Source organism: Apium graveolens, chromosome 10 (assembly GCF_009905375.1).
Source record: "Apium graveolens cultivar Ventura chromosome 10, ASM990537v1, whole genome shotgun sequence".
NCBI classification, from domain to species: domain Eukaryota; kingdom Viridiplantae; phylum Streptophyta; class Magnoliopsida; order Apiales; family Apiaceae; genus Apium; species Apium graveolens.
In genome coordinates, this window is record NC_133656.1 from 39615009 (window position 1) to 39687097 (window position 72089).

Below are 72089 nucleotides of genomic sequence, written 5' to 3' on the forward strand. Positions count from 1 at the left end.
TTGCATAATTTACAAGTTGGGGGAGATTGTTAGATATATTTGAGATGTCATGTCTAATATGTTCCATATTTAGTTTTCAGATCTTAACTAACAGGAAATATCAGTTCTTACTGGAATTAGGACTTATTGGAAGTCAGGACTTAAGGATATCAGGACTTAGATTATCAGAAGATAATATCAGAAGATGGATATCAGAACTTAAGTACTGGAGGACTAACAGTTAAGGAAGGAAGTTGATTTACAGGAAAGAAGATCGAGACTAATACAAGAAGAAGATATGCATTGAAAGAGTTAGAGGACTAGAAGAATTATATAAGATATCTGATTGATATATTTTAGGAGACAGAATTATATTCCATATCAATTAGAAGTTATCTTGTAACTGTGTGTCTATATAAACACAGACATAGGTTTACTCTAAAAGAGTTACGATCATCGAGAAGATCATATATTGTAACCTAGCAGCTCTCGTGATATTTGTTCATCACTGAGAGAGAACAGTTCCATTGTAACAGAGTTTATTATATCAAATACATTTGTTTTCTATTACTTGTGTTTTAAATCAATTTGATTGTATTCTACACTGTATTCAACCCCCTTCTACAGTGTTGTGTGACCTAACAAAAATATAACAGCTTTTTATATATCTGATAAAAACCGTTACAAAACTCTCTCAAGAAATACTGATGTTCTTAGAGCTGCTAGGTCGAATGATACTCGAGATCGATTCACTATGTGATGACCTAAACTGTGTTTATATACTACACAGCTATATAAATCAATCTAAGATATACATTATCAAAAGCTAACTAAAACTGATACATATCTTCAACTGAATAGATAAAGTCCTATTATAACGCCCCCAAATCCGGGGTCAGAGGATTTGGTCGTCACTATAAAACCTCCATCCAATTTAACCTGTTTAATCTATAAATAAATGCCGGTGGAAGATATTTATCAATTATGACCCAAACTAATCCAAGACCTTTTAAGGTTACAGTTCTAGAAACAAGAATTCCAAATTCCACAAATAAAATTTTCACTTTTTTTTAAAACTCATTTCAACAAATTCCAACTCAATACTAAACCCGCTGGTATAACTTCGAAAAGAAGTATACTAGGCCCAACTATAAAATACACAGCTATAATATAATATAATATAAACAACATTACACAATAGAACTTACACTAGTTCGCAAACCCTGGACCAACCACCTTCCAAAAGCTTCTTCTTTGCTTCCTTGAATACGCGGTTAAACAACGCAAACTAATCCTCACTGGAGGTTAAATTTGAAAACAGGCAACTATGAGCGAAAGAATTGCTCAACGAGTTCATTATAACATATATATGGTCTTTTTGATATAAAACCGACGTCTACATCAGAGCAGAACATTTAAAAATCATAATTGCTGAATCAGAAAATTTAGTTAAGGAATCCCAGAATTGATCCCTCCTCAGTATTCAAGATCCTTGTGATATTTTTAAGCGAAATGCTTCAGCAATACTTTGAATCTTGACAAGAATAAAACTCGTAAAACCGTGTTTACGGAAATATCGTAAACAACAATAACATGAAACAATGATTATGGATTGAGTCATAAACTTTATTCAAAACCGAACTCTTGATATTAATACTCATTTTATTGGCATATCAAATTAGATACCAATATGAACTTTGATTCTCATAACATCCCATACTGAAGTCAACATCAATCATCTATATTAATACCACCTTTGATATTTAACAACAAAGTAAGTATCAGCATAAATCAGAAACTAAATCAAAATTGCTTTTCACCATTAATCTAAAACAGAAATTGCTGATAAATCATTTATTCTATGATTACCAAAAGCAATATAATAATTTAGATTGAAATTCTCGAACGACGGTGTTTTGCCGTCGGTGATCAGCCGTGGAGCAACTCCGGTATGCGAAAGCATATCCAACTAAACAAATGGGGCACCCAAGGCACATATCGGCCTAAAGTTATTATATCCTGTATAATACCTAAATCTCCGTTGGACCACCGCCATGACCTCTTAAGCAATTTAAGATCATCCAATCTTAAAACCTTTTTATTGAGAGGGGTCATAATACTCGACACCCTTATAAAATTTTATTCGCCCATTTACTTGGGTAGAAAACCCTAAACAACGTCATCTTTCTCAAAATCCAAAACATTTATAAATCCGATAGTTGGATAAGTAAAACACTTGACTATTCTGAACATAGGATATCAGATAAGTACTTCCATAAATGGAATCATTTATTTTAGCGATATGTAAAACATTTATCTATTCTGAATTGAGAATAGGGAAATCAATACTTTGCATAAGAAGATTTAAAATAAATATCACTTGAATAATAAGTGATGATAGGGATACTCGCCTTTGGGATTTTAGCAGTTAGTCACACTCGCAATAACATAATTATCTCAATCTAGCATCTCGAGACATTGCCGTCTTTTATTTCAACAATTCACTGAAACGCCGCTCCTGCGATTGCTAGAAGTCAGATATCCAGTACCATTCCATTTCACTCTTTCCGATGTTTGGTCCCGATCAACTCGAGCGATCCGCACCTATAATTAAAAGATACAACTTTAATCGTCTAAATGATAATTACTCGATGAATTGCGCGTCAAAACCCTATCGTCTACCCATATGATAGCCCACATATAAAGAAAATAGTCAAATACAAGATTTTTGACTCACGTACGCACTTAATTCATATAACATATAAACACATAATCCACATATCACATAATTCAAATCACATATGACTCAGTTCTTCAAAACATTCGACTTGGTACGTTTAAAACTGAAATCGGATCAAAAATATGATTTATCGATCAATAATCGACTTAGAATAACTTGTAAACCAATCGACCTTTCGAAACAAAAGGATTTGGGTCTCGAAAGTATTTTTAATGAAAGCAGAATATTTTTCTGAGTCTATACGTGTTCGTTTCGTATTAATCGGACGAACTATTTATTTATTACGAATAAGAGTAAATCAATTAATAATAATATTAATTGTTAAATACCTAAATATATTTTTAAAACCTTAAAATAATTTTTAATCAACATTTAGGAAAAATCAGAATTAAAAATGACTTTTCCATAATTTTTGGAATTAAAATAAAATTAATTCAAATTATCTAAATAAACTCATTAATTATCAAAATAATTAATCAATTTAAAGGAATAAAATTTTCGAATTTTTGAAAATAATAAAAGAAAATAATTTTAGGAATTTAAAATAATTAAGAGAATAATTTTTAGAATTGAAAATAATAAATAAATAATTTTTGAAAATAAAATAAATGAGTTTTAAAAAACAGAAAAATGGGTTTTTGAATTATTTTTAAAACTGAAAATCCGGACACATCATTTGAATTAGGGGTTAGGGTTTAGGCGGATCGAACCCGGGTTTTTAATAAGAAAAACGGGTCGGTTGGGGAAAGAACCAGGTCGGGAAGAATGCCGACCGGTTTCTGGGAATTCCCCAGATTCCGGCAGCCTCCCCCCGGCTTCCGGCGAGCCACACACAGCCAAAACACAACCGTTTGATCTCGTTCTTCATACCAACACATTTGTCAGCAACCCAGAATTCTAAACAACCCTAAATCTCATCCAAAATGTTACAGTAGCATCAATTCTGGCCAAAAGTCGAACCAAGGTTCGATCTCTTTCGGCAAGTACCCGGACTCGATCAATCCCGAACCAAACTTCACGATTTAGATACCAAATTAAAGCTGGTAACACATAGAATCGATTACTATGATCAAAATCAACAAACAACTCATCATAATCCACAAATTCGAATTCAAATAAACCTAAAACTAAGAACTTCGACTAATCAATTCCAGCAACTAAACAATACGAATTTACACTTAAACAGACTCCAAACATCATGATAAAGCTTATTATAACATTCAAATCAACCAACAACTAGCAGAAATCATAAACCGATTTCGACCAAAAATTTTAAAAAATGAAAACACAGAATATTGAACCTTTGTCAATGAAAGTGGTATCAAATTGAAGAGCTCGTTGAGAGCTTTGATTTGGTTATCAGAGAATTCAAAACCATCCCCTACAGTTCCTGGAATCACAGGATGAAGATGGAGAACAAATTTTTACCCCCAAATTATGTTCTTGGATTTTTCTATTTTCAGAATTTTTAATAAAAATAAAGAAAATAAAAATACTCTGCAGCTATTTATATTTATGTAATATTGGTTCATTTTGGATCGCGTTGGATCAATAGATTAGTTACTTAGCCGCTAAGTAACTACAAAACGATCTGAAAATAGATTACTTAGTCGCTAAATAACTATAAAAACGATACAATTTAATATCAGATTTGGATAATTATCAAAACTGGGCTTCTTACAAAACACTTTATACGAAAATAATGTAATAATATCCCTTCTTTCGAGAATACAGGTTTTGTTGATCTATCAAAATGTTTATCGTATCAAAAATTGTACGCTGGGACGCGTACGGGTCAAACCGTAATCCGGATCGAAAAAGTTAAAACACGGAAAATGTCCGGAATTACCAAATTAGGTTAGGAAGGAGTTTTCTGAAGAGTTTTGGGTTGTAAAAATGCAAAAATGATTGAAGTTGGACGATTCCCGGCTTTATAAAATAGTTTTATAATTACTTAGAAAATAATTAATAAATCCATAAATTATTATAAAATCACATAATAGTCCAAAAATTACCAGAAAAATATCACAATTATCTATATTTTATTCTGGACATATAAAAATTAAAATACTCAAAATTTATCACATATAAACATCCAAACATTTATTCCACTTATCATATAATTCACTAAAATTCACATAAAAATCACATAAACACTTTCAGATAATAATAATAATATTTGCAAATATGGGATATTACAATCTACCCCTTATAAGGATTCCATCCTCAGAATCAGCAGAAGAAAGCACTAAGGGTTTTGTTACCACTTCCCAATCTTGCATATGTAACTTTTCTCAAAATTTCTAATAACACTGCAATTCCTTATACCACACGGTTACCATGGGAGCTTCACTCTGCAATATGGTTCCATCTACATTCTTTGACCAATTTCTCAATAGAATCACTTTTACTGATTGCGAGAAAGAAGAATGGAGAGGAAGAAAAAAGAAAGAGAGGTAGAGAGATAAACAGAGAGAATAAAGAAAGCCTTACTTTGACTTGACCAAGATTACTCAACCCAACTTGATTGGCATACCTTTGAATATTTGAGATGATAAAATCATGGACTTACAAAGAGAAAAGAATTTCATATCATAACAGGATAGATTCTGAATTTGAGAAAAAGTATTGTTGAAATAAAATAATAACTGAGAGATCAATATGATCAAATGAACTTGGTATTGCGTGTCCAAATTAAGACACTACTAAAGGTTGTTAACTTTCTTGTAGTCACAACACGCACAAGTGATGGCGTCCCATCCAACTCCTATCACACAGACAGGTGTACCTTGTGTCCTCTATAGTTAGGGTTGTTCATCTCAGTCAGAATAAAAGAATATAAAAGGAATTCAAAATCAAATGAATAAAACTAAAAAGATTTCAAAGCTGATATTTCTGAAGGAAATGAAATCCAGTGAACAAAATTATGGCACCAAATGAGCAAGTGGTGTCACATCACCAAAAAACTATCCACCAAATAAGAAAAGTGGAAGTTAAATTATCATAATTTGGAAGAGCTATCAAAACCTGAAAATAGGTTTCATGACAACCTCTGACACAGTACGTGATTGAAAACGGGTGTTATGGACTGTAAGAACCCTGATTTTTGTAATATTTTAAAACTTCTGTGAATAGTAACTTGATTTGATTAAGTAATACGTATGGGGATCATCATAAAATGAATAGTGGAATTTTGAGAATCCGAGATCATATTCTTGTTTATCGAAGAAAATAAGTGAATGTAAAAGCCGACGGAATTCGAAGATTCACGATTATACTACGTGTTTTCGTATCCGTAAAGAATGGCGTAGAACCGAGAATACTACGTGAAATAAATATTATATATATAGGTGTTTTTATGATCAAGAGAAGGAATGAAATTGGTTATAGGATTATAAGCGATAAAAGAAATCGCTATGAAACAAATCGTTATACGTGGAAACTATCGGAATGGAACGACGATTGCGTTTACGATAAATAAACGAATGAGAAATTAAATCCCATGCAAGTTGGCTATGCATAACCAAGTCCTAACTAGTAGTTAGGAGTGTAACTATATGATTAGAAGCTAACTAGAATAGTTAGTGGAATAGTGTTGAATAGTGATGGGAGACAAACAAGTACACAAGCCATACTTCTCCCTTTTCTCACTTCACCACACAATCAAACCAACCCATACCTTTGCCAAATTATTGTCAAATCTGCTGCATACATCCCATATATTCATTATAAACTCCCACACTTTAGCCACAAAAGAAAACAACCCCTTTTCCCTCACTTAAAGCTCTCCCATTTTTCATTCCAGCAGTTCGGGTTTTCTGAGCAAGGGAGAAAGAAAAATTCATAACTCAAAATATACGCATGAAAGTATCATGAAATTTTTACCATATCTTCTCTATATCATGAGTAAGCTGCGTACCAAATTTCAGCCTCAAATTATTTTTTTTCAATTTTATAAAAATATTTGAATGAGGTGCTGAAAGGTAACTCCGAAATTCTAACTTGTTTCTTGGTTTTGTTTCTTAAGGAGCTAGCCCTTCTAAGTGTTTTCTAAGCAAACCAAGCCTCAATCATCCTATCACTAACCTTCCTAGTGTCCAATAAGGTATAAGTTTCAACCCTTTAAGGTTTTATGGTTGGATTTATGAGTTATGTTTGTTGTAGTGTTAAGATCCAAAGGATTGTGTTTGTTTAAGTTTGTATTGATTATGTTCTTGCTAAAGGCTTGAGATGTTGAGTTGTAATCCATGTATGTGGTACTAGATAGAGCATATAAGGTGTATGTGGGTGGATCTTGAGAAGTACTTGTGTTTAGGATGGTTATAGGTAGTGATTGTGTTAAGATCAAGTAGTAGAAATTGAGTTTGGGCATTCTTGCACTTGATCTGTTTTCTGCAGGATATTCGGCCATAAAAATGGTTAAAATTTGAAAACCACTGGCCATGAGAAGATAGATATTGTTTTTTAGTTTCTATACATGTGTATATCATCATGAGGAGATTTACGGTTTAGGAGTTATGGTCGTTTTAGTGTAAAATATTTCTGCGATTAGCCAACTGCACTTAAGTCCACTTGCATGGTAATTTTGAAGGACTTAAAATAATTTCGAGATTCTGGAAAAATTATGAAAAATGGATATGATAGTAGAGAAGACTTTCCAAAAAGAATTTTGAGAAAATATTAATTTTTAGATTTTATAAAAATATTTTGGTAAAGCGAGCGCAAGCGAGAAACGCATAAAAACCTAGTTTTGACGCGCGTTTTCTCACGTTCGAGCTTAAAACTCGAAATGGACTTTCTAAAGCGAACGATCGATTTCAAAACTCGACCATGTTATAAAGTGAGAATATAAGTATTGAGAATGTCACGATCGGAGATTCGTTATACTTGAGTAGTTGCGAAAGTTGCTTAATAAAAGCGAGATGTTAATCGCGTACTAACTTAGACCGTTGGTTCTTGTTTATAGATCGCCAACCAAACACCAGATACCATACCACTTCGATTACTCGAGGCAATTTTTCGAAACCCTATCTCATACTATCCATGCTATATATATACTGTTGTGATACTGATGCCATGATTTACAGTTCAAATACATATGTTTGTCTATGATATCAATGCATACGAATTATGCAATTGTTTACGAAAACAAATTTCGTTTTACACGAGTATGAGAAATTGAAACGTATTTCAAATATAATATATCATAATGGGAGTCGGAGATATTTTAATAACGATTTAATTCCGGAGAGAGCCTGACGCGAAAGATTTCTATTTCGATAAACAAAGTACGTTCGCGTAATATATATATCAAACGAACGATTGAGATTTTGACTTAAACTTCGAGAAATATTGGTTTATTCATTTACGGGACACCCTTACTTGATTGATTATTTTATAAAGCGATACTTAAGGGATTATTAAATATCCAGAAAGTATTTAAAAATATACTGAATAGTTTATAAATCATTACACGTTATTTAATAAAGATTTAACTATTCAAAGAGCAATTATAGGATACCAAATCTTGTTTTGATTATTTGATTAAGGTGTCTCCATTCGTTGGACCTTATTCAGAGATATTTTGTATTTAAGATTTTTTTATTAATTCATTGAACCTTAATTAGAAATATTTTGTACTTAAGATTTTATCAATTCATTGAACCATATTCAGAGATATTTTATATATAAGGTTTTTATCAATTCATTGAACCTTATACAGAGATGTTTTATTTATAAGATTTTATCAATTCATTGAATCCCTCTTAAATTATTATGAGACCTTAGATATTTAATATCTTCGGACTTCTAAAAAACTTATTTAAAAATAGACATGGTTCCCAAAGATACTTTCTAAATTATTCAAAACTCTTGAAAGAGATTAATCATTTGAAACGTATCAAAACCTTAGGGAACTTAGTCTAGAAGCATAAGAGTTTTGCTTCCTCGTTCAATAAAGAACAAGTGAGTAATATATGTGTCACCCTACTACAGATAGGGAATTGAAAATGATTTTAAATTCAAAACTCCGACAACTCCCAAAGATCAATTGAGTTAAAAGTGATGAATAAATCATCTTATTTAAAGGTCAACTTTTAACGACCTATTCCTTCGAAAAAGGATTTTGAGCAAAAGATATAATTGTTTTGGGACTGGAATGTGGCCTGCCCGGTACGGAGTGGTATCAGGCAGTGACCAGGCGCGGAGTGGCGCATTATGCAAGCGCGGAGTGGCGCATTGTACGGTTATATGGTCTATGTGACCATTGACTTTTGGACTTGCACGGCAATGGGCAACCACCGTGTAGTGTCTTGATGAGCCCAAAGGCGGCTATGTTTGTATTCCTTCTACTAGTAGAGAAAATTTCGTACTCGGCTGATCACCGGTACGTGGTTTATTCCAGTATAGTCCCTTTCTTCCATTTTGGAAAAACTGTTGTGAAATATACAACAGAGAGCCGATAATGCTGAGTTTTAAACAAGGATATTGATAATTATATATCAAATCCATTTGAGAAATCTGCCAATAAAGCTGAGTTTTAAATTGGGATGTTGATGAATATATATCACACCCATTTGAGAATCTTGGTTCGAGTAACATCTTGAGATTTTGAAACAAAACGAGTACGAGTATAAAATAATTTTAAGAAAGAGATGAATACAAGTATCCAGTGGTTATACTATTGTAGTTGATTTTGAGAATATTATAAATTTGACAAGCATATAAACTTTCAGAACGCTTTGGAGATACAAAGTATAATTATTGGTTTTATTTATCCTTACATACTTAATTATGGGGATATATACCTTGCTGAGCTATAATGCTCACCCTTGCTTTTATATATCATATCACAAAAGACTACCAGCATGGATCAGACCAGGACTGCTGTCCGTAGGCGGGTAAGGAACGCTCGTGAGTTCTGTAGGCTTTTTGTGCGCCAGCCCCGTCAGGTAGATAAGTGGAGATGATTTATTTGATACTGTTCCAAGCATATAACCTGTGTGTGTGTGTGAGCTTGAATAAAAGGTCGAGTAATATTGTGAAAAGAGAATTATTTAATTAATAAGTGATCGTAACGACCCGAATTCACGACCTTGGATTTGGGGGTGTTACAGAAATGGTATCAGAGCCAAAGGTTATAAGTCTTGGAAACAGTAAGAGTAAAATGGGTAGACTGAGGATCTAAAAGTTAAAAAGAACTCTCATCGAGTTCGTAGTCGGATTACTGTGGAGTAGTCGCGACGGTAGTACCCAAGGGGACCTTAGCCTTAAGAGTTGAGGCATTGGTTGAGTTATTAACAGTCGATTGAAAAGCCAACATTAAGGGAAGAGAATGAGTTGTAGCACTCAGAGAAAAGAGTGCTAAGAGTTATATGCAAAAGAGAGTCCGTTGGTTAAGCCAATAGAGTTTGTTGATGGACTACCAGGAGTTATGTTGAAGTGTTTATGTGAAGTGTTATACGGAAATTGATGGGATCGTTTAAGATCGACAAAATGAGGAAAGGAGAAAATTGTACATGATTTTTATAATGTTGATATAGAAGTGGAGCTAAGTCTCCGGAGAAAGCGGGATAGAAACGATACCCCAATACCATGGGTTGATTGGAAAACCCGAGTCTTGCTACTCATAGCTCTTCATAGAGGGTCCTTGAGGAGACATATTAGGCAAGAATCAAGATGCTTAATTCTTTTACTATTAAGGTTATTACGTTACCTGAATTGGTTGAAAGTATTGTTCCGGTAATAAGGGTTCAATACATGATAAACAGCGATTCTACCAAGAAGGGTATTCGCTATACCATTGAGGAATCTATGTCCTATTAAGAAGATTTTAGCGTGTCCCAAGATGAGAATGCTATGCGATAATACGAAATCATTTCATCCGTTAAGCCATTATAGCTCGGCACGGAAAGCGAGAATCGACAGAATAATTTCCGAAAAGTTTCATGCTCTTGCAATCAACGCAGCAAGCTCCGAACTACTGGAGGAGAAGACCAATAAGTCTGATGCAGAATTCCAAGAGTGGGATATCACTAGGAGCTACGTGTATATTCTCGACAGGATGTCGTCTTTTGTTAACGCATCGAATCAGGTGCGTGGCACAACGTTGCGAGTAACTAAAGAGGAATGAAGAATGAATTTGTGGCAAAGCGAGTTATTAAGCGACTTTAACATAATGAGTAGAGACGCGAATAATGTTATATTGGTGATCTTTTATATTAGCATAACGATGCCACCCCGACATATTGGGAAACTAGAGCAAACCCTGCTGAATTGGTAAACCAAAATAACCAAGAACACGAGGAAGTCGAATATAATGAATTCGACTTAGAGGATTACAATGAAGAAGAAACTATGGATACTAACGAGGGGGAAGGCCAGAGCGGAAACCCCATGGACCAAATTATGAATCTTCTTCGAGAGAATTTAAATTGTCACCCTTAACCCAGGTTGATCATGTTCCGGTTGCTAATGTCTTTAAGGCCTTTAGGTTATTAAAACCCCCAGAAATTTCAAGGGACTGCTAATTTGTTAAGGCCAGAGCTTGGCTGAAAGAAATGGAAAAGAGCTTTGAGATAGTGCCTATAGAAGAGACACAAAAGACTGTGTTCACCAATTATATATTGAAAGGAGAAGCAAATTATTAGTGGGAACCTAAAGGAACCCTGGAGACTGATGTGATTATCACATGGGGAAAAGTATTTCCCAGGTTTATGGAGGCTCAGATGGAGTTGAAGTTTCTAGAGATTAAGTAAGATAAGATGTCAGTGGCTGTGTACAAAGCCAAATTTATTGAACTGTCGAGATTCGTGCCGGAGTTTGTGAACACGAAAGAGAAAAAGGCAAGGAGATTTCAGCAAGGGCTGAAATAATGGATTTAGGACCGAGTGTCATTACTTGAGATAACAGACTATGTGCAAAAAGGCCTCGATTGTAGAGGCAGAGAGTGAGCAAAGTCAAAAAGAGGAAAAGAGCAAGAAGAGGAGTTCGGAAGCCAAGGCGGTAGAGCGATAAATAGAAGTTTCCGATTAGGACTGAGAGGGGAGCGGTGTCCCAACCCGTAGTGGGTACCAGGTTTAGCGAACCGGTAAGCAAGAGTATCGCCCAGGGAGGTGGTCAATATAAGACTATGTTTTATAACCAGTTTCGGTCACCCCTACCAGATCATAAGTCATGTGGGGAGAAACATCTCGGGGTATGTAATTTGGGAAAAGAGCTACTGAGGTGCTTTAATTGCAACCAACCAAGACATTATTCTAGCAACTGCCCCAACCCAGCTAGGGCGTGATAGCAGGTAACCTTTTACTCAATTTGGTTACTGCAAATATTTTGTTTAATTCTGAAGCAACTAATTATTTTATATCGCGAGATTTTTGGCCAAGTTAAAACTTAATGTGATTCCAACGCGAGAATTATTGCGAATAGAAATAGTGAATCGAGAGGTTGTTCCAATTAATGAGATTCATCTAATCTGCAAGTGGGAACTAGGAGGGAAGGACTTTAAGTTGGACTTAATTCCTTTCAGGATGAGAGAATTTGGTGTGGTCTTAAAAATGGATTGGTTGTCGAACAATGGTGCTCAGATTGATTATTAAGGAAAGAAAGTTAAAATCTGAATGCCTAATGGTAAGGAAATTGTAATTAAGGGTCAGCGTCAGACCCAAAAATTTTTGAATATTGCTCAAGCGAAGCAATTATTGAGGAAAGATAGCAAAGCGCATTTAGCATACGTGGCGGGTACCAAGAGAGAAGCCCCGATGTACGTGACATACCAGTTGTTAACGAATTTGAGGATGTGTTTTCCAAAGACCTTTCAGGATTATCACCTGACCGAGAGATAGAGTTCGCTATCGAATTAGCATCAGGAATGACATCAGTTTCAAAAAGCCCCATATAGGCTAGCCCCGGTTGAAATGAAAGAATTGACTTCACAGTTGCAAGAACTGTTGAACAAAGGAGTGATGAGACCTAATGTGTCACCATGAGGCACACCAATGTTGTTTGTCAAAAAGAAGGATGGCAGTATGCGATTGTGCACAGAGTATAGGGAACTGAATAAGCTGACTATTAAGAACAGATACCCTCTCTCTAGAATTGACGATTCATTTGACCAACTTGAAGGAGTTGTACACTTTTCAAAAATCGATCTAAGAACGGGATATCACCAACTGAAGATTAAAACAGGGGACAAATACCGTATTTCGCACGAGGTATGGACATTATGAGTTCTTGGTGACGTCGTTCGGGCTAAAGAATTCCCCAGTAGCTTTCATGGACTTTGTGAATCGAGTGTTTAAAAAGTATTTGGACGTGTGCGTCATTATTTTTATTGATAATATTTTAGTCTATTCTAAAACGGAGGAAGAACATGCGGAATATCTGAGGATAGTGGTAGAAGCATTGAGAAGAGAAAAGTTGTTTGCCAAATTCTCAAGGTGCGAATTTTGGCAAAATGAAGTTCAGATATTAGGACAATTGATGAGCAGTGAAGGAGTGCTAGTTGACCCTACCAATGTTGAGGCAGTATTCCAATGAGAAAGAATAACCACACCTACGGAAGTAGGAACTTTTTGGGAATTAACCGGTTTTATGAGAGGTTCGTACAGGATTTCGCTAAGATATCAGGACCTTTGACTAGGCCTACTTGCAAAACGGAAAAGGTTGCGTGGAATGAAAAATGTGAGGATAGTTTTCAGGAATTGAAAAGGAGTTTGGTAACAGCCCTCGTGCTGGCATTGCCGATGGAAAGGGTAATTTTGTGATCTATAGTGATGCATCACATAAAGGATTAGGATGCATGCTCATGCAGCATGGGAAAGTGGTTGCTTATGTCTCACGGCAGCTGAAGGAATATGAAGTAAGATACCCTACTCATGAATTAGAATTAGCAGCAATAGTTTTGCTTTGAAGAATTGGAGACAATATCCATACAGAGAAAATTGTAAGATCTACACTAACCATAAGAGCCTTAAGTATATATTTACTCAGAAAGAACTCAACAGGAGACAGAGGAGATGGTCAGAGTTAATGAAAGACTATGTCGCTGAGATTTTATATCTCCCAGGGAAGGCCAATGTGGTGGCCGATGCCCTTAGTAGTAAAGAGAGACTCAAGATGTTGACAACGCCGGAGGAACTAGTGAGAGAACTCGAGGAGATGGAGATAGAGGTGAAGTCACCGGTAAAGGGACTGATGGACTATTTGAGATCAAATTAGAACCGGAATTGTTAGAAAAGATGGGACATTGTCAGGAAGAGAAGACGAATGAAGAGCGAGAATCTTTGACTGAGAAGAAGTCAAATGTGAGAAAGATGAGAAGGGAATTATGAGGTATGCGAACCAGATTTGGATTCCGAATGTTCGAGAATTAAAAGATGAAATTTTACGCGAAGGACATAATTCTAGATATTCAATTCATCCTGGAGGTACCAAGATGTACCGAGATCCAAAGGAATATTATTGATGACCCAACATGAAAAGAGACGTGGCCAATTGAGTCAGTAAGTGTTTGACCTGTTAAAGAGTGAAGGTGGAACATCAGCGACTGAGGGGACTCCTACAACCCTTATGAATTCTGATGTGAAAGTGGGAACAAATAGCATGGATAATTTGTGATAGGGTTTCTGTAAGTCATATGTCATAGCCTATTTGTATATTCGAGGATTCAACTCAACTCAAATAAGAATGTAATAAGTAAATAGTGGATCTACCGTCAGAGAGATCTCGCAAAGTAACATCTGTCAAAGGATAAAGAAACATTGTTCATCTGCAGACTTGAAGATTCACTGGAAGAAGTTCAAGAATTTGATCATGCCTCAGTGATATAAATCAAGATCGTGGATTTAATCAAGTGACAGAGATCTCGTCAGAGTATCATTAATTACAAGGATTTAATCTAAGGAAAATCAAAGTGTCAAAGTCAAGACATGAAGAAACGTCACGGAAGTTAGTCACTCATGAACCAGACAGTACATCGAGTGTCAACGTTGAAGTGGTGGAATTGATTCATAATTCTCAGTGATTTTCAGAAGATATTCAGAAGAATGGATGCTGCTCAGGGTTAGTATTAATTCTCTATTAATTAATTAAGTCATATAATTTAATTAAGAAAATAAATTATATCTGCAAAGATTAATTTATTGATTAATTAAATTAATTGATTAATTAATTCAGAATTAATTTTAGGAATTTTCAGAAGTTTAATTGGATTAAATTCAATCTTAAATCAGCAAGACAATTGAAAATGAACTAGCATGACAATCTGGATTGTCATACCGATTGTCATGCCAGTTCAAAAGATTGTCCTACCGATAGTCATGCTGGTTCAAACGATTGTCTTGCTAGCTCAAAAGGATAGTCTCACCGATTGTCATACAAGCTTAAAGGATTGTCATTCCAATTCAATTAATTCGGCTGTTGATAAATAGAAGCAGAAGTCATTCAACTCAAAAAAAAAATCATACATAACACATTCAAGAACAAAGAAAAAAAAAAGCAGCCGCCTTGAAACATTTTATTTTCTTCTCTGCTTACATCAAGATCAAAATTCTAGTTTGTTAATGTTAAATCCAAACCACTAGAATTATTTATCTTGTTCTTGTGTAACAATCTAGCGGATCAAAATCCCTAGAACTTAATCTCAAATCGCGTTTAGCATTTGATTCTAATTATTGCAAAAATAGAAAAGTTCATGTCGAATTTATTCTAGATTTGTGATAATTGATTTGAGATTAATACCTTGTAATCGATACAGTTGTTGTAACACCTTTCAAGTTTAATAATATTTTTATTTAACTTGAATTTTGTTTCACATTTTTATTCCGCATTTATTCGATTATTTGGTACTGTTTGTATTCAACCCCCCCCCTTCTACAAACACATTGGGACCTAATAATTGGTATCAGAGCCTTCTGATTAACGAACAAATCAAGATCCTAGACTTTTGTGATTTTTCAACTCTTTGAATTTTTATTCATTCAAAAATTCATAATGACTTCACACAAAGTTGGAACCGTTAAAATTCCACAATTTGATAATGAGAATTATATTATGTGGAAGAAGAAGATGCTCTTATTTTTACAAGTTGCAAATCCCAAATATTCAAACTTGTTAAAGAAGGGTATAAAAACTCCGATGGTTATTGAACCGGAGGTAATAATAGATGGTGTGGTGACTACTAAAGCTAGAACCTATCCAAAAGAGCCCGAAGATTTTACTCCTGCTGAGAAGGAAGAAACCTCCTTGGATGCCAGCCTTCAATTAATATTAATTGATTCCCTTGATCCTTTGATGAACAGACATGTGATGAACTGTAAAAATTCTAAACACATGTGGGAAACTATTGAGGTAATTAATGAAGGCACAGAGGAAGTTAGGGAGAACAAGTTGGAAATCCTAACCTCTGAATATGAACATTTCAAATCAAATCCAGGAGAAGGAATTACTGAAGTGTTTAAGAGGTACAATGCGTTGATCAACAACCTGAACATCAATGGAAAGTATTATTCAATCAGGGAGGTCAACAAAAAGTTCCTTTTAACACTGCCAGCTTATCTTGAACATAGAATCACTGCCATTAGAGAAGCTAGAGATCTGAGTGAGATTTCTTTGGACAGGCTCTATGGAGTGTTAAAAACCTATGAGTTGGAGCAAATTCAACAGAAGGAAGTCTACGGGAATGATAGAATGGTCAGCACATCTACTGCACTTGTAGCTGAAGGTCAACAACAACAACAATCTCAACAGTTAGAAAGAATGGTACAGTTTTCCAAGGGTGAGGAAAATGAGTTAGTAGCAGAATATGATCCTCCTACTACAAATCAATCAAGTGATGATTTTTATTCCTTGGAAGAGCTGGAGCAATTGGAAGACGAGTCAATGGCCCAAATTGTCAAGAGATTCTCCCATGTCAAATTCAAGAGGAATCCCAAGCTTAAGTACAAGTCCAACTACAACAAATTCCAGAAAGGTGGATCTTCATCCTCTAACACCAGCAGTGGTGGATACAAAACAGGGATGGTTGATCGGAGCACCATTAGATGTTATAACTGCAATGAGTTGGGACACTTTGCCACAGAATGTAGGAAGCCAAAGCAAGTAAGAAAGAACTCTGAAAGGGCTTATCTGGCAAAGGGAAGAAGCTGGGATGATACTGACAGTGAAGATGAAGAAGAAGGAAATCTTGCTCTTATGGCTGTTGATGGAAAAGCTTCATCATCAAGAATAGAGGTAAAACTTTCTGATGCTGAAATGGTTTATCATCTAAGAGGTAACTTAGATTGTGCACGTCGTGATAATGAACTGTTAAGTTTACAGATCACAGACCTTGAGAAAGAGGTCAATGAATTAAGACTTATGCACATTAATCAAGACAAATTAAAAGAACAGGTATCTTTTCTAGAGAATAGAGTTGACTGTTATAGAAAACTTGAAACTATTCTCAAAGACAAGATCACCGGTCTTGAGACTAAGGTTAGAGCCTACTTCAATTCTTGTTCGAAGGCTAAAGAGTTCTACAGTAAGCAAGCTGTTAATCAAACATCTGGAATAGGTTATGATTACAATGTTGCTATTGGAGAATTAGGCATAAACTCCCCTCCTCATGTATGTGCTAAAGGGAGGGAAGTACCACATGTGCTTAAGGGTGTTGATGAACCCCTCTATAAAGCATCAATTGCTGAACCATTTGATGCGACCTCTTCTGTTATTCAAGAAGAAATACGTGCTGAAGATCATGCTAATGAGAAGATTGTTTCCAAGTCAAGTGTGTCGAAAGTTCCAGTCAAAGTTGTGAAAGCAACTGAGACTAACTCAGACACACATGAGTTGGATAACAAAAATGCCATGTCTGCCATGCATAAATTGCCTGCTATTAATCACTCTCATAAAGCATATGGTGTTGCTAATTGTATGTCTTGTGCTTTTAATATGATGTATGCTTATTTTAATGGTAAGCATGTGTCTAATGATAAGACTACTCCTCGTCAGCATGTGAATAACATGAAGCATGATAGGTCTAAGACTGCTAGTCCTTCTAAGGCTAGAAAGGAGACGTTTGTGCCTAAGCTTAAACAGAAATTTGTTAAGGCTATTTACAAGGTTAAATGTTCAGTCATTGAGGATGTTGAGATCGTTAAAATTAAAAATGTTGTTTTGCCTGACAAAGGACAATTCTACAAGTATGTCGGGCCCAACCAAGTTTGGGTTCCGAAGAAGGTCTAATCCATTTGAAGTGCAGGGCATTAAACAGGTGTAACCGGTAGTGTGGATTCTTGACAGTGGATCATCAAGACATATGACCGGAGATAGAGCCCTGCTATCAGATGTGGATTGAGAAAGCTGGCCCCCTGGTTACCTTTGGAGATAACAGCAAAGGTTTATCTGAGGGATATGGCTGTTTGCAAGCTGGATATGTTATCAGTGAAATTTTGTATATTGTGCTAGGTTATTATCAGGAAGCAGTATCTAACATATAGCACCAGTGACGAGACTTGAGAATATTACGACATATCAGGCACTTGCTGCACATTACACTTGGAATTGTACTCTAGTAAGATGTGTACAAGTGTACTCCTGGTTGGTGAGTTAAAAGAGGAAGTCAGTGCACCACAGTTTATGGACTTTGCAGCTGCAGATCTATTGGACTATGCAATCTCTTCTTCACAATCTCACTTCAGGTTTGTATGAACTAGTATACTGCTCAAGCAATCGTCAAGGACATGGTATGGCACTCTAACTGCAGTTACAGTTTTATATGAACTAGTAGAGTCGTCATATTTATAACTATCTTATCATTAGGCACAATCATATTGTTTTATATGTGCAGTGATACATTGATTATGCAACATAACAATTAGTATCTAAAGTACTTGACAATTATCGGTCAATGATATCTTGCTAACATTATGTTGCAGATATTTGTAAGCTTTTGACATGAATGAGAATTACTTAGACTTTACCCTAAGTGATCAATGTTTTATCAAAAAGTCATTCATATTGAAAAACAAAATCAAACTTCTTTCTACATTAGTGATTTCTTATTTCATGTAAAATCTTTTGAAATCACTATTGTAAATCATTTTATCTCTTTATAGTGCCATATGTTCAATGATACAGGTTCAGTCTCCAATGACTTTCTTTCATTGACAGTCATGAGGTTGAAAACCCACAACGTCTATCCCAGACTGTAAAGACAAACACAAAAACAGAACCAACCAACACTCTCTTACCACTAAATGTAGTATGAATGAGCGTGAGGGAGATAGTGCCTTAGTGCACCACATAAGGAAGGTTCTGTAGTCAACCCAGTAGCTCTGTCTCCTACATAGATGAGTAGTATTTAAACCGAGACAACTGCTAGCCCCCATACATCTTCTCAAAAAGATGTAATGGCTGAAAAGGCACATAAACAGTTACTAGATTCATTCTCTCAATAGGGTGCGTCTATTGAAATTTGCCTGTCGGCCAGGGTATCCAATGTAGTGTCACCACTTCAAACATAAACAATTCTTGATGCACAAGGAGAGGCTACACACACAAAGGATGAGTTGACGGAAACAAGAGTTTCGACCATTTTAAGGTCAGATTCGATTGTTCAAGGTTCGTTAATGGACCAATTGCCTTTATAGGTGTTAGGAGAGGATACTGATCCAAAAGCCATATGTCAGTGGTTAGTGTCTACCTCCCCAGGCTTAAATCCCCTGGATGCATCTGCGGATAGTGGATCTGACATAGGTGCAGATCGGCAACTTGTTGACAATGATTCAGATATTACCTGATAAGTCACAAGGAAACACAGACATTAGAAGAGAACTTTGATCTTTATGCTAAATTCGTTGGATCATTGTTTACCTTCCCAGAATTCAAATCTGGAACCCTAAAAGGGAAACTAGCAACTTGTAAATTATGACTCAGATTCATCTGACGAGTTTAATAAGGATGGGGATTTGTGAACTCCCATTGCACCATCTGTGACCTCCTTAAGGATGGCTAAGGTGATTTTCCTTGCAGGTACAGCTGGATTATGGAGCTATGAGAGAAGAGTGATACACTTGTGAGAATGAGTGTAAACACGAGTGGAGAGAAGAGTGAAACACATGTGAGGTACACTAAACAGAATCACACACTCACAGTGAGGTAGAAAAAGAAACTACTTGTTATTTCTTTTCCAACCAAGTGAAATATGAGAACTCCTTCAGACAACAGCATAGATTCCTTCTCAAAGGGGGAGATAAAAGCTTAAGAAATAGTTTGGAGGATTCCTCAACTAAGGGGGAGAAATAGCAGGGAGGAAGAAAAAGATCCTAAAAATGTACACTACACCACACCATTATTGTTTCTAACTACGGATCCTATTGTACGGGAGAGGTGGTAAACACAAGGTGATTTCCTAGTAAGGGAAGAAGCAGTTAGGGGAGTACCATTGGTTTTTATCTGCGGATCCTATTGTACGGGAGAGGTGGTAAAACGAAGATGATCTTCTTTAATCAGTTGATTCTCATAGGGGGAAAAGCAAGAGATATGGGCTTCTCAACAGGAAATGTGGTTGTACAAATGAAGATGGAACTACTTGAAGATATGTTCAGTCTAGAGGAACATCTACTTGGAATCTGGAAAATGTTAAATCTCATCCAGAACTTTTCTGCTATTTACTTTGCATGTATGTTTATATCTTTTTCTTATTTGTTAGTTGAGTTATCCTCTAGGTATTTGTGTGTTATTGTCTAACAAACAAATAGGGGGAGATTGTAAGTCATATGTCATAGCCTATTTGTATATTCGAGGATTCAACTCAACTCAAATAAGAATGTAATAAGTAAATAGTGGATCTACCGTCAGAGAGATCTCGCAAAGTAACATCTGTCAAAGGATAAAAAAACATTGTTCATCTGCAGACTTGAAGATTCACTGGAAGAAGTTCAAGAATTTGATCATGCCTCAGTGATATAAATCAAGATCGTGGATTTAATCAAGTGACAGAGATCTCGTCAGAGTATCATTAATTACAAGGATTTAATCTAAAGAAAATCAAAGTGTCAAAGTCAAGACATGAAGAAACGTCACGGAAGTTAGTCACTCATGAACCAGACAGTACATCGAGTGTCAACGTTGAAGTGGTGGAATTGATTCATAATTCTCAGTGATTTTCAGAAGATATTCAGAAGAATGGATGCTGCTCAGGGTTAGTATTAATTCTCTATTAATTAATTAAGTCATATAATTTAATTAAGAAAATAAATTATATCTGCAAAGATTAATTTATTGATTAATTAAATTAATTGATTAATTAATTCAGAATTAATTTTAGGAATTTTCAGAAGTTTAATTGGATTAAATTCAATCTTAAATCAGCAAGACAATTGAAAATGAACTAGCATGACAATCTGGATTGTCATACCGATTGTCATGCCAGTTCAAAAGATTGTCCTACCGATAGTCATGCTGGTTCAAACGATTGTCTTGCTAGCTCAAAAGGATAGTCTCACCGATTGTCATACAAGCTTAAAGGATTGTCATTCCAATTCAATTAATTCGGCTGTTGATAAATAGAAGCAGAAGTCATTCAACTCAAAAAAAAAAAATCATACAGAACACATTCAAGAACAAAGAAAAAAAAAGCAGCCGCCTTGAAACATTTTATTTTCTTCTCTGCTTACATCAAGATCAAAATTCTAGTTTGTTAATGTTAAATCCAAACCACTAGAATTATTTATCTTGTTCTTGTGTAACAATCTAGCGGATCAAAATCCCTAGAACTTAATCTCAAATCGCGTTTAGCATTTGATTCTAATTATTGCAAAAATAGAAAAAGTTCATGTCGAATTTATTCTAGATTTGTGATAATTGATTTGAGATTAATACCTTGTAATCGATACAGTTGTTGTAACACCTTTCAAGTTTAATAATATTTTTATTTAACTTGAATTTTGTTTCACATTTTTATTCCGCATTTATTCGATTATTTGGTACTGTTTGTATTCAACCCCCCCTTCTACAAACACATTGGGACCTAACAGTTTCGTACATGGAGTCTCTGTATCTATCGTATCTGACAGAGATCCCCGATTCAAATCCAGATTTTTTTTTAGGAGCTTTCAGGAATGCTTATGAACCAAACTGAATGTGAGTACTGCATACCATCCCCAAACCGATGGACAAAGTGAGTGAATCATTCAGACATTGGAGTACATGTTGAGAAATTGTGTAATTGATTTTTAAGGTTATTGAGATGAACACCTATCTTTGATAGAGTTTGCCTACAGTCATAGTTATCATGCGAGTATAGAAATGCCCCCACATGAGGCGCTGTATGGTCGGAGGTGCCATTCACCCTTGTACTGGGATGAAGTTGGTGAAAGAAAGTTACTAGGTCCCGACTTGGTGTAAAGAACGAGGGACATAGTTGAGTTGATCAGAGGATGCTTAGCGGCAGCCCAAGACCGACAGCGTAAATATGCCGACTTAGAACGAAAAGACGGAGAGTATGAAGTGGGTGACCAGGTATTTTTGAAAGTGTTACCATGGGAAGGACTGATGAGATTTGGAAAGAAAGGGAAGCTGAGTTCCCGATATATGGGTCCTTTGATATTTTGTGACGAATAGAACCGTGGCATACGAATTGGCTTTACCTCCAAACCTTCAACAGGTTCATAGTGTTTTCATGTGCCAATGTTGAGAAAGTATAATGCGGATACCAAGAATATAGTGAAACATGAGTAAGTACTAGATCTGTCCTATATTGAGCAACTAGTTAAAATCATTGGTTGAAAAGAGAAAGTACTCAGGGACAAGAGTGTCAAGCTATTCAGAGTCTTGTTGAGATATCCCAAGGTCGAGGAGTCGACTTGGGAATTAGAGAGCCACCTGCGAGAAAGGTACCCCCATCTATTTGTGAGTTGATTCCGGGACGGAATCCTTTTAAGAGAGGGAGACTATAAGAACCCTGATTTTTGTAATATTTTAAAACTTCTGTGAATAGTAACTTGAGTTGATTAAGTAATACGTATGGGGATCATCATAAAATGAATTGTGGAATTTTGAGAATCCGAGATCATATTCTTGTTTATCGAGGAAAATAAGTGAATGTAAAAGCCGACGGAATTCGAAGATTCACGATTATACTACGTGTTTTCGTATCCGTAAAGAATGGCGTAGAACCGAGAATACTACGTGAAATAAATATTATATATATAGGTGTTTTTATGATCAAGAGAAGGAATGGAATTGGTTATAGGATTATAAGCGATAAAAGAAATCGCTATGAAACAAATCGTTATACGTGGAAACTATCGGAATGGAACGACGATTGCGTTTACGATAAATAAACGAATGAGAAATTAAATCCCATGCAAGTTGACCATGCATAACCAAGTCCTAACTAGTAGTTAGGAGTGTAACTATATGATTAGAAGCTAACTAGAATAGTTAGTGGAATAGTGTTGAATAGTGATGGGAGACAAACAAGTACACAAGCCATACTTCTCCCTTTTCTCACTTCACCACACAATCAAACCAACCCATACCTTTGCCAAATTATTGTCAAAACTGCTGCATACATCCCATATATTCATTATACACTCCCACACTTTAGCCACAAAAGAAAACAACCCCTTTTCCCTCACTTAAAGCTCTCCCATTTTTCATTCCAGCAGTTCGGGTTTTCTGAGCAAGGGAGAAAGAAAAATTCATAACTCAAAATTCCTCATGAAAGTATCATGAAATTTTTACCATATCTTCTCTATATCATGAGTAAGCTGCGTACCAAATTTCAGCCTCAAATTATTTTTTTTCAATTTTATAAAAATATTTGAATGAGGTGCTGAAAGGTAACTCCGAAATTCTAACTTGTTTCTTGGTTTTGTTTCTTAAGGAGCTAGCCCTTCTAAGTGTTTTCTAAGCAAACCAAGCCTCAATCATCCTATCACTAACCTTCCTAGTGTCCAATAAGGTATAATTTTTAACCCTTTAAGGTTTTATGGTTGGATTTATGAGTTATGTTTGTTGTAGTGTTAAGATCCAAAGGATTGTGTTTGTTTGAGTTTGTATTGATTATGTTCTTGCTAAAGGCTTGAGATGTTGAGTTGTAATCCATGTATGTGGTACTAGATAGATCATATAAGGTGTATGTGGGTGGATCTTGAGAAGTACTTGTGTTTATGATGGTTATAGGTAGTGATTGTGTTAAGATCAAGTAGTAGAAATTGAGTTTGGGCATTCTTGCACTTGATCTGTTTTCTGCAGGATATTCGGCCATGAAAATGGTTAAAATTTGAAAACCACTGGACCGGAGCAGATAGATATTGTTTTTTAGTTTCTATACATGTGTAGATCATCATGAGGAGATTTACGGTTTAGGAGTTATGGTCATTTTAGTGTAAAACATTTCTGCGATTAGCCAACTGCACTTAAGTCCACTTGCATGGTGATTTTGAAGGACTTAAAATAATTTCGAGATTCTGGAAAAATTATGAAAAATGGATATGATAGTAGAGAAGACTATCCAAAAAGAATTTTGAGAAAATATTAATTTTTAGATTTTATAAAAATATTTTGGTAAAGCGAGCGCAAGCGAGAAACGCATAAAAACCTAGTTTTGACGCGCGTTTTCTCACGTTCGAGCTTAAAACTCGAAATGGACTTTCTAAAGCGAACGATCGATTTCAAAACTCGACCATGTTATAAAGTGAGAATATAAGTATTGAGAATGTCACGATCGGAGATTCGTTATACTTGAGTAGTTGCGAAAGTTGCTTAATAAAAGCGAGACGTTAATCGCGTACTAACTTAGACCGTTGGTTCTTGTTTATAGATCGCCAACCAAACACCAGATACCATACCACTTTGATTACTCGAGGCAAGTTTTCGAAACCCTATTTCATACTATACATGCTATATATATACTGTTGTGATACTGATGCCATGATTTACAGTTCAAATACATATGCTTGTCTATGATATCAATGCATACGAATTATGCGATTGTTTACGAAAACAAATTTCGTTTTACACGAGTATGAGAAATTGAAACGTATTTCAAATATAATATATCATAATGGGAGTCGGAGATATTTTAATAACTATTTAATTCCGGAGAGAGCCTGACGCGAAAGATTTCTATTTCGATAAACAAAGTACGTTCGCGTAATATATATATCAAGCGAACGATTGAGATTTTGACTTAAACTTCGAGAAATATTGGTTTATTCATTTAAGGGACACCCTTACTTGATTTATTATTTTATAAAGCGATACTTAAGGGATTATTAAATATCCAGAAAGTATTTAAAAATATACTGAATAGTTTATAAATCATTACACGTTATTTAATAAAGATTTAACTATTCAAAGAGCAATTATAGGATACCAAATCATGTTTTGATTATTTGATTAAGTTGTCTCCATTCGTTGGACCTTATTCAGAGATATTTTGTATTTAAGATTTTTTTATTAATTTATTGAACCTTAATTAGAAATACTTTGTACTTAAGATTTTATCAATTCATTGAACCATATTCAGAGATATTTTATATATAAGGTTTTTATCAATTCATTGAACCTTATACAGAGATGTTTTATTTATAAGATTTTATCAATTCATTGAATCCCTCTTAAATTATTATGAGACCTTAGATATTTAATATCTTTGGACTTCTAAAAAACTTATTTAAAAATAGACATGGTTCCCAAAGGTACTTTCTAAATTATTCAAAACTCTTGAAAGAGATTAATCATTTGAAACGTATCAAAACCTTAGGGAACTTAGTCTAGAAGCATAAGAGTTTTGCTTCCTCGTTCAATAAAGAACAAGTGAGTAATATATGTGTCACCCTACTACAGATAGGGATTTGAAAATGATTTTAAATTTAAAACTCCGACAACTCCCAAAGATCAATTGAGTTAAAAGTGATGAATAAATCATCTTATTTAAAGGTCAACTTTTAACGACCTATTCCTTCGAAAAAGGATTTTGAGCAAAAGATATAATTGTTTTGGGACTGGAATGTGGCCTGCCCGGCACAGAGTGGTATCGGGCAGTGACCAGGCGCGGAGTGGCGCATTATGCAAGCGCGGAGTGGCGCATTGTACGGTTATATGGTCTATGTGACCATTGACTTTCGGACTTGCACGGCAATGGGCAACCACCGTGTAGTGTCTTGATGAGCCCAAAGGCGGCTAGGTTTGTATTCCTTCTACTAGTAGAGAAAATTTCGTACTCGGCTGATCACCGGTACGTGGTTTATTCCAGTATAGTCCCTTTCTTCCATTTTGGAAAAATTGTTGTGAAATATACAACAGAGAGCCGATAAGGCTGAGTTTTAAACAAGGATATTGATAATTATATATCAAATCCATTTGAGAAATCTGCCAATAAACTGAGTTTTAAATTGGGATGTTGATGAATATATATCACACCCATTTGAGAATCTTGGTTCGAGTAACATCTTGAGATTTTCAAACAAAACGAGTACGAGTATAAAATAATTTTGAGAAAGAGATGAATACAAGTATCCAGTGGTTATACTATTGTAGTTGATTTTGAGAATATTATAAACTTGACAAGCATATAAACTTTCAGAACGCTTTGGAGATACAAAGTATAATTATTGGTTTTATTTATCCTTACATACTTAATTATGGGGATATATACCTTGCTGAGCTATAATGCTCACCCTTGCTTTTATATATCATATCACAACAGACTACCAGCATGGATCAGACCAGGACTGTTGTCCGTAGGCGGGTAAGGAACGCTCGTGAGTTCTGTAGGCTTTTTGTGCGCCAGCCCCGTCAGGTAGATAAGTGAAGATGATTTATTTGATACTGTTCCAAGCATATAACCTGTGTGTGTGTGAGCTTGAATAAAAGGTCGAGTAATATTGTGAAAAGAGAATTATTTAATTAATAAGTGATCGTAACGACCCGAATTCACGACCTTGGATTTGGGGGTGTTACATGGACTATGTCATTTAACAGATACCTCTTTTTGAGAGATGATAAAAGAATTTATAGAAAGAGAAGGTATTGCCAAGGTCTTAATACTTATCTTCTTTTTGAACTCTTCTGTTGACTCATCATCCGATTCTAGATACTTCTTCACGTTCCAAGGATATCGATAATCTCCATCGTCGTTGAATCATAGTCTCGGAAGATTCCACAATAGAAGTTTGCAGCTTCTCGGAGTTCCATCCAGCTGAACACAACCATCTCGAACGAATGCGCCTATCTTAACTTACTCTTTGGTACTATATCCAATAGTCCAACAGGAACTCGATATGAGCTCAAGCCTCCTCACATAGCTATACACACTCCTACACACTCTCGTTTCTAGTTTACTATAACCTCAGCTCTGATACCAACTTGTAACGCCCCCAAATCCGGGGTTAGAGGATTTGGTCGTCACTATAAAACCTCCATCCAATTTAACCTGTTTAATCAATAAACAAATGTCAGCGGAAGATATTTATCATTTATGACCCCAAAATAATCCAAGATCTTTTAAGGTTACAGTTCTAGAAACAAGAATTCCAAATTCCACAAATAAAATTTTCACTATCTTTTAAAACTCTTTTCAACAAATTCCAACTCAATACTAAACCCGCTAGTATAACTTCGAAAAGAAGTATACTAAGCCCAACTATAAAATACACAACTATAATATAATATAATATAAACAACTTTACATAATAGAACTTACACTAGTTCGCAAACCCTGGACCAGCCACCTTCCAAAAGCTTCTTCTTTGCTTCCTTGAATTACGCGGTTAAATAGCGTAAGCTAATCCTCTCTTGAGGTTAAATTTGAAAGCAGGCAAGTATGAGCGAAAGAAATGCTCAACAAGTTCATTATAGCATATATATGGTCTTTTTGATATAAAACTGACATCTGCATCAAAGCAGAACATTTAAAAATCATAATTGCTGAATCAGAAAATTTAGTTAAGGAATCCCAGAATTGATCCCTCCTCAGTATTCAGAATCCTTTTGATATTTTTGAGCGAAATGCTTAGCAATATTTTGAATCTTGACGAGAATAAAACTCGTAAAACCATGTTTACGGAAATATCGTAAACAACAATAACATGAAACAATGATTATGGATTGAGTCATAAACTTTATTCAAAACCGACCTCTTGATATTAATACTCATTTTGTTGTCATATCAAATTAGATACCAATAATCATCTATACTAATACCACCTTTGATATTTAACAACAAAGTAAGTATTGGCATAAATCAAAAACTGAATAAAACTGCCTTTCACAATTAATCCAAAATAGAAACAGCTAATAAATCATTTATTCTATAATATAATAATTTAGATTGGAGTTCTCCAACGACGGTGTGTTGCCGTCGGTGATTAGTCGCGGAGCAACACCGGTATGCCGAAGCATATCCAACTAAACAAATGGGGCACCCAAGGCACATATCGGTCTAAGGGCATTATATCTTGTATTATACCTAAATCTCCGCTAGACCGCTGCCACGACCTCTTACGCAATTTGTGATCATCCAATCTTAAAATCTTTTTATTGAGAGGGGTCATAATACTCGACACCCTTATAAAATTTTATTCGCCCATTTACTTGGGCAGAAAACCCAAAACAACGTCATATTTTTCAAAATCCAAAACATTTATAAATCCGATAGTTAGATAAGTAAAACACTTGACTATTCTGAACATAGGATAACAGATAAGTACTTGCATAAACGGAATCATTTATTTTAGCGATATGTAAAACATTTATCTATTCCGAACTGAGAATAGGGAAATCAATACTTTGCATAAGAAGATTTAAAATAAATATCACTTGAACAATAAGTGATAATAGGGATACTTGACTTTGGGTTTTTAGCAGTTAGTCACACTCGCAATAACACAATTATATCAATCTGGAATCTCGAGACATCGCCGTCTTTTATTTCAACAATTCACTGATACGCCGCTCATGCGATTGCTAGAAGCCAGATATCAAGTACCATTCCATTTCACTCTTTCCAATGTTTGGTCCCGATCAACTCGAGCGATCCGTATCGATAATTAAAAGATACAACTTTAATCGTCTAAATGATAATTACTCGACGAACTGTGTGTCAAAACCCTATTGTCTACCCATACGATAGCCCACATATAAAGAAAATAGTCAAATATAAGATTCTTGACTCAAGTACGCACTTAATTCATATAACATATAAACACATAATCCATGTATCACATAATTCATATCACATATGACTCAGTTCGTCAAAACATTCGACTCGGTACGTTTAAAACTGAAATCGGATCAAAAATATGATTTATCGATCAATACTCGACTCAGAATAACTTGTAAAAGAAGCGACCTTTCGAAACAAAAGGATTTGGGTCTCGAAAGTATTTTAATTGAAAGCAGAATATTTTTCTGAGTCTATACGTGTTCGTTTCGTATTAAACAGACGAATTATTTATTTATTACGAATAAAATAAGAGTAAATCAATTAATAATAATATTAATTGATTTTTAAATACCTAAATATATTTTTAAAAGCTTAAAATAATTTTTAATCAACATTTAGGTAAAATCAAAATTAAAAATGACTATTCCATAATTTTTGGAATTAAAATAAAATTAATACAAATTATCTAAATAAACTGATTAATTATCAAAATAATTAATCAATTTAAATGAATAAAATTTTCGAATTTTTAAAAATAATAAAAGAAAATAATTTTAGGAATTTAAAATAATTAAGAAAATAATTTTTAGAATTTAAAATAATAAATTAATGATTTTTAAAAATAAAATAAATGATTTTTAAAAACAGAAAAATGGATTTTTGAATTATTTTAAAAACTGAAAATCCGGAAACAGAATTTGAATTAGGGGTTAGGGTTTAGGCGGATCGAGCCCGGGTTTTTAATAAGAAAAATGGGTCGGTTGGGGAAAGAACCAGGTCGGGAAGAATGCCGACCGGTTTCTGGGAATTCCCCAGATTCCGGCAGCCTCCCCCGGCTTCCGGCAAGCCACACAGAGCCAAAACACAACCGGTAGATCTCGTTCTTCATACAAACACATTTGTCAGCAACCCAGAATTCTAAACAACCCTAAATCTCGTCCAAAACGTTACAGTAGCATAAATTCCGGCCAAAAGTCGAACCAAGGTTCGATCTCTTCCGGCGAGTACCCGGACTTGATCAATCCCAAACCAAACTTCACGATTTAGATACCAAATTAAAGCTGGTAACACATAGACTCGATTACTATGATCAAAATCAACAAACAACTCATAATAATCCATAAATTCGAATTCAAATAAACATAAAACTAAGAACTTACACTAATCAATTCCAGCAACTAAACAATACGAATTTACACTTAAAAAGACTCCAAACATCATGATAAAGCTTATTATAACACTCAAATCAACCAATAACTAGCAGAAATCATAAACCGATTTCGACCAAAAATTTTAAAAAACGAAAACACAGAATAATGAACCTGTGTCAATAAAAGTGGTATCAAATTGAAGAGCTCGTTGAGAGCTTTGATTTGGTTATCAGAGCATTTAAAGCCATCCACTACAGCTCCTGGAATCAAAGGATAAAGATGGAGAACAAATTTTTACCCCCAAATTATGTTCTTGGATTTTTCTATTTTCTGAAATTTTTAATAAAAATAAAGAAAATAAAAATACTCTGCAGCTATTTATATTTATGAAATATTGGTTCGTTTTGGATCGCGTTGGATCAATAAATTAGTTACTTAGCCGCTAAGTAACTGCAAAATGATCCGAAAATAGATTACTTAGCCACTAAGTAACTATAAAAATGATACAATTTAATATCAGATTTGGATAATTATCAAAACCGGGCTTCTTACAAAACACTTTACGAAAATAATGTAATAATATCCCTTCTTTCGAGAATACAGGTTTTGTTGATCTATCAAAACGTTTATCGTATCGAAAATTCTATGTCGGGACGCGTATGGGTCAAACAGTAATCCGAATCGAAAAAGTTAAAACACGGAAAATGTCTGGAATTACCAGATTAGGTTAGGAAGGAGTTTTCTGAAGAGTTTCGGGTTGTAAAAATGCAAAAACGGTTGAAGTTGGATGATTCCCCGCTTTCAAAAAAATTTTTATAATTACTCATAAAATAATTAATAAATCCATAAATTATTATAAAATCATATAACAGTCCAAAAATTACAAGAAAAATATCACAATTATCTATATTTTATCCTAGACATATAAAAATTAAAATACTCAAAATTTATCACATATAAACATCCAAACATTAATTCCACTTATCATATAATTCACTAAAATTCACATAAAAATCACATAAACACCTTCAAATAATAATAATAATATCTACAAATGTGGGATATTACACCTATAACTCAGACGTAAAAGATATTTGTTGCACAATACAAGGAACAGAACAAATCTTCTAGGTTGACTGTCTTCAAATACTGATGACATCCAAATGCTGATGATGTGTCAAATCCTGACGACACATCAAATACTGATGACACCAAACAGTCAGATTCTGAGCTCCTTCTGATCATTGAGAATTCAATATGTAACAATCTCCCCAAATTTATGCTTAATGTAGTGAAGCACAAATTCCATTCTCAATGATGCCAAAGCCAATCTACAAAATGTACAAGGAGTAAAGCTTACTTCAGTATCTTCAGATAACTGACAGTTGTTTCCAGAAAGTTTTTCAATCTTTCTTCCTCCTTGTCTCGTAGGACTTTAACAAGCTTTTTCTTCAACTCTCTCTTCTCTTCAGTATCTTCTCCAAGCTGATAGATAGCTGATCTCAGCTTAGAAATTGATCTTTTGTTTATCTTAAGATCACCAATCAACATGTAGCTTAAACTGACATCTTCATGATTAGGACTGAAGGATAATTGAGGACTATTGAGAAAAAATTGTAGCACTGCAGCTCCCTTTTTCATCTTCATTTCTTGACCAGTATAAGTTCTGTACTCAAGAACATAATCACCATTGTATTTATCATCTTTTGTCATGACTCTTCTTATGATGACTTCAAGTATCATAGAAGACCAATTTCTGGTGACACTATTCTCAACTCTAGATTGTATTTCAATTTTGTCACAGTCTCCATTAAGAATTGCTGCAATGTAAAGCTCTTTACTTTACCATCCCTGAAAAAGTACAAATCTCTTCTCTGACATCATTATCATTTATCTTTCTATAGACGATCTTCACAGTTTCAACTTTCTCAAGATGTGAAGGAGAAACTCTTTCACCAAGATTCTCTGTCAGAGTTTTTATATCCAGCAGATCAGATCTTAGAATCTCAATATCAGAATGACCAATGCCTCCTCTGGTTCGAGGTTTGACAAGTTTCAGTTTTTCATTATATTCCATCCAAGAAGGACCTATCAACATCTTTCTGTTCTGGAATAGAATCTCTTAACTCTGCTGACACAAATTCATCATGCTTGAACTCTTTAGGATAGTCAAATGTATAAATATCTTTCCATCTTCTATCCTTCTTGCTTAGAGGAGCATAACTTGTAGACAGATCATGAATCTTCCCTTTTGCTTTATGCTATAGCTCCCTCTTTAAATTTAAAACTCTCTGCAAATATTATTTGCATGCTAGATCAGCTTTCCTCCTATCAACCATTTCTTTTTCATCAACCTCTGAAATATGAGGAGTGACTACTAGAGTAAGGGCTGACTCATTTAATGCTTCGATCACTTTTTCATCAGAGTCAAAATCAGCTATCAGGTTCATAGCATCAGGTTCTGTTTTTACCTCAGGATTTGTGTCTGCATCAGGAGTTATATTCTGATTTGCTGTATCAGCTTGATCAATGTCAGTGGCTGATATTTTCTTCCTTGGTATAATCAACTCTTCTGGCTTCTGAACTTCTTCATCTCCTTCATGTCCTTGTACAGGAACATAACCTTCTCTGGATAGAAAATTCAGAAAAGTAGAGTTAAATGCAGTCACTTGACTTGATTTAGAAGTTCTTCCTCCTCTTCCTCTTCCTCTAGCTCTTGTAGATCTTCCACCTCTTTTTCCTCTTCCTTTAGAAGTGTTGGCTTCAGCTTCAATTTGAGCCAATAGCTCTTTTTGTTGCATAACTGCTTCTTCAGGTGTTAGATCAGGAAATTCTTCAGTTATATACCCAAGAGCACTCCTAGAATTCTTTTGCTCAAACCTCTTATCTTTGTAGTACAAGACAATCTCTTCACCTGTTTCCTTATGCCTGTAAGGAAAAAATAATCCCTTAGCATCTGCTAAATTAGAGATTGTAATATCATCATCCTCAGTATCACCGGCAGTAGTCTTGTGCTTGGCTTTGTGAGCACTAGTAGACTTCCTTTGCCCTGAAGGATGAGTCTTCTTGGAATGTTGAGGTTGTTGAGCAGTAGAAGCAATTTGAACATCTATAACTGGATTATTCTTATCACCATCATCATCAATATATTTATCCTTTATTTGGATAGAATCTGGTGTACATTTTGTAGCAACTATCTTCTCCCCCTTTTTGGCATCAGTATTTGAAAGAAGAGAAAACAGAGAATCCAGTTTGTCACCTATAGAAGAGACCTTATCTTCTAAAGAGGAAATTCAAGAGGCCATGCTGTGTTGAGATTCAACAACATCTATGATAGTATTTTTCACACTTTTGAATTCAGGTGAGGTAGGTGTGTGAAGCAAAAATCCATCAATTTTCTCCTTGACAGCAGCATGAGACTTCTTCATTTCATAAAGGTCAGAGTGAATTCCTTTAACAGAAATAGTGGAGGCCTTAAGATGCAACTTCAGATCAGGAGCTTGAATTTCATCATAGGCACGATGAACATGTTGCAGGCCAACAGCAGATGAGATGGAAGTATTTACAAGTTTCCATTTATAATCCCATTATGTCTGTCAAAAATATTCAGCATCAGCATTGTAATAAGAAGGATTTTCATTGAATTGCGAAGAAGAACCAACATTTGACTTCTTAGATGCATCAATGGCAGACTTAAGCTGAGTTGTATCAGAATCATCCTTATCACTGTCATTATCAGAATCAGACAGCCCATCAGAAGAATTTGCAGAATCAGGCAGAATTGCCTTGCCTTTATCCAAATTCTTTGCAAGAGATGCATGTGGCTGATGAGATCGTGAAACAGAAACATTGTAACATCTAAATCTCTCTATTCTTTTCAAGTGATCTCATCACTTCTCACACAATATATTACTTTTAAGAGTAATATTGTTCTCACAGAAGAAACTTTATAAGTAAAGAAAAAAACTTATAAGATTCTTATCTCAAATCTACCTCTCCTTTTGCCAGTACGGGAGACTGCCACTCAAAAAAAAATTAATCTGATATTTTCACACAGTCTCACAGAAAGGCTTAATCACACATTTAGCAAAGAAATAAGAGATGGATGAGAAGAGTTGTATGCTTGTCATATAAATAGAGGTAACCTCAAAGAAGAGACTATTTATAATCATACAAACATGAGAATATATGAGTAAGCTAGCAATACCTGAAGGTGAGTCCTCAAGTGGAAGTGAGGAAAGTGGAGGAACAAACAGCACATCAGGATGCTTCTATAAACTAGCAATCAGTAGTGGATCATCAATAGTAGCTAGTGCAGTTGAAGGATGATTCTCAGTAGGTACTGTTGCAACATCAGAATTTGGTCTGTCAGGAGAAGGTGAGAGACCAGCATCACTACTTTGAACTGATGGTTCTTGTGGAGTCTGAGAAATGTGAGATACTTCAGTAATGCTTGGTGAAGGTTCTTGTGTGCTCTTCTCAAAGATAGGATCATTTATGATTGCATCCACCTTTGACAGTATTTCCTGATGAGTTTGCTTGTCATGTAGTAGTTGAACAGAGTTAGCAAGAAGATCACTTTAAGCAATATTAACAATGATTTATGCAGCCTCGGTGTCTGTATCTTCCCTTTGAGAAGATGGTTCTTGGTTGAAGTTGTTAAATCCCTTTGAGACTTAGGTTCTTGTGTACTAACATCCTTGGTAAGAGGCTGGGTCTTCTTCTTCTTTCTGATGTATCGAACTACTTCATCATTTCTTCTTTTCAACTGACTCTTTGCAGTTTTCTTATGTTCAGCAGTTGCTTCAATTACTAAAAGTTTGTCGAGCAGAGCACTAGCATCAGTAGTTGGCTCCTTGGTTCCAGTAGTGTCAGTGGAATCAGCAGGATGTTGATCAATGGATTTCTTGATTTTTGACAAAGACCCTATTGGCATCTGATCATCTGAGTCAGAATCATCTTGTATGATCAGTCTTATTTTCCTGACATGAAAGCAGTCTTCTTTCTTCTCACTCTCACTCGGTGAGGCTTGTTTAGATTTCTGTCCAAATGTGACAGATTTCTTAAACAGCCTTTTCTTTGTTACAACTGATGTCTTTTGAGAGACAGCAAAGGAGGCTAATTTAGAAGCTGGGTGTGTTTGTTGTTTGGAAGAAGAAGTGCTTGGGTTAGAAACAAGATGGGTGGTTTCTTGATTCTCAACATCAGGAACTATGATAGAGGTGCCAACATCAGGATTTGTAGGCACTTGTGTAGGAGTAGGTCTATTTCTTAACAGAAATTGCCTGACCTCTATAGGAAGAAGGGTGGTCCTGAAAATTTATTATTTTCATCCCTTATAATATGATCAGTGATAGCTTTTTCAGAGATTTGAAAAACAGGGAGTAATTCATCATCATCAAAAATAACATTAGGGCATAGAAAATTGAAAATCAGTTGTAGAAATCTAGTATACCCTATTACTCCTAAAGCATCTACTCTCCTAGCAATTATCAATTGTAGTATAGTATTACCATAATCAAAATTACCAGAGTAAAGAAGAGAGTACCCAATTTTCAAAGATGTGGATGAAAGAGCATCAAAATTTGTTGTCTTATTCAAGAAACACCTACTGATGCAGTCAAAGAAAAAGTTCCGCTCTCTTTTCAGTTTAGTCCTTGCCAGTTTTCCAATGGTTGTGATTTCTCCTTGATAGCCTAAGGTCCTTAGCATATCAAACAGCTGCTCAGTGGTATGAATATCAGGAGCACCATCAAGGGCAGGCAATCTCAAGGCTTGAAGTAGAATATCAGCATCAACTTCATATCTTTGGCCCTCATACTCAAAAGAAAAGTCAATGTTTGTTGAATTTACCAAAGCTGTATTCCATACCTGCATGACAGCCCTGTATGACACCTTGACAGGATTCGTGAGAGCATACCCAATTGGATATAGAAGTAGAAAATCCTGAATATCATGAAAAGATGATGGTAGTTGCTGATGCGTAAGCAGAGCTAAGTAATTGTTAGTGCCAAATGTATTTCCATGAATGATAGTGGTTTGACTAAAGAGTGGTGAAACTTCAGACGTTGTCATGATGTGTAGCTTGTGAGAGAGAGTATAAGTGAGATGTGCACGGTGAAGCTATGTGTATGATGAATTGTGTCACATAATTTCTTCTGGTTTTATAACTTTTCTACTCTGGAGTATAACATATTCATATGAAGAAGGTAATTTAATGAATTTGACTTTGAACAGACAACAATTACTGAGTAATAGAATTTGACGGTGGAGTAAATTGCGGAAGTAAAGACAAAATACATACAGATATGTCAAGACACAACTGTAGAAATTTGTTTATCAGAAATCCACAATTAACCAACAATTAAGTGAAATACTTAATTGCAGCAAAAAAACTACCCAGAAATTAATTAAGACTAATAATCTGAATTAGAACGTGCTGACCTGTCGTCAGTATTTGAGACCTCGTTTCTGTCAGGATTTGACAAACTCAGGATATGTCGATTCGAATTCAACAGTTCTTTATCAAAGCATCACAAATTATTAGCAAACCATAATTTTAATCAAAACAATCATCAAAATATACATTTTAAGTGGATGATGTAACGATTAACAGGCTTCAATAAGAACATTCACATGCATACATAGAAAAATAATTATGGACTAAATCTTGCAATCAAAAGAAATTTCATTAATATATCAAAAGAGTACATTTCATGAAATTTGTAGATTACATGCAAAAAGATTACAAGATAGTCCTAGTCTAAGAAGATGAACATCAACAGCCTTGGTCTAAGAAGCCTGACAAAGCTGATGGTGAAGAGAAATGGATGGAAGATGTTTAATGCTTCTTCCTACTTTCGACAAAGAGAACAGCAAGACGAATAATTTTCTCCTACTGTCGAAGATTATGGAGGTGAAATTCTCTTTGGAAAAACAGAAGATCATTTTTGATGACGTCTGGAAGTTGGATCCAAATGTCGTGTGGAATGTTGTTGATGGGATATGGAGTTTGGATTCCATTTCAAAAAATTGTCACAATATTTGTGCCATAGCATTAGAACAGCTGGAGTTCGCCATTTTGTGAGAAGTAAAAATGAAGAGATGTGTTTGAGTATGAGAAGATGTGAATTGACTTAAGGATGAGTGGTCATTTAAATAACCGAGAGAGATAGAGAAGGAATATCAAGAGACCAGGGATTTGATTAATAATTAACTGAAGAGTTAACTTAATGAATTAACCAAAAGATGTCTTGTTAAGGTGCGTCTCCCTAGACTGATTTGTAATAATGACAAAGATTTATTTATACATGCACAATTAGAAAATAAATTTACTTAATTTATCATGCATAAATAAAATACATCACATATTCCTGGCTTAATATCTAAAAACAGCATTTAGGACATATCAGGATTTGATCAATATACATCAGGATTTGATCAAATAAATTTAAAGAAATTTATTTGTCCCAACTAACCATACCAAGTTCATTTACAAGCTTTGTAAATATTACTCCAAGTAATGGCTTTGTGAAGATATCAGCCAGCTGCTGATCAGTAGGAACAAAATGAAGTTCTATGGTTCTTTCCATGACATGCTCTCTTATGAAGTGATATATGATACTATTGTGTTTTGTAATAGAGTGTAGCACCGAATTACCTGTCATAGTAATAGCACTTTGATTATCACAATAAATAGGAATTTTTGAAAATGATAATCCATAGTCCATGAGTTGGTTTATCATCCACAACAACTGAGCACAGCAACTCCCAGCTGTAATATATTCAGCCTCAGCAATTGAAGTAGAAATATATTTATTCTTCTTGCTGAACCATGAGACTAATCTGCCTCCCAAAAACTGACAACTTCCTGATGTACTCTTCCTGTTTATTTTGCATCCAGCAAAATCAGCATATGAATAACCACATAGTGCAAAATCAGCTTCCCTTGCATACCAAAGTTCAAGTGAAACAGTACCCTTGAGGTATCTAAAAATTCTCTTTACTGCAATTAGATGTGGCTCCCTTGGATTTGCTTGAAATCTTGCACACAAATAGGTGACAACCATAATGTCTGGCCTACTAGCAGTTAGGTATAAAAGAGAACCAATCATACCTCTGTAGCTTGTGACATCAACTGTTGTACCTTCATGAGGATCAAGTTTTGTAGCAGTTGCCATAGGAGTACTTCCAGTTGCACTTTCATGCATATTAAACCTCTTCAGTATATTTTTCGTGTACTTGGACTGATTAATATAGATGCCACTATCAGTTTGTTTAATCTGCAAGCCTAGGAAATAGCACATCTCTCCCATCATACTAATTTGATATCTTGATTGCATCAACTTTGAAAACTTATCACACAGTGTTTGATTAGTTGATCCAAAAATGATATCATCCACATAAATTTGAACTAAAAGCAAATTTTTACTTTTATTCAGATAAAATAAGGTTTTATCTATTGGACCTCTTTTGAATCCACTTTCAAGTGGAAACTGAGCAAGGGTTTCATACCATGCTCTAGGTGCTTGCTTCAGTCCATAGAGTGCTTTATCAAGTCTGTAAACATAGTCAGGATGTTTAGGATCCATAAATCCTGGTGGTTGTTCAACATAGACTTCATCTTCAAGTTCTCCATTGAGAAATTAACTCTTGACATCCATCTGGAAGACTTTAAACTTCTTGTGAGCAACATATGCCAAGAAGATTCTAATTGCTTCCAGCCTAGCAACAGGAGCATATGTCTCATCATAGTCAATACCTTCCTTTTGGGAATAACCTTTAGCCACCAATCTTGCCTTGTTTCTGATGATTGTTCCATCAGAATCAGTCTTATTTCTAAAGACCCACTTTGTGCCTATAATTGACCTTTTCTTAGGTCTAGGCACCAGCTTCCATACTTCATTTCTTTTAAACTCATTCAATTCTTCTTGCATAGCCATGACCCAATCTGCATCCTTAAGTGCATCTTCTACTTTCTTTGGCTCTTCTTTTGAAAGTAGATTATGATATAAACATTCATTCTGAGTTGCACTTCTTGTCTTTACACCATCATCAGGATTTCCAATGATTAGATCAGGAGTATGATCTTTAGTCCATTTTCTGGCACTGGGAAGTGTCCTTCTGGAGCAAGATGCTACCCCTGAATTGTATGCCTCATCAAATGCATTTGAGGCTCCCCTTGAATCTGTTGTGTTATCTCATGTTGAGATATTGGGACTTGACTCATGTTCATCTAATGTTGAATCAGCATTGTATTCTGAGAGATTAGATTGAGAAAAACCTTGAGATGATTCTTCATTGTTAGTACCATCAGTTGATCCTTGCTGTTGCTCCCCCTCAACATGTGCAAGTTTATTAGTACAATGATTAGCTTCAAAATCTGAAGGAGTGTCAGGATTTGGATCATCAGGATTTGACAGTTCATTAGAGTTTGATCCAGATTCCAACAATGCATTTTCATTTGCAAAGATTAGACTTTCATGAGTATCTTCTTCAAAACTAGGAATTTTCTTATCATCAAAAGATACATTTATGGAGACAACTACAGTGTTTGTTCTCATATTGAAAACTCTGTATGCTCTTGATGGTGAGTATCCAACAAAAATTCCTTCATCAGCCTTTGATTTAAACTTTCCAAACTGATCAGTATGAGTTCTCAAAACAAAGCACTTACATCCATAACATGAAGATGTTTGAGACTGGGCTTCTTTTCTTTCAACATCTGATAAGGAGTAACACCATGTCTGTTTATCAGAGTGATATTCTGAGTATAATATGTTGTGTTTACTGCTTCAGCCCAAAAGTAAGTGGGTAGTTTTGCTTCTTCTAGTAGAGTTTTGCCAGCTTCAATCAAGGTTATGTTCTTCCTCTCAACAACACCATTTTGTTGAGGTGTACCAAGAGCTGAGAATTGTTGTTCTATGCTTTTAGACTTGTAGAATTCCTCCATTTTTGAATTCTTGAATTTAGTGCCATTATCACTTCTCAAAATTTTCACTTTATGAGTAGATCCATTTTTAATTTGCGTTATGTGGTCCAGAAGAATTTCTGGAGTTTCATCCTTTCTGTGTAGAAAATAAACCCAAGTATATCTAGTGAAATCATCAACAATTACGAGTTTGTACCTTTTCTTGTTAATGGACATTATGTTCACTGGTCCAAAAAGGTCCAGGTGTAGCATGTAATATGGCTCAGAAATAGAGAATTTTGTTTTGCTTTTGAAAGATACTCTTCTTTGTTTAGACTTTTGGCAAGCATCACAAAGACCATCATTTGAGTATAGCATATTTGGTAATCCTCTTACAAGCTCCTTCTTGGCAAGTTCATTGATTGAATTGAAGTTGAGATGTGAGATCTTCTTATGCCAGTTCTAGCTCTCATCTACTGATGCCTTAGAGATAAGGCAAGTAGCTTCCTTTTCAAGACTTTCATATAGCCTTGCTTCATATATGTTACCATGTCTGTATCATATCAAGACAATTTTCTTTGACTTTTTATTACCAACTTCACAGTGCGAGTCATAGAATAACATATGATAACCTCTGTCAGTGATTTGACTGATGTTCAGAAGATTGTGCTTCAGTCCATCCACCAGAGCTACATTCTTTATTGCTACCTTCCCAATTATGAAGTTGCCATATCCCAGAGTGTGTCCTACATTTCCATCTCCATAAGATACATTTAGGCCAACCTTCTTCTCAAATTCTGACAGCAGGTGTAACATCCGGGATATCGCGTGTAATTATTTTTATTAATAAGTAATTCTTATATGATTATTATGTGATTTTTGGTGAATTATCTGATGATTGATGTGAATATGTGAATGCTTATATGTGATACAGTATAAGTTTGTTAATTTTATTATGACCAGAATAAAATATAGATAATTATAGTATTTTTCTGGTAAGTTTTGGGTTGTTAAATGATTTTACATTGATTTATGAATTTATTAATTATTTTATGAATAATTACAAAATTATTTATAAAGCCGGGAATCGTCCGACTTCAACCGTTTTTACATTTTTACAACCCGAAACTCTTCCGAAAACTCCTTCCTAACCTAATCTGGTAATTCCGGACATTTTCCGTGTTTTGACTTTTTCGATCCGGATTACGGTTTGACCCGTGCGCGGCCCGGCTCAAGTTTTTCGATACGATAATCATTTCGGTGAACCAACGAAACCCGTATTTTCGAAAGATGAGATATTATTACGTTATTTTCATATATAATGTTTTATAAGAATCCCGGTTTGGATAAGTATCCAATACGGGTATCGAATCAGATCGTTTTTGCAGTTACTTAGCGGCTAGACATCTAATTTAACGATTCAAAACGATCCAGACCGAATCAATATTCCATAAATATAAATAGCATATTTCTTATTTCATTTTATTCGTTTATTCATTTACAACCAGTAAAAATATAGTAATTACAGAGAAAAACCCTAAGAACGATACGTTCTTGAGAATCAAACGTATAAACGAAGACGTTATCGAACTCCGATTCGGGCGTGTAATATATCAAAACGAAGCTCTCGAAATCTTCTTTCTGGTTCAATCATCTGTTTTTGCCCAGAAATCAAGGTATTTTCTGATTTAATTATTTTATTTTGAATTATTTCTGAATTAAAATAGGAATTTTTGTTCTTGATGTTGTTTGTATGATTTGATGGCATAATCTGGTAGATAATTTTTTCCTGGTCAATTTGGTATATTATATGTCAAAAACAGAGTTCAATAACATATAGAAAATGAGGTTTGATTTTCGGATTAATTGAATTAGGCTTTTTAATTATTATGAATGTTCTTAATCAGATTTGGGAACTTTTGATTCATTGATTCTGGGTATGTTTGAGTTACAGTAGTCGACAGATCGTATCAAAACGAGTTAATTCATGTAATTATATGCACCATTGGATGCCTGTAGTGAATCGTCGGAGAAGCTCGAAGCTTCGCCTGCGTTAATGGCAGTTTCATCGGAAAAGCCGATCGGGGGCTTGTTTTCGTTGGTTAATGACGTGTCTGTGTTGCTGAAGAACTATAGAATGATTTCCCTCAAGAAACCGGATCGAACATCGTGTAAATAAGTGGATTGAAGCTCGCCGGAAAATATCCTCGGCCGCCGGATTCTGCTGTTCTTCCGGCCGGGTTATGGATCTTTTCCGGACCCGTTTTCCGAATTAACAGACCCGGTTTCGATCTCAAATTCCCCTAAATAAAAAACCAGGAACTGTTTCTGATTTCTTTATTTCAAAAATCATTTTTAAAATTCTGTTTTACTTATAAAAATTCATTTTTAACTTCTAAAAATTCCTATTTAATTCCGAAAATTATTTTTAAATTCAAAATAAATCTTAATTATTTAATTAATTAATTTTAGTTGATAATTAATTATTTCATTAATCAATTAATTTAGATATTAATTGATTGATTAATTTAATTATTTATTAATTAATTTTAATTAATTATTTAATTGGATTTAATTATTTAAAATTGATTTAAAAATTCCGAAAAATAGTTTAGAGCTTTAAAATATTATTTAAAATTATTTTCAAGGCTTGATAATTATTATAAAATTATTTTAAAGTCAGATTCGGGTATTCGAACCCTATTATTTAATTATAAAATGATTTGGAGTCCCGTTTTAATTCCGAAAAATGTTCAAAAATTCGTATTAAATACCTGGAAAATCATTTTGACCCCGAATCTTCTTTGAAAAATTATTTTGATCGAATATCTTGCGTGCTATGTGCTACGCGCTATCTGATTGATGTGTTATATGCCTATGTGGTTATGGTTTTACTGTTTTAGTCATAACTTTTAATCCGTAAATCGGATTTGTGTGAAACGAAGGGTAGATAAAAGCTTATGACGTCTATGTGACGATTACAATAAAATGAGTATGAATAATTGATAGATACTTGTGATGTCTAGCAGAGTCAGCGAGGTATAGAAAAGGAAATCAGTGATCCATAAATAGAATCAAAGCGTAAAAAGAGAAGAAAAGTGACTGATAAATAGAAGCAAAGCATAGAAAGAGAAGAAAAGTGGTTGATGAGTAAAACTGTTAGATGAGTACCAGTAAAGTGAAAATCGTCGGTGATAAGGCAAGTACTTCTGAACCCTTCTTTAAAGATATATTGCAAATATTTTTGAACTGTTTCATAACATGTCACTATTATTCAAAATCACTCATGTTTTATATTGCAAGTGCTATAAACTATTTAACCTTGAACCTTGATTCTTCTTGATCTTGAGCCATAAGCCTTGTTCTTCACAAACCATTGATTGTTAAATTCCCAGATACGATCCAAACATATACGATACTACTCCAGAAATACATATCTACCACACACTGATTCTGATATTGAGTTTCTTAACATACCAACCCTTATTCCTTGTTTAACAGAAGACCAATTTTTGGAACCCTTGAACCCTTGGTCTTCTACTTTCTGATTCTTTCCTTGATTGAAAGACAATCTCTTTGAATCCCTTGTTATACCTACTTGGTATTATGAATCACCCTATGCTTCAAGATAAATGATGTTTATGATCCAGCTTATCGATTTACATTGGTTATCATATTAAATTGTTTTAGAATTGGATAGTTTTATAAATGTGGACCAGATTCGTGGTCAGACCAGATTCGTGGTCATAATAGGCCAATGCGTGCCTTGGATCCAGTATATAGAGCAAAGCTGGGAGCCTTACTCGGGGTTAGTGCGTGACTGATCAGTAGCCTAAACTTGGTTTTAAAATGAAAAGTGAATATCTAATTCTAATAATTGCATATTCAGAAACTTGATTCTTTTGAATCATTTCAATTGGTAATTGTTTAACCTCAATTGCTGCTATGATTACTTGCTGAGCTAGTAAGCTCACTCTTGCAAAAAAAATTATGTTTTCAATAGTTGAAGAAGAAAGTGTTGGTAACGAGGATTCCCTGTCCAGTGTGCGAGCTAGGATTTCTGTTTAAGTTAGATCGAGCTAGCAGGAGCTTTATATTATAGATGAGTGGTGTAAGATTATAAGTACGATATTATTAACAATTATAAGTTGAACTAGTTTGGTTTTGGTACAATGTAATAAAGGGTAAGGTTGTAGCTTATTTTCATACGTTAACCTGTTGCGATCCGTGGTTGTGTAAAGAAGGGTCAATGCATATAATACTTTATATACAGGTTTAAATATTATGGTGTGTGTTGTGAGCCCCAAATTTCTGACCCGGGTTTGGAGGGCGTCACAGGTTGGTTTCAGAGCTACAGTTTATAAGTCACTGAAACAAGCCTAGATTGTCGGGGATGGATAGAGGTTTAGGATTAGGATTAGGAAATAGAAAGATAGAATGTCGAGAGGTTGAGTGCGACCAAATAGTAGGTTTTAGTGGGATTCGTGATGAAATTCGACATCCTTATCTAGCAAATCGATTTTCAGATGGCGGCGATGGAAGATTCTTTTATTTCCGGATCGTCTGATCATTCGGAGCCTTCATTTGGAAAACTATAATCTGATTCATGCCTTGCTCGTCCACCGATATTCGCCATGCCACCTCCTGTTACGACGGTTGCATCTTTTCACATTATTATCTCATCCCCTGATGCGAGGCTATCTATTCGAGAATTTCCCCCACACGCTGATTCTAGTTCTACTGGATATTCAGTTGTGTGCGCATCTTTTCTGTCTACTCTACATTCTGTTCTATAACATCCATTCAAAACTTGTCTTATGAAGTAACAACACCTAGAAGGATGGATTCGACAGCTATAACGTATGGTGAGTATACGAGACATTGAGAAATGTTAGAAGAACCTAGAGTGAGGATACGTGTATTTCGGAAGATAGCCGCTACCTGGTTATAGGGAGCTACTAATGAGTATGCCACCCACGATTATCTTGTGGAGTGAGCTAGATGAATCTTTAAAAAATTTGAGAGGATTGGAAATCGAGAGTTTTCTTGAAATTATATGACAATGATATGATCAAACATGATACGTATAGAAGTAATGTGATATAAATTGACCTTATGTTATAAAATAAATCTGATAATTACTGGATAGATTTGTTATTAGTAACCGTAAGAGATGATGATGGGAGTGTTACTGGTATGAAAGACTAGAAGTGAAGTTACGAATAAAATAATTTACAACGGTAATTGGAGTTTGGTTGATCAATGAAGGCAAAATGGACCCAATAAGGGGTAGAAGATATATGGAAATGAATGGGCTCTTATCTAATTATTTTCCTAATTGGATTCCTTGTGATAGTTGAGAAGGACGACAACCAACTCATATAGTAATGACGACCATGTGTATGATTTTCAAAATTTCAAACCAGTTTTTAAAAGAGATTTTATTCACAGAATTTTTCTAAAATTCCTTGGAACAAAATAAGTTTTAAAAACTTGGTTGTCCAAGTACTACTTGAGTTTCTTGTTCGATTCAAGATTATCCAGATGGATACTTGTTTTAGAAATTAGTATGGTTCGTTTAGAAGGACAAATGAACCCGCTATTACGGAGAAACTGTTGAGACGATTAGAGCATGAGGAATATGTCGATTCACGAGAAGCTAAGTACGAGCAAAGAAGATTAAGGAAATCTCTAGACCTTTTAAAGGGAGAACGTTATTAGGAAAAAGAGGCGACAAGTTGAACGATTAGCAGCATAAGTGAAATTTGAAGTTATGAGCATAAATCTCGTAAGATTGCAAATAAAATTGTACATGAACATGAAAAAATGACGCTGAAGATACACGACCTAGTAAGTGGGAAATTATTTTAATAATCGATTCAAGAAAGCATTTCTGAGAACTTTCTAAACTTAATACACGACTCGGCATGTGATGTATTGATCGGAAAAGCGTTGAAGCTGTAAACAGATAAAATGCGAATGGCGACCAATGATATCATTCTTTCTTATCATTCTTATAAATCTCGAGTAAAGTATGAACTTCTTTCATGATCAGCTTTATAAGGTGATTGTTGAATCCCTTTCAAATCATTCCTTCTTCAAAACATTGTTTCCTAATTGGGACAAGGAGTGTTATGGTGTGACGATTTGTCGAAATGACAAAAAGTCTGGTGGGACGCCACCTAATCATGTGCTGTGTGCCATATGGTATGAAAGACTGGCCATCTTGAGTACTAATATGGTTGTCTCATTCCTATTTAAATCATTATTCATTCTTTCTTCTTAAATCCTGATTTGTTGATTCATGAGTTTCTCCAATTGTTTCCTTGTACTCTTATCCCTTACAGAAAGTTTTCAATCAGAATTATATACACAAATTCCTTCTTGTGTATGGTCTACTCTTTGAATGTTTTAAAAAGGAAGCGAAATGAACCCGTGTAGCAGACGGAGTTACGTAACAAGTGTGGACAATTGCAAGCCGATGAATGGTGGACATTTACGTGCAGAGAAAAATCATTATACCGATAACGGGATAGTTGTGAGAGCATCAAATCAAAGGCGAAAAATCTATATACATGATACGTTTCGAGTCTGAGATTTTGGCATGAATTGGAGTAATTAGCAAACTGTATGAGGTAAATTAACTAGAGAAACACGAAAGTAAAGCTGCATGTATCAGATGAGGCAAATGATCGATTGGACAATGAAGGCGAATGAAGAAATTTTTTAACAATAACCAGATAATCAAGTAATACGTTGTGAAGATGAAGCATACCTTAATCATGTGGGAGATATTTATCATGAAGATTCAAGATCGAAGAAATGCTAGATACGGATAAACTTTAAGTGTGTGCATCAAGGGATGGTTGGGCTTTCCTGAAGGGTTTTTAGCACATAAATGCAGCGAAAACGTAAATTTAATCTTAAAAAAAAAACAAAACCCTCCGCAGGATCCATGCGAAAAAATAATATTTAATTCGTAGTTCAGGGTGTTTACCATAAGAAGCTTTACGTTAATGGAAAGATGGAGGTCTTTAATAGTGATCCAAGAACGATGAACGGAGATCCTTAGCAGCTGCTCCTCAAGTGTGAAGCACTCGACCAGTATCCACAAGAAAACGATGTAATGAAGGAGGAGGAGATTGAGAGAATTAGGGTTTTGTAAATCTTTTTGGTTGAGGCAAAAATAGGGTTTATAATAGTATATTTGTAGGCAAAATTTTCAGCTGAAATTTTTTCCATAAAATATTATTATTATTAACCCTTTATTATTCTCACTAATAATTAAAACACCTTTTAATTATTAATCCTTTTTCTAAACTCTTTAGAAATAATTCTCTCACTTGATTTAATTTCCAAAAATTAAATTCATAATTAATAATATTAAGAACCTTTTCTTAATTAATTTATAATCAATTAAATCTCATTTAATCAATTATTAAATTTGTCAATTAATTATTTATTTCATAAATAAATAATTATCAGCCATTATTAATTAATTCCTACACCATTAAATCATTCTCTTTTATGGTATGACCCTGTAGGTTCAATATTAAGCCGGTAGTAGAAATAAATAATAATAAAACTATTTAATCATTATTTATATAAATTCTCTAATTCATTAAATATGATTAATTAATTAATCATATTTATTCTACACCGTGAGGGATACTTCTCAGCATATCGCGACTATCCGGATAATATGAATTCAATGCTTAGAATACCAAAAACCTATTCAGTGAGTAGTTACCGTATAATTAATTCCTTCTTCCTTGCAATGTCACGATTAAATACAAGGCATGGAACTTGTGTCAAGCCTATCTTATTTAATCACTTGCTTTCCCATTCACTATGCTTAGTTCTATTTAATGTAAATTAGAAACTCCATTCTAATTTCATTCACTCTGGCCAGAGATTCCTGAACTAACATAAGTGGATCAGCATTGAACATTCTCTTCCTACACTGGAAGGGGTAGATCCTTTATTGATCATACACTATCTTCGTGTACAAATTCATATACCCAGTAGAGCCCTTATAATTGTCCCTTGAGACTAAGAACTAAACCAAAGCATAGTTTAGTGTACACAAGATGACTATGATGATCTCAAGTCTAAGGATACTTGTACAACTATCACTATGTGAACAACTACTGACACGTGAGTGAACTCCATCAGTTGTTCAGCTGTGTGAGTCATGTTCAGTGAACTTATTCTATAATAAACACCTACATACTAGCTATAGTGTCACCACACAAATGTCTATGAGAACAGACATCCTTCATAATGAAGCAAGCATAATATATACCGATCTTTGCAGAATATTAATTACCAGTTAGTAATCCTACGTCCAGGAACTATTTAAGTTTAGAGTTATCATCTTTTAGGTCTCATTATTATGATCTCATCACAATCCATAAAAAGCTTTACTCTAAACTGTGGTATATCTTATTTAAACATTTAAATAGATAGAGCCCACAATAAAAACAAAACAAGCCTTTTATTAATATCAGTGAAATCAAAACAGATTACATAAAAGTTATTCCTAAATCCTCATACATGATTGGACTTAGGACATATCTCTTTCAATCTCCCACTTGTACTAAAGTCAATCACTCTGGTATCTAATACCCATCTTGTCTTTATGACGATCAAAGTGACTCTGAGAAAGTGGCTTTGTGAGTGGGTCTGCTACGTTGTTATGTGTGTCAACTCTCTCGACATTGACATCTCATCTTTCAACAATCTGAATTGTACCACCATTCAGAGTAAACACGTACCCTGACATGGATTTGCTATCACTTTCTGATTGAAAACTAGAGTCAATATAACCCTCTATTTTCAACTCAGATTCACCACCAAAAACAAGAAAAATGTCCTGAGTCATTTGCAAGTACTTAAGGATGTTTTTCACTGCTTTCCAGTGGTCTTCACCTGGATTGGACTGATATATGCTCGTCACACTAATTGAATAAGCAACATCAGGCCTTGTACATAACATCGCGTACATGATAGATCATATTGCTGAAGCATAATGAATCTTACTCATACGCTCTCTTTCCTCAGGTTTCTTAGGAGACATTTTTTCGGAAAGGGACACTCCATGGCTCATCGGTATGAGACCTCTTTTGGAGTTTTCTATGCTAAACCTTTTAAGCACTTTCTGGATGTATGTACCCTGGGTAAGACCTATCATTCTTCTAGATCTATCTCTATAGATCTTCATACCGAGAATGTAGGATGCTTCTCCCAAGTCCTTCATGGTGAAGTTCTTTGATAGTCATACTTTGACTGACTGTAGCATCGGTATATCATTTCCTATAAGAAGTATGTCATCCACATACAATACAAGAAATGTTACCGCGCTCCCACTAACCTTCTTATAGACACATGGTTCATCTACGTTTTTGATAAAACCAAACTCTTTGATTGTCTCATCAAAACGGATGTTCCATCTACGAGAAACTTGCCTTAAACCATATATGGTTCGCAGCAACTTACACACTAGGTGTTCATTTCCCTTGGAAAGAAACCCCTCTGGCTGTGTCATATACACTTCCTCCTCAAGTTCCCCATTGAGGAAGGCCGTCTTCACGTCCATTTGCCAGATCTCATAGTCGTAGTAAGCAACAATTGCAAGCAAAATCCGAATTGATTTTAACAGGGCTACAGGCAAAAAAGTTTCATCAAAGTCAATCCCTTGCCTTTGTTTGAATCCTTTTGCCACGAGCCTGGCCTTATAGGTCTCCACTGGCCATCTGTTCCAATCTTTCTTTTGTATACCCACTTGCACCCAATAGGCTTAACACCTTCAGGTGCCTCAACCAGAGTCCATACTTGGTTGGTATACATAGATTCCATTTCGGATTTCATGGCACTATGTCATTTCTCTGAGTCAACACTACTCATAGCCTCATTATAGGTCACAGGGTTGTCATCATCAATAATTGACAACTCATTGTCATTCTCAATGACAAGGCCATAATACCTCTCAGGTTGGCGAGACATTCTCCCTGTCCTACGAATGGGCTGTTCCACAGAAGGTTGTTCAGTCTGAACAGGTGTTTCCACTTGATCCGTAGTAGTTTGTGCTTCTTAAACTTCATCAAGTTCAATTTTGCTCCCACTGTTTCCTTCAAGGATAAACTCCTTTTCCAAGAAGGTAGCATGTCTGGAGACAAACACCCGATGATCGGTGTAAAAGTAATACCCCAAAGTCTCTTTAGGATATCCCACAAAATTACATTTTACGAATCGAGATTCCAGCTTATCTGGGTCAACTTTCTTGACATAAGCTGGAAATCCCCAAATCTTAACGTGTTTAAGACTCGGTTTCCTTTCTTTTCATATCTCATATGGTGTTTGAGGAACAGATTTGGAAGGCACCTTATTCAGTAAATATGTTGAGGTTTCCAATGCATAACCTCATAGGAATACTGAAAGATTCGCATAGCTCATCATGGACCGAACCATGTCTAACAAAGTTCAATTTCTCAATTCAGATACCCTATTTAACTGTGGAGTATATGGAGGAGTCCACTGGGAGACTATACCATTTTCTTTGAAATAATCTAGAAACTCTCCATTCAAGTATTCACCACCTCGATCTGATCGAAGAGTTATAATACTGTGTTTGGTTTGTTTCTCCACTTCATGTTTATATTCTTTGAACTTTTCAAAGGCTTCAGACTTGTGTTTCATCAAATACACATATCCGAATCTAGATCTATCATCTATGAAAGTAATGAAGTACGAAAATCCACCTATGGCTTGCGTAGACATTGGTCCACATACATCTGTGTGTACCAATCCTAGCAAATCTGCAGCCCTCTCTCCATGTCCACTAAATGGAGATTTGGTCATTTTACCCAATAGACAAGACTCGCATGTAGGATATGATTTGAAATCAAAGGGGTCAAGTAACCCTTCCTTATGCAATGTCCGCAGTCTATTTTCACTAATATGACCTAGCCTACAGTGCCATAAATAGGTGAGATTTTCATCATCTTGTTTTCTTTTATTAGTTTGTTCAATCTGAAGTAAATCATGCTCTACGTCACATACATATAGACCATTATTTAAAATGCCACGTCCAAAAAGAACATTATCTCTAAGGATTGAACATTCATTATTCTTAATAATAAATGAAAAACCATCCACATCCAACATAGGAATAGAAACAATATTCCTCACAATAGAGGGAACGTAATAACAATTATTCAAAATAATAGTCTTGCCCGTAGGCATATGTAAACTAAATGATCCTACAGATATGGCCGCAACCCTTGCTCCATTGCCCATACGTAGAATCACCTCATTTTTTTCAAGAGTCCTACTTCCCTTTAGTCCTTGCAACGAATTGCAAATATGAGAACCATAGGCGGTATCTAATACCCAAGTAGAAATTTAACCTTGTGACATATTAACTTCGATCATGAACATGCCTGAATCAGGATCGGTAGTCTTACTACCCTTCTTCTTCTTCAATTCTGCAAGGTAAACCTTATAGTTCCTCTTCCAGTGCCCCAACTTGTTATAGTGAAAACAAACGGCTAAATTAGGACCAGTCAACTTGTGAGCATCTAGTATGCTCCGGAGTGATAGTGCAGAAGACATGACGAATATAGTAAATCTGTAAATGATAAACACATAACAACACTTAGAAAATATTTAATTTCATTTCAAAACACTATATGAATCGGGTCTTTATTCATAAGTGTCTCCCACTAGTTTATCTAATTTTTTTCAACCCCCTAAGTGAAAATTAAGTATTCATAATGCTAGTGGGAATAGGGATCCTACATTCTATCACACAACCTCGGCTGTGGCACGAAACGTCATGTGATGTTCAATAGGCAGACAACTCTTGTCAATTACATCTTATGTTATTCCCTAATATAAGTTTAGCCTCTTAAATAATTGAGTCACGGCTGTGGCACGACAAACTCAATATTCTAAGTCAAGACTAACCCAACATTTTGTACAATTGAATCAGTCTCCAACGGCCCACGGTTGTAGCACGTACCGGCCTTTAGATTCTAATTCAATGTACACATCTCTATATAATAGACAAGTAATTCTTATTTCAAAATCAAAGCCCTCGGTTGTAGCACGAAACGACAATGATTTAAAAATAAGAACCACTTTCTACCATGTTGGAAGGCTATGACCGACACAAGCCCGTTGTGTCATTGGCCAATTACTACTTGATATTATTTAATTTTAGAGGGATTATATTACGTTACAATCATAATCATATTATAAAGAGATTCTTCCTTTTAAATTAAATATTTCAAATCAATAATCGATAATCAGATGATTCCCAGATCGGTGGAGTATTGTCAAGAGGCATCACTTAATAACCCTTTCTTACAGATAGAAATATGTTGTTGACAGAATCATCTATTCTCTCAATATTAAAAATTCATATTCAATTACGAGTTTCATAAACACAAGAATCTCATGATTGTATTTATAATATTTATTATTAAGGTAAGAAACGATTCCTATTCTAGATTTTCTAGAGCACGCCTTATATTGATTTAAGTTCACCTAAATCTATCATCGCATGGTAAACATAGGCATATATCTCATATATAAAATTAAATAAACAAGTAAATGTAAAGTGCAATAAAGTAAATGTGTTTGGTTATGGCCCCATCCTATGTGATCTTTATCAAGCTCATGATAAAGATCAAGGTCAATCTAATATGGTGATAGAAATAAATACAACTACTTATTACATAAGTCTTCTTCTTTGTTCAGACTTCTTGTATGCCTCGTCTTCTTCTTTGTATCACCTCCATTGGATAGCCTTACTGAGTCTTCAATTACATTACATGATTGAAAGTAAAACTAATCTAATGAACTTATAAGAATAACTCGAGTTACATTCGAGATTTATGATTACAAAGATTGACGACATGCAAGTCGTATTTAAAACCAAAACCAAAATCATTACACTAAGGTCGAAAGGCCATAACCATCCACCATGCTCATACAACACATAAAAGCATGTTAAAACACATAATCTAATCTTAACATATCATATTATCCATAATCTAATCATAAAAAGAAAATATGACAAAAATCAGAAAAATCAGAAAAATCAGAATCAAATCAGAAAAACAAGAATCACTATTTCCGGGCAGTAAACGACATCAAACGCCTTACAGATGAGTCGTTGATAGCATTAGCTATCAGTTTTGTTCAGACGCTCGTTTACCTATGGAATAGGTTATTCGTTTGCGTAAATAGGACACCAGGCCCAGATTTCAGCAAATCTGCAGCAGCCAATTCAGAATACGTATCTAATATGATTCTCATAATTAGAACAAACATAAATCATGTATATATCAGTATATATACAGATTACATAATCATCTTATGATTATACAACTCACATGAATATCATATATTCAAAACCATACATATATAAGCATATTATATCAACATCAAATCATGGCGAATCACGTACATGCTCATATATCAAAAACAGTTAAACACATAAACGAATTAAAAACTTTTCGCAAGTAGCTCTGATGCCATTGAAGGGTTTTTAGCACATAAACGCAGCGAAAATGTAAATTTAATCTTAAAAAAAATGAAACCCTCCGCAGGATCCATGCGAAAAAATAATATTTAATTCGTAGTTCAGTGTGTTTACCTTAAGAAGCTTTACGTTAATGGAAAGATGGAGGTCTTTAATAGCGATCCAAGAACGATGAACGGAGATCCTTAGCAGCTGCTCCTCAAGTGTGAAGCACTCCACCGGTATCTACCAAGAAAACGATGTAATGAAGGAGGAGGAGATGGAGAAAATTAGGGTTTTGTAAATCTTTTTGGTTGAGGCAAATATAGGGTTTATAATAGTATATTTGTAGGCAAAATTTTCAGCTGAAAATTTTCCCATAAAATATTATTATTAACCCTTTATTATTCTCACTAATAATTAAAACACATTTTAATTATTAATCCTTTTTCTAAACTCTTTAGAAATAATTCTTTCACTTGATTTAATTTCCAAAAATTAAATTCTTAATTAATAATATTAAGAACCTTTTCTTAATTAATTTATAATCAATTAAATCTAATTTAATCAATTATTAAATTTTCCAATTAATTATTTATTTCATAAATAAATAATTATCAGCCATTATTAATTAATTCCTCCACCATTAAATCATTCTCTTTTATGGTGTAATCCTGTAGGTTCAATATTAAGCCGGTAGTAGAAATAAATAATAATAAAACTATTCTATCATTATTTATATAAATTCTCTAATTCATTAAATGTGATTAATTAATTAATCATATTTATTCTACATCGTGAGGGGTACTTCTCAGCATATCGCGACTATCCGGATAATACGAATTCACTGCTTAGAATACCAAGAACCTATTCAATGAGTAGTTACCGTACAATTAATTCCTTCTACCCTGCAATGTCATGATTAAATACAAGGCATGGAACTTGTGTCAATCCTATCTTATTTAATCACTTGCTTTCCCATTCACTATGCTTAGTTCTATTTAATGTAAATTAGAAACTCCTTTCTCATTTCATTCACTCTGGCCAGAGATTCCTGAACTAACATAAGTGGATCAGCATTGAACATTCTCTTCCTACACTAGAAGGGGTAGATCCTTTATTGATCATACACTATCTTCGTGTGCAAATTCCTATACCCATTAGAGCCCTTATAATTGTCTCTTGAGACTAAGAACTAAACCAAAGCATAGTTCAGTGTACACAAGATGACTATGATGATCTCAAGTCTAAGTATACTTGTACAACTATCACTATGTGAACAACTGCTGACACGTGAGTGAACTCCATCAGTTGTTCAGCTGTGTGAGTCATGTTCAGTGAACTTATTCTATAATAAGCACCTACATACTAGCTATAGTGTCATTACATAAATGTCTATGAGAACAGACATCCTTCATAATGAAGCAAATATAGTATATACCGATCTTTGCGGATTATTAATTACCAGTTAGTAATCCTACGACCAGGAACTATTTAAGTTTAGAGTTATCATCTTTTAGGTCTCATTATTATGATCTCATCACAATCCATAAAAAGCTTTACTCTAAACTGTGGTATATCTTATTTAAACATTTAAATAGATAGAGCCCGCAATAAAAACAAAATAAGCCTTTTATTAATATCAATGAAATCAAAACAGATTACATAAAAGTTATTCCTAAATCCTCATACATGATTGGACTTAGGACATATCTCTTTCATTTCCCACTCAAGAAAATGAGTTGTGGTAAAATTTACGCTTGTAGCAGGGTCGGCGAAGAAGGTTCAATATGGAAAGACATAAGGGGAGATGAAGGTATGGTGGTTTGACTGCAACAATTTTTAAGATGTGAAGCTCTAAAACCAAATGAACTCATTCGCAAGATTTTTAGAGTGTTGGTTGAGACCAGGTGTTGGTCATCAGAGGTTGAACAAGTTAATTAATAAGAAAAAGTGTGTATTTTGAAGAATGGATGAATTGTTAAGTAAAGAGCTTTACTTAAAACATGAACTAGAAGAATTCTAGAATAATTTATAATTATACTCAGTATTGATATTCTATTATAATTAGAAGATATGAGAAAGGACATGGTATCATCAGAATCATTCGCTACAATCCTAGGCTGAACTAAAATATGGATTGTGCTGATTAACATTACATGAGATGGTGAAATGGTGAGTTTAGAAAATGGTAGTGGATTGGTACACGTGAGGATTGATGTTGGTTATTTAATTGATTGTTGGTGTCGGCTTGAGTCCGACCGGTAGTCAATAATATAAAGGAGACGCTACCCAAATTTTCAGAGATTACCCTGCTTTTAAAGATAGAATGTAAACTTTTGTATGTTATTGATATTCCTATGATACTCCAAATAATTGTGATCTTGGTTCTCGAGGGAGGTTGTTACATCCAATCCGACTATATGTAATTGGTTTTTGATTTCATTTAGCTAGTCATCACTTGGTACAATTGATCAATTAAGTAAGTTAATTGGTTAATTTTATCAATTAATCGTCAGTTAGATGGAAATCGATTCCAATTAGATTAAGTCAAATTTTGATGTGACTTTCAAATTCGAAATCAAAATAATGAGGAATTGGGGAGAAGTAAGGACGCTGGCAGAATTCAGAAATTGTCGTAAATGTATGAGTTTTTGTGCGGGTGAATACGCCTATCATAATGAACAAGAGAAATAAAAGTCATTTGTATGGACAAGTGAGGAACAAGTTTTCAGGAGCTAAAGATTTAAGATGAAGCAACGAGAAGAAGGGAAGAAGGGAGATGGAATAAAGCATAAATTAATAACTACACCAGTATGGATTTCATTAGATAGTCAAGGAGATGTTATCATCTGCAACAAAGTTTTATCAAAGAACGTCTTGTTTCAAAATTGTTGTGGTAATCATACAATAAATGATTTGTCAAGTATTTCTATTTTGGACTAAGTGCGAGATATAGTTTTAATTCAGTTTCCGATTGATGTTGATACTTAGGTTGTTGTTAGATATCGGAAGTGGTATTTGTCATACCCTCAACTTAACAAACACAATATATAACTATTACAATATTTAAAAGAAAGTAAATATAACTGAATCCAAGATCTTACAGTTTAGGGTTTGGAACAGCCCAACACTACCATCTATTACAACTGATTTTAAATAGCGAGTCCTCACACAAAACTACTATCTCTTATTCTACCTGAGCTCGAACATAAGCATCAGCATCACAGGTCTTACGGGCAGTCTGCTTGAATCTAACCATAGCTGCTAGCTGTAATATCGGGGTAAAGCAAGGAGTGAGCCAAATGCTCAACAAGTGCTAACAGTACGATACAAAACATAAATCGAGATATACATTAAAGAATGACAATGGAAAGACATAACCAATGATAACGAGGGATAAAACTATGGGTGATGGCATCATTTTTGCTTGTATCAAAACAATTTCAAAATCATGTCTTAATCAAAATCATTTTATGATGCTACGGATTACAGCCGGTGATCAGCCGCGAAGTAATCCCGAACCTCGCTGGGTTCTAAAACATTAATGGGAATCCCTAGGCAACTTTTAAACCTAATATAAGTGTGGAAAGGACTCGCGTCTCAGTCCAGATCCACCATTCAAAGAAAACATTTATCCCCCTATGGGACTGAAAACCCATATTTTATTTATTTCAAAAACTGATGCAGAATTATAATAAAATCTCTTTTTATAGTAAACATTTTTATCAAGGGATTATAGATCAACTCGAAACACGGGAAATATAGTACTAAATCTCAGGGCCATGATTCACAAAACTATACTCTATTAAGGTAACTGAATGGTTTTCATATATATCAAAGATTTAGACAAGGGGATTTAGTGAGGCTATTGGATATTATAAAAAGGGTAATGCCAAATTGGGCTTTAAGAAATGGTTTCTCATCAAGGTTCAAGTGTTGGATCATCAAGAATGTAAGCTTCATGAATACTAAGGGTGTTAAGGTATGCATAAATGATCTTTAGCTCAGGATATATATATATATATGAATTGTCAAGCTTTAGGATAAGAAAGAGGGTATCAATCAATGAGGAATCACGTTGGTAAGTATCTGACTATCAGAGTTCAAGGTAAGGTTCTATAGGGGTTCAAGTATCAGGATGAGATATTAATACTTAGGAATCATTAGCATGTTAATCAAGAGGATCAATCAAGTATTATAACAACTCTTTATTTTATCATGGCATTCAACTATCATGAAAAGACTTTTGAACTACTTGCAATACGTACTCGAGGGTTCATGGCATCTCTATATAATTCAAAGATAAACATAAGATACGCTCGATTTAATATATCAAATGACACAGGATAGTTATAGCAATGTATGAACTATTAGCAGTAAATACGAAGGTCAAGTTGAATCACTTGCCTTGAGAAAGGCTGGTCTGGTCTGACTGGTAGGAGCAACTGGAGCTTCACTCGACCTTTATGGAAAGTTTTCCCTCGTCTCGAGATCCTACATAAATAATAATAATCCTCATTATAATATATTCTCACCAACTTAACCTATTTACAACCCGAAATTAAACACGGATGGCACTTAGGCCTATATGCACTTAATTTTATATTCACTTTTAAATTACAATTGTACACACATAGCCACATAATCACATATCATATATTAATACCAAATAACACCATATACACCATAATGCAACACTAGGCTTGGATGATCTCGACTCACAACTTAAGTCACTTGGTCGCTAAACTAGACAAAGTCTTCAAATTTTGGCTTTCTAACTCGATGTGCCTTTACTAAACTATCCAAAACCTATTGACCCTCACCTGTGCCTTTTGCTCTACTTACCTTATACTATCTTACAACTATGGTGGTCAACCTAAATCTCACTCCTAGGTATTCTAAAACTATGTGATAAGTGAAAGTGCTCACTGGTGCAAATTTCAGAATGACAACTATGGTTTCTTGAGTGCATTAGACACTCTTAAACTACAATTTTTCCTTCAAAACTTTTACACAAGACTCTCCTGACCTAATGTCATCTCCCAAACTTGATGTGGCTCAAGGGTCTGGCTTGGGCCTTCTTGGGCCTAAGCTAAAAGTCCAAGGTTCCCCTGTTTTTCTGGGCAGAAAACGCCCTGACTTGAATTAACTTGTGACACATGATTCTAACTCATATCATATGAACTATGGTTGGAAAAACTTCTCTGACACTCCCTCTAACTAAGGCCCAATAGGGCCTACCCATGACACGGTCAAATCTCCCTATTTCTAAGTTGCAATAAAACTGTCCCCTGCTGGACAGATTTTATTATTCTACTTGTGCACCTAACAAAATGACATGCAAACCTCCAACCAACACCTAAAACCTTTTATATACTCCAAATACTAAATTTTGGTGGCTTGGTCCTCAAAGTGCACATCAATGATATGGTCAAAACTGACTCTAAACCTCAGGGTACTAAACTGATTTTCTGCAGAAATTATAACTCTCATTTCTCCAAGGTTTTGATTTGACAAACTCAACTACCAACAACCCAATACCCAAACCAAGACTTAATCATGGACTTAATCATGGTGATCTACTGAACTAACTCCCTTATTCTCAAAATAACTTTGGTGGAGATCATCCTTACCTAAGGTGCAATTATGGCAAAACAAAAGAAACTACACTTCACAACTCACAAATCATCAAGTTTTTGAAACAACAAGATATACATTTTTATAAAAGATAACCAAGAATTATTACCATGCATCAATGAGCATTAATCAATATTAACACTTTATTCCTACTGAAATTAAAGCTTACTAACAAAATCTTTCCAAATGATCAAAATCTTCCAACATTCCAAGAGAAATTTACATGCATGCATGTCTTCGAGTTTTACCAATCAAAGCAACATGTTTTCTAAATATATATTACCATGAAATTGACATGCAAGCCTATAATAAGCTATATCTAGATGATCACTTAGCATGCAAAGGGTTTTATCAAGACTTCACTAAGATTTTCATGTTATCATCACAAAAATACACAAAGTGGAACATGACAACCAAAACACCATCCATTCGGCTCCTATCAAGTCATGGCCGAATGGATTAGGGTGAAAACAACAATTGCATTAGTGTAACATACTCATGTCTAGCCATTCTCAACCCTTTGCTACTATAACTCATGGTGAAAGCCTTGAATTCACAAGAATCAAGGATATTCACTTAGAGTTTTAACAACACACCACCATGCAAGGTCAACACATAAGTTTTTCTACTCTAAACTCTTAAGATACACAAGGACAATATGTAGGGAGTAGGATTACTTGATAATAGGATGATTATTTGAGTGAGAAATAAAGAAAGAAGGGGATAGGGGCTCGGTTTTTTGGGAATTGCCGAGAGGGGAGGGGGAAAAGCCAAGAGGGAGGGGAAGAAGGAGATGAGAGTGAAGTGGTGGGGTGAAGTGAAGTGATGATCACTTATTTGAGTTGTTTTTATGTCTTGATTTGACTATAATGTGAGTGGGTTTGAGAAATGACAAGGGTATCCTTCTAGCTAGAACTAAGCTAACTTGCATGCAAGGTCAAAGAGGTAATTTGGCTACTAGTTCATGAGTTAGTGGGTTTGGAATTGTCCTCTTTGTCCTTGAAAAGAATGAAATGGTGGTTTGCATGCAAGGGCTTTCTTGTAATTTGCTAAATATGACAACTAAAATTTATAAAGATTTATTTTTATAAAATAAAATACAAGTTCAAAAATTATAAAATTTATACCAAAAAATAACTTGGATTTTTAGAAATTTTATAAAACTACTTTTGAATTTTGTGAACAAATAACTTTTTAAAAAGATATTTATTCAAGGTTTAAGATATTCCTTATAAATCAAAAATGAAAGAAATAATTAAACTTTTGATTTGAAAAATCATATACCACATATCGAAAATTTAAGACGCAGATATTCTCATTGACACAAGCATGAATATATTGGCATTCGGCTTTATAATTACACCAAATTTTACAATTAATATTACACGGAAATGCCGGTTGTAATAGTATTAATACAAAGGATTGATGTTTACTTCATAATGGGATGTTGTGAGCATCAAAGTTCGTATTAATATCTAATTTGATATAACAGCAAAATGAGTATTAATGTCAAGGGTTCGGTTTTGAATAAGCTAAGAGAATGAAGAACGGAGATAGGAAATGAAGTGGAATAAAAAGGATGATAAAGAAACTATATAAGATGCCAGGATATAGGTAAGATATGGGTAATATGAACGACAGCGAAGATGGATGGAGTTGAGCAAGGACTATGATTGTACGATTAACTATCACCTAGGAAAAGCAAACGTGGTAACAGATGCATTAAGATGAAAGGAAAGACCGAACGTGTTGAGTGTGTCAGAAGAATCATACAAAGAATTTCAAAAGTTAAAAATTTGATGCCAGAACTTGCAAACCTAACGATGCAAAAATATATAGTATGACTTTTCAGCCAGGATTGCTAGAAAAGGTAAAGAAATGTCAAGGGAAAATAATAGATTAAGATATTAACTGTTAAAGGAAAATATATATATATATATATACTCAAAAAGATGATCAAGACATTCCCAGATTTTATTTCAGAATTTGGGATTCCTATAGTGACAGAATTGAAGGATGGGACCTTACAAGAAGCTTACAACTCAAGACATTCGGTCCATCCATGAAGTTCCAATGTGTATAGAGATTTAGAGGGAAATTCTTGGGGGTAGATATGAAGAAAGAAAAGGTGGGATAGATTAGCAAATGTTACACGTATCGAGGAGTTAAGGTGGGACATCAAAGACTAGACTGATATATTTTGCCAAGAAACGTTATGGTGATGCCACCTGAGAACCAAAGGTGAGGAAAACATTAATTGCATTATTATTGATAGGTTATTTAAACCTGATCATTCTCATTTAGTAATAAACAGTTTATCCCGTAAGTGGGTTAGTTGCTGCTCGAAGAAATGGTGGTACGTCATCAGATCCAGAAACTAATTGTAGATGATTAATATTATGTGATTGGAAATTTGACAAGGATATTCAGGATACGATAAATTATGTCGAACTAGAATGGTATGTACTACTTCTAGAGGAATGGATATGAAGTAAAGCGGAACTAAAAAGATAGGAATTTTGTTGAACAATGATAACTCAAGAGATTTAAGCTACTCCGAAGGTATGATACGAGACATATATGTCAAAGAAAATTTTCTGATAATATGGCATAAGGAAAGAATAAATGTTATATGTGATTAGACGTCAAGGAAAGCATTGCGGTCAGTTTCGTATGAGAACTCCTTAGAATCAAAATAAATGATGGTATAGGTTAAAAATATGCCGGTGATACCTCCAGGTTAGTATACTTTCTTTAAAATGGTAAGAGATCTTCGCTCGACATCCTCGATTGTGCTTCGAGGAAAATAAAATATGGTGGTAAGTCTGTGCGTCAGTCATATTCCGTCGAGATCTTTTCGTTAATTCTTAATTTTGGAGTAATCTCGAGAACGTTAGGAATCGAATACGCCATAGTTTCAGTATATCATTCGCAGATGGATGAGAAGATTTAAAAGAACGATTAAAGAGCCTCGAATGCGATTGGAAGCGATTATGAACTTAGTTGAATAGCGAAACATGAGGGAATGGGGTTTAATAACCAGTAGCTATTGCAAACGTTCATGAGCACGAATTACTAGAATTACAAAGGAAAGATAATTAATAAGCATTATGTTGGTCCTTTTAAAACAGTAAAGTAGTCAGGATAAGTGAAGTAAGTAGGCTTCACCGCCACACGTTTAGCAGGTTTATAGGGTATTTATATGTGTATACTCAGGAAGAGTCATTTAGCTCCATTATATATATAAAATTGAGACTTGAGTTGAGTTATATAAGCAATAGATAGAATATAAGGTCAACAAGAGATTGTTAAGTAATGATTGATGCTGCGAGTAAAAGTTTATGAAAAGTTGTAGGGTTGAAAGATCAACCTGAGAAAATGGAAGTGAGATACTCGAATATATCATTATCTCATCCTTAGTATGATTTTGGGGACAGAATCCTTTTAAGGGGGGAAGGATGTAACATCCGGGATATCGCGTGTAATTATTTTTATTAATAAGTAATTCTTATATGATTATTATGTGATTTTTGGTGAATTATCTGATGATTGATGTGAATATGTGAATGCTTATATGTGATACAATATAAGTTTGTTAATTTTATTATGACCAGAATAAAATATAGATAATTATGGTATTTTTCTGGTAATTTTTGGGCTGTTAAATGATTTTATATTGATTTATGAATTTATTAATTATTTTCTAGAATAATTACAAAATTATTTTATAAAGCCGGGAATCGTCCGACTTCAACCGATTTTACATTTTTACAACCCGAAACTCTTCCTAAAACTCCTTCCTAACCTAATCTGGTAATTTCGGACATTTTCCGTGTTTTGACTTTTTCGATCCGGATTACGGTTTGACCCGTGCGCGGCCCGGCGCAAGTTTTTCGATACGATAATCATTTCGGTGAACCAACGAAACCCGTATTTTCGAAAGACGGGATATTATTACGTTATTTTTATATATAGTGTTTTATAAGAATCCCGGTTTGGATAATTATCCAATACGGGTATCGAATCGGATCGTTTTTGCAGTTACTTAGCGGCTAAGCAACTAATTTAATGATCCAAAACGATCCAGAACGAACCAATATTCCGTAAATATAAATAGCATATTTCTTATTTCATTTTATTCGTTTATTCATTTACAACCAATAAAAATATAGTAATTACAGAGAAAAATCCTAAAAATGATACGTTCTTGAGAATCAAACATATAAACGAAGGCGTTATCGAACTCCGATTCGGGCGTGTAATATATCAAAATGAAGCTCTCAAAATCTTCTTTCTGATTCAATCATCTGTTTTTGCCCAGAAATCAAGGTATTTTCTGATTTAATTATTTTATTTCGAATTATTTCTGAATTAAAATAGGAATTTTTGTTCTTGATATTGTTTGTATGATTTGATGACATAATCTGGTAGATAATTTTCTCCTGGTCAATTTGGTATATTATATGTCAAAAACAGAGTTCAATAACATATAGAAAATGAGGTTTGATTTTCGGATTAATTGAATTAGGGTTTTTAATTATTATGAATGTTCTTAATCAGATTTGGGAACTTTTAATTCATTGATTCTGGGTATGTTTGAGTTACAGTAGTCGACAGATCGTATCAAAACGAGTTAATTCATGTAATTATATGCACCATTGGATGCCTGTAGTGAATCGTCGGAGAAGCTCGAAGCTTCGCCGGCGTTAATGGCAGTTTCATCGGAAAAGTAGATCGAGGGTTTGTTTTTGTTGGTTAAAAACGTGTCTGTGTTGCTGAAGAACTGTAGAATGATTTCCCTCAAGAAACCGGATCGAACAGCGTGTAAATAAGCGGATTGAAGCTCGCCGGAAAATATCCCCGGCCGCCGGATTCTGCTGTTCTTCCGGCCGGGTTATGGATCTTTTCCGGACCCGTTTTTTGAATTAACAGACCCAGTTTCGATCTTAAATTCCCCTAAATCAAAAACCTGGAACTGTTTCTGATTTCTTTATTTTAAAAATCATTTTTTTAAATTCTATTTTATTAATAAAAATTCATTTTTAACTTCTAAAAATTTCTATTTAATTCTGAAAATTATTTTTAAATTAAAAATAAATCTTAATTATTTAATTAATTAATTTTAGTTGATAATTAATTATTTAATTAGTCAATTAATTTAGATATTAATTGATTAATTAATTTAATTATTTATTAATTAATTTTAATTGATTATTTAATTGGATTTAATTATTTAAAATTGATTTAAAAATTCCGAAAAATAGTTTTGAGCTTTAAAATATTATTTGAAATTATTTTCAAGGCTCGATAATTATTATAAAATTATTTTAAAGTCAGATTCAGGTATTCGAACCCTATTATTTAATTATAAAATGATTCGGAGTCCCGTTTTACTTCCGAAAAATGTTCAAAATTTCGTATTAAATACTTGGAAAATCATTTTGACCCCGAATCTTCTTTAAAAAATTATTTTGATCGAATATCTTGCGTGCTATGTGCTACGTGCTATCTGATTTATGTGTTATATGCCTATGTGGTTATGGTTTGACTGTTTTGGTCATAACCTTTACTCCGTAAATCGGATTTGGGTGAAACGAAGGGTAGATAAAAGCTTATGACGTCTATGTGACGATTATAATAAAATGAGTATGAATAATTGATGAATACTTGTGATGCCTAGCAGAGTCAGCGAGGTATAGAAAAGGAAACCAGTGATCCATAAATAGAATCAAAGCGTAGAAAGAGAAGGAAAGTGACTGATAAATAAAAGCAAGGCATAGAAAGAGAAGAAAAATGGTTGATTAGTAAAACTGTTAGATGAGTACCAGTAAAGTGGAAATCGTCGGTGATAAGGCAAGTAATTCTGAACCCTTCTTTAAAGATATATTGCAAATATTTTTGAACTGTTTCATAACATGTCGCTATTATTCAAAATCACTCATGTTTTATATTGCAAGTGCTATAAACTATTTAACCTTGAACCCTGATTCTTCTTGATCTTGAGCCATAAGCCTTGTTCTTCACAAACCATTGATTGTTGAATTCCCAGATACGATCCAAACATATACGATACTACTCCACAAATATATATCTACCACATACTGATTCTGATATTGAGTTTCTTAACATACCAACCCTTATTCCTTGTTTAACAGAAGACCAATTCTTGGAACCCTTGAACCCTTGGTCTTCTACTTTCTGATTCTTTCCTTGATTGAAAGCCAATCTTTTTGAATCTCTTGTTATACCTACTTGGTATTATGAATCACCCTACGCTTCAAGATAAATGATGTTTATGATTCAGCTTATTGATTTACATTGGTTATCATATTAAATTGTTTTAGAATTGGATAGTTTTATAAATGTGGACCAGATTCGTGGTCAGACCAGATTTGTGGTCAGACCAGATTCGTGGTCATAATAGGCCAATGCGTGCCTTGGATCCAGTATATAGAGCAAAGCTGGGAGCCTTGCTCGGGGTTAGTGCGTGACTGATCAACAGCCTAACCTTGATTTTAAAATGAAAAGTGAATATCCAATTCCAATCATTGCATATTCAGAAACTTGATTCTTCTGAATCATTTCAATTGGTAATTGTTTAACCTCAATTGCTGCTATGATTACTTGCTGAGCTAGTAAGCTCACTCTTGCAAAAAAATTTATGTTTTCAACAGTTGAAGAAGAAAGTGTTGGTAACGAGGATTCCATGTCCAGTGTGCGAGCTAGGATTTCCGTTTAAGTTGGATCGAGCTAGCAGGAGCTTTATATTATAGATGAGTGGTGTAAGATTGTAAGTACGATATCATTAACAATTATAAATTGAACTAGTTGGGTTTTGGTACGATGTAATAAAAGGTAAGTGTAATGTCTGGGAAATATTATGTAATTATTTTTATCAGTAAATAATTATTATGTGATTTTTATGTGAATTTTGGTGAATTATTTGATAATTGATATTAATATTTGGATGTTTATTTCTGATGAAAATATGGATATTTTAATTTTTAATTATCCATAATTAAAGACAGATAATTTTGGTATTTTTCTGGTAATTTTTGGATTACGATATGATTTTATAAGAATTTATAGAATTAATAATGATTATTTTACATAATTCTAAAAATTAATTTTTAGAATCAGAAATCGTCCCACTTCAATCGTTTTTGCATTTTTACAACCCGAAACTCTTCCGAAAACTCCTTCCTAACCTAATCTGATAATTCTGAACACTTTTCATGTTTTGACTTTTTCGATCCGGGGTACGGTTTGACCTGTACGAGTCTCGGTGTGAAATTTTCGATACGCAAATCATTTTATATATCGATAAGAATCCATATTCTAAAAAGGCGAGACAGTATCACCTTAATTTTTGTATAAAGTATTTTATAGGAAGCTCTGTTTTGATAATTATCCAATTCTGGTATTAAAATCGTATCGTCTTTTTAGTTACTTAGCGGCTAAGTAACCTATTTTTGGAGCCGGTCTATAAATATAATTATCGAAATATTAAATAAATAAAATATGCCATGATTCTGTTAGCAATGTGTTGCTATATTGTTAATTGTGTTTGATTGGTTAGACGCGAAGATTATTTTTGTAATTAATTATCGAGCTGTATGCATTTAATTCATTTTAAAGTGATTTTATTGAATATTTATTCTTAAAAATGCAAAAATTGTTTCTAAAATTATTTTTATTGCTTTATAATTTTATTTATTATTTTTAGGAGTTTATAAAATTTAGAAATTAATATTTTATTGATTATTTATCTTTAAATGATTTTCTGATTGCATTTAATTTCAAAAATCAATATTTATTCCAGAATTCTTCAAAAATTACGAAACTCATATTTTATGCAGTTCATAGTGTTTCGAGAATTTTAAAATTGTTTTCTTAATTTTTGGGATAAATTTGACCTACGCGTTGTTTCGTTTAATTGTAAAAAAGCAAGTCCTATGTGCACTTCATAAATGATTTAAAAATTCTTGAAATTTTATTTTGTTAATTTCTAATTATTTCGGGAATTTTAAAATTATTTTCGTGAGTTTTCGAATTATTTTATATATTAAATGCTCGTTAAAATTCCTAATTGCGATATTTAAATCGGGTCATCAAATTAATGGCGAAACAGATGAGATAAGTATTATTTTGTTCCCCTTTCTTCTTATCTCCTTTCTGTGCAATCTCTTTCACCTCTCTCTCATCTCGCCGCTCTCTCTCTCTCGATTGATCTCTTTGTTCCCCTCAAATCTCTCTTTCTCCTCCAATCTCTCTCTTCCTCCTTTGTATTCTCTGATTCACCTATTTTGGTAAGCTTCACCGGCCTCCTTGATTGTTTTTCTTTGTTTTCGGCCGACTGTCGCCGCCGGTTCTCCGGTAAGGTGACAGTGGTGGGGGTGTGCTCGGTTCTCTGTGCTGTGTTTTGTGTCGTGCGTGTGTGAGTATGGGTGCGTGTGCATCTGTGTGTGTGGTGTTTATGCGGCGGTACCGCCATGTAGCTTTCATGTAGCCACCTGTTCTTGCTTCTTTCCGGCCTATTTTGGTTCGATTGGTGATGTTTGAGCGTGTGTTACACGCGGTGGTGTTTAGAAATTTTACTGATTTAATTAATTATTTTATTTGCTGCAGTGAATAAATTGATTCGAAGTTTCATGAAATAAAATTTATCATGCAGGAATAAATATGAATTTAATCGGTAGAATACGCGTTGGAAACCCGAAATTTTACGGGCACCCGCGAATTTTACCGCCGTCAGCGATGAGCCTCGGCGAGCCGACGGTGGATGATGATGATTTTTATCTGAGTCCTACATTTATAAATAAAATAAAATTAATTCATGAAATTAATTTCAAAACGAAAATTACGAATTAAAATATAGAAATGCGAATAACCAGGATAAATAATTGAGATTACATTGGTGTTTGGGAATTATGAATTGTAGTTGCGGGTGATTGGTTGTTGTTGTGTGATTGAATTGTTGTTGTGATTGACGTCGAAATGATTCGACGGGTAGGCCGATAAATAGAGGAAACGCTGCCCGATTTTCGGGAAAATAAATTCCGAAAATACGGGAATATAACCTGTAATTGTCGGTAACGTCGAACGAGGATATAATTGAACTTTATGAAACCTATTTACATGACGTGACAAGATATTTTGTGAATAATCGATTACCCTATTTTTCAAAACGATAAATATACGTATTTTTCCGAAATTAAATACCGAACCGATTTTTGAAGATGTGAACCATAATTGCTATGTGTATTTCGATAATACATATAAATATGAATTCGGTTATGAAATCGTATGGGTAAAATAGGATAGCGATTTGATGTTCAGCTTAAGCAGTTATCTGAATTAGGGTATTTCAACCCTGTAGGTCATAGTCGGAAGATCCGAGACGTGACGTCGGACTAGGAATGATCTAACGATTAGATGTCGAGATTAATGAAGTTCCAATCGAAGGGCCTGAGTGTTGGGATCATATCCAGAATGAAATAATAGTTTGACGATAAGGCCGAACGTTCAAGTCGAACCAAAGTCAACTAGTAATAGCGATTAAAGTTGATTGAGGCAAGTATTCTTGATTTTATTTTAAATACTGCAAGTATTCTTCATTTTCTTTTAAATACTGCAAGTATTCTTGATTTTCTTTTAAATACTGCAAGTATTCCTAACCTTTTTCCTTAAATACTGCAAATATTTGTTCGCTCCTATTATAAGTTCAGAATAGTTAACTGTTTTATATTTCGCTGCAATTACTCTTATTATGCCAGTTCTTTTCATAATTGTTCCTATAATTTGATTGCTCTCTTGAGCAAATACGCATTCTTTCGGGTTATTTGCGAACCCTGAGTTGGGATGTTTTGAATTCAAAATGATTTGATATCAAAATACTCTACGGGCTAGATGGTTATTGTGAGGGCCAGCGATGATGTGACACGCTCACCCTCGGGGTTAGGAAATGAGGACTCACACACCTCTAATCTAATAATTAAATAAGCATAAACCCCGATTAACTACTAACAGGATCAACAGGATAAAGTATGAGACAAGATCACAACTACCAATCATAAAATATAACTTACAAGCCTAAAATATTACTGAATAAACAATATCGATTCCGGCTGGGAACCGACAAATAACCCATTGTATCTTTAAACACTTCTTTCTAGGCGCGAGCTCACTCATAATTACCACTGCCTGCTCTGGCAACCGAAAGCCCTCAATACAATAGGGACCACCAGGTATGCTCTTACGAGCAGTGTGCCTAAGCCTGGCCATTTTCTTGCTTAACTGCCATGGTTAGATTAAAACAAACGAATGAGTATAAAACTCAGCAAGTAACTATATAGCAGTTCTACAATATCAATTCACAATATGCTTTACCAAACTCAGGGCATTCTACTTTATTTGATCTAGGTGGCAGATTTCCATCTTTTTGGGTTAAAGAAAGGTTTCTGAATAATAGAGGGGGCTTTCAAGGAACAAGGCTCAAAGCAGGACAAAAGCCGACATTCATCATAAATCATTAAAGGATCAGAATAGATCTTTCGATAGAGGAAAGCAACAGTATTTCAATATATTTAGAATCAATCATATGATCAACAATTTCAAGAATCAGGGTTCTCGAGCTTTAAGCTCCACAATAACATATCAACTCTTTTCAAAGCAATATAAACCATTTTCATTTTAAAAATCAATTTGCTGAACAAAAGTTTCAGTTCCCTTTTTAAATAATCACTTAGAACCCTTGATTGGATCACTTTATCTTTCCATTTCATTATATACGGGTGATCAGCCCGTATCGACCTCCATTCCGGTCTTTAAGGTACCAATCGGCATAATTTCAGCCTTAAGTTGGACTAGCCCCGCTAGCCTCTTACCATGACTGGACTAGTCCTACTATCCTCTTACGTCCCAATCCAATCCATCAGGAATTCATTTGGAAACCCTTGAGTTGGAAAAACAAATAGGTTTTCTAAAATTCATTTTATCATTACCAAGCATTTGAAATCATTCGGACTCTTTCAAGTCGAAACTCATTCTTAGTTCAGATTTTAAGGAAACAAAGTTCAGGGAGTGATTCAAAGGTACGCAAGGAACAATTCATAAGAATTCTATATCAAGGATAATAAAGCACTAAATTAGAAAGATCAACATTGATTTAGGGATCAAAAGGGTGACCAAGAGAAACAGGGTATCATTAAACAGGGTTAACAAGAATAAACAAAGGGTCCAATATAATCCTTGGCTTAATAGGTAACTTGAACATAAAAGACAGATTATCTAAAGGTGAAATCAATAGGCTTATCAATAACAGATTATCTAGAACAAGGGTGCATCAAATCAATGTCAGGGTTTTATAAAACAAGGGTTTCATACTTAAACGGTTCAATACTTTACATGGTATGAACAACATTCTCTTTATAACCATTTACACAAGTAATCAGAGTTACTTGCCTGGATTTGCTTTCCTGAAGGTAACCCTTTTTATCTCATTTTTCATTCGGCAAGAACATAATCTACAACTCAAGGACTAATCAAAAGCATGCACACCTTGTTTTTCTTTAAAACTAACATGCAATTACTTTTAGGCCATATGAACTTAGTGTTTACCAAGATTATCTCACAAAATCGAATTTCTCTTTTCTTATCAACAACCATTCGAACCAAAACATACATACATATTCACATACAATTCAAATTCATCTCTTCACTATATCAAACACTCATTTTCATTGATTAAACCAACTAAATTTCTTAACACAAATCCAAGAATTCGAATTTCACCTAAATCACAACATGCATGCATCATCTCAAGTTTGTAAATCACAAATCAATTGTAATTATTCTATAGTTCCTATCATCACTATCTACCAACAATTTCATTGTCAAAAATCAACTTGATCTCTTTTAAAAGAAACAAAAACCCATTCCGCTTTTTAAATAACACCACATGCAAACACAAAAATTTGAGTGTATTTAGTCTAGAGTTCAGTTTACACATCATAACTCACCACCGGTTCACCGGAGTTCATCACCGGTGGCGGTGGCTTCACGGTGGTGCCCTCATTCGAGGGTGTCCAACCACGAAACCCCCGATTTCTTAACAAAAGAAATACAGCAACATTACATGCAATATGATTTCATCACAGTAAGCACAGAACACGAATTAATCAAGCAAACCCTCCGGTCTCGGCTCAAAACCGAACCCAAACACACACACACACACTTTGCATGCAAGCATAAATACACACATGCACATGAATTGAAGCTATTGTATGGAATAAGGTTGATGATTCATGGAGGGTTTCAAAGAATTAGAGAGGGAGAGACAATATACCGAGGGGAAAAAGAGAGAGAGTAGCCGAGAGAGAGAGAGAGTGAGAGAGAGTTTTCGAGAGAGAGGAGAGAAAAGAGAAGAGAGGGAAGAGTGAGTGCACGGAAAGAAAAAGAAAAATGGGGGAGGGTGAATGAATTTATACTCCACCAAAATAAGGGCAAAATGGTAATCTACTAATTCCTTTTTAGCTCACTCATTCCTTTTCTTTTTACTCAAATGCAACAAAATTCAAATATAAAATATATCTCTCTCGGGAAGTCGAGAATTATTGAAAATGACAATATTAACACGTAGGTCTCGAAATTAGCTTTTTAACCATTACTCATAATGAATTTTTGAGTGAACGGTTGATTTTATATGAATTTCGCAAACTTGTTTTAATAAATATATTTTTGACATAAAATCAATTTAAAAATGCAAAGACCGTCAATTAAATTCACTCATCATTTTTAAAAAGTCTCTAGGACCATTAAGACGATAATAGAATAGATCCCATGTTTTTATCTTACTCAGTTGATTTTATAAAAATGCACGAAGGTTAATTAAACCTTTATTTAAATCACGTAATTCCTTTAAAATTCACAAAATTGACACAGAACACATAGTCATGCACATAGTCAATCAATCACACATATACAGT